This window comes from Mauremys mutica, chromosome 1, assembly GCF_020497125.1.
Source record: "Mauremys mutica isolate MM-2020 ecotype Southern chromosome 1, ASM2049712v1, whole genome shotgun sequence".
In the NCBI taxonomy this organism is placed as follows: domain Eukaryota; kingdom Metazoa; phylum Chordata; order Testudines; family Geoemydidae; genus Mauremys; species Mauremys mutica.
The window spans coordinates 214,676,162-214,748,250 of NC_059072.1; the positions used below are offsets into that span (position 1 = coordinate 214,676,162).

At 42.8% G+C, this 72,089-nt stretch overlaps 1 protein-coding gene across 1 annotated transcript; it reads left to right on the plus strand.

Moving 5' to 3' along the window:
• The first annotated feature begins 7,732 nt into the window (after positions 1-7,732).
• Positions 7,733-49,288, plus strand: TMEM47 (transmembrane protein 47). The gene is made up of 3 exons (XM_045029628.1): positions 7,733-8,173; positions 25,295-25,435; positions 45,276-49,288. Exons 1-3 carry the CDS (start codon positions 7,948-7,950, stop codon positions 45,452-45,454), a joined length of 546 nt encoding a protein of 181 aa, XP_044885563.1. The 5' UTR covers positions 7,733-7,947; the 3' UTR covers positions 45,455-49,288.
• Positions 49,289-72,089: the final 22,801 nt, after the last annotated feature.

Consider the following 72,089-nt stretch of genomic DNA (forward strand, 5'->3'; position numbering starts at 1 on the left):
TTTCATGGAGCAAATATTCATAATAAATCGGTAATAAATATTATGTGAGCACTGTACACTTTGTATTCTGTGTTGTAATTGAAATCAATATATTTGAAAACGTAGAAAATATCCATAAATATTTAAATAAATGGTATTCTATTATTGTTTAACTGTGCAATTAATCACTATTTTTTTTTAATCGCACCGATTAATCGTGATTAATTTTTTAATCGCTTGACAGCCCTACTTACACAAGGCATGTTTTGTAAAAAGATTATTACAATAGTGGGTACGGTGTGAATACAAGGGTGCATTCCATCACAGCCAACAACTTAACCATTTCCTATCCTTGCTACAACTTCTATCTATCTCAGTCATAGGATAGTTCATCTCCATCTCTTCTTTTCACAAGATAGCCATACTTTGGCTTCATCATGGTCTTCAAGTTACAGTTCACCTTATGTATTTTTTTCTACTGCCTTTCATGCTCATCCTAAGCTAACAATTTTCTACACTTCTTTCTCAGTACTTCTGCCTCTTCTTGACGAATCACTCTGTTTTTGCTCATATGTCATGGCTAATATGACACTAGAATCCAAAACCGGTGGTGTTTTTTTTTTAATAAGCAAAACAGGGAGTACACCTCTACCCCAATATAACGCTGTCCTCGGGAGACAAAAAAATCTCACCGTGTTATAGGTGAGACCACGTTATATCAAACTTGCTTTGCCCCCTCCCGTTCCTTGTTCCCTGACTGCCCCCTCCAGAGACCCCCATCCCTAATCACCCCCAGGACCTCACCCCCTACCCAACCCTTCTGTCCCCTGACTGTTCCGACCCTTATCCACCACCACACCACACCCCGCCTCTGACAGGCACTCACCGGCAGCAGCGGGAAGCAGAGCAGCCCAGCCCCAGTCTGCTCCACCCTGCCAGCTCCCAGCCGCAGCGCTCTGCTTCCCGCCGTTGGTGAGTGTAGGGAGGTTGGGGAAAGGACGCCCTCCGCACTCACCGGCGGTGGGAAGCGGACCGACGCGGCCTCAGCCCGATCCACTCCTCCACCTCCCAGCCGCGGCGCTCTGCTTCCCGCCGCAGGTGAGTGCGGAGAGGTTGGGGAAAGGACGTCCCCCGTACTCACCTGCGGCAGGAAGCGGAGCGCCGCGACTGGGAGGTGGAGGAGTGGATTGGACTGGGGCCGCGTCGGTCCGCTTCCCGCCGCCGGTGAGTGCGGAGGGCGTCCTTTCCCCAACTTCCCTACACTCACCAACGGCGGAAAGCAGAGTGCCGTGGCTGGGAGCTGGCAGGGTGGAGCGGGCTGGGGCTGGGTTGCTCCCCCTTCGCTGGTGAGTGTGGGGGGATCCCTTCCCCCAAACCCCCTCCCCCGAGTGACACAGCTGGGGCTGGGGAAGCAGAGCAGCTGCTCCTGGCCCCCTGCTAATCCCCCGGGTCACTCTGAGACTGCAGGCCCCCCAAAAGTGCCCTCCCACAGCTCCTGCCACCCAGACCCTGGGGGTAGAGCCCCCGAGACCCTCTGCCCCTTATCAAACCCCTCAGCCCCGACCTGGCCGACACCCTTAACATGCTTCTCAGAGCAGCATGTCAGAGCTTTACCGTGTTGTATGCAAACCCGTGTTTTATCGGGTCACGTTATATCGGGGTAGAGGTGTAGTTCTTCATGACATCATCCAGTACTCTAAGGGCTCTCCATCTAGCCTGCAGTGATAGATTTACTGTGGGTAAGAAACATGCCACTCCTCCAGTTGGTAACACACTTCCTGTTTGGATGCTCCTTGGCTTAAGAATCTAATGTGGTATAACAAGCACTAGCAACATCTGCCACAATTTTAGTGCGTAACTGAAACACAAAGGCACTTTACTCATGGCACCAGATACAGAGGAAAACTGAACACTACTGTTACGTTAGAATAACTATTACTACCATCTTAGGGCCCAATCCTGTAATGCTTATGCATTTGTGCAGTTCTTATGCCAGTAGCCTCTCTGAAGTCAATAGAACTACTTGTATGCAGGGCTGGCTCCAGAGCCCAGCGGGGCAAGCACCCGCCTGGGGCGGCCCTTTCCCGGGGGGGCGGCAGGCTGGGCCGGCGGACCTGCCGCAGTCATGCCTGCGGGAGGTTCACCGGAGCCCCGGGAGCAGCGGACCTGCCGCAGGCATGACTGAGGAGGGGACGCTCGGCCGGCGGCTCCGGTGGACCTCCCGCAGGCATGACTGCGGACGGTTCGCTGGTACCGCGGCTCGGCTGGACCTCCTGCAGGCATGCCTGCGGCAGCTCAACTGCAGCCGCGGGACCAGCGAACCACCCGCAGCTGCGGGAGGTTCAGCCGAGCCGCGCGACCAGCGGACCCTCTGCAGTCATGCCCGCGGGAGGTCCGCTGCGCCCGGGGCTCGGGGGCGCCTCCCGGGCATGATTGCTTGGGGCGGCCAAATTTGTGGAGCCGCCCCTGCTTGTATGAGCAATACTTGTGTACAAGTTGCAAGACTTGACCCTTAGTAGGACCACTTCTTACACACAGTCGTTATACAAGGTGTTGCTCAGTGGGATAGAGTGCACTTTGCACCTTACTGGAGTAGACACTAACTGGCAAGTGCTGCTTTTTGCTGACAGCAGAGGAATATTGACTCAGGATTCCTGGGCTCAATTCCAGGTTCTGGCAGAAGTGTGATATGGTTAGACTCTTCTTCCTTCCTCCTCTCATCCCCACCTCCAAGCTTGTCTCTCACCCCTTCTACTCCTATCTCCCCCATCGCAGCTCCTGCCATCCTTCTCCTGCTATCCATTCCCCACTCACCTTCTGTCTTTCTGCCTTCACCCCCTCTGCGTCTATTCTACCCTTCTTTCCCCATCCCTTTGCATTCCAGTGAGACTGTTTCCTCCATCTTCTCCTGGGCACTTCAGGGGGACCCATTGGGAGTACAGAAAAGACAGTTTCCCTACTCTCTGTTCCAGAGCCCCATGCCACAGCAGCCAGGAAGGGCAACTGCAGGAAAAGGAGAACCCCGCAGTGAGGATCCAGCTTCAGGCTTCAGCTCCAGCCCTGGACCCCAGCCACACGGCACCAGGTGCTGGCCCTTGGCTTACCACCACCCCCACATTGCTGCTGGCCCCTGCTGTCTCCCTACCCACCTCCCCATCGAGGGCTTAATTTGTCCCCTGGCTTGCCAGGGTTGAGTAAATGTGCTGTGAAAATTTGTATTTGTATATTCGTTAATATCACTTTTCACAGCCTCCCAGCTAGCTGGTAAGTCTGCTGTGAAAAGTGACATTAACAAATATTACTTTTCACAACAGCAGACTTACTAGCTAGCAAGTCTTTTTAAAAAAAGCAACTAAAGAAGCAAAAGAAACAACAAAAAAAGATAAGAATGTGCAAAGCACCTTATTTGTGTTTCTGTTTTGTTTAGATCCAGTAAAGAATACAGACAACTGTACATTATTTTTATTATTGAGTTTTAAATTACGATGATTTGGACATGTATATTTGCATATATGTTTTTCCTAAAGTTAATTAAGTATTTTAGGAAAAATTGTCAGTCTGAGGCCATCAAAAATTTTGTTGTGAGAACCCCTGTGCTAGGCAACCTTAACAAAAGACAGTGCTACCATCTCTACCCATAATACACACAATTTCCCTGTAATGCTAACATTCTGCTGACATTTACCCCACTCTCATGAAATCGTGGGGGAAACACTGAGACGTGATTCTTCATATCATCCTGCTTTGGAACAGTGTGTCTAGCTAGGTCCAAGTACACTCTTTATCAATTTTTAATCCTGTTCTCGTTTTCTAATTATATTTCCCATATTCTTCTAATTAATTATTATAAGATAAATGTAATGATGAGGTTCAAGCAATCTGATTGGCTAATGTATAAATGACTTTTACCTACTAATTGAAACTGCCCCAGTCATTAAAAAAATCCATACACCTATTTCACACTCCCTTCCAACTTCATCTTAAAATAGCAAAATAATTCAAAACGGGGTATTTCCTTGGGATTAATGACTGGCCGAGATTAATGGGCTTCAGCTGTACTTCACAAGGACACAAATTTCTACTATACAGAACATTTAGAAATAAAAAAATTAACAACCTGTTAAAAAAACCCTTTTAATTCTACTATCATGATTTGGTTTTCACCTTGAGTATTTTGAAATTGATAATGCTATGCTGAGGCACAGGGGAAATTCTAGAGACACAGTCCATGAATGTCCTTGAAAATTAGAAATGGTTGCAAAATATGACAGTTATATGTATTGCAATGGCACCTACCCGTCACCAGTCAAGGACCAGACTGCACTGTGCTAAGCACTGTTCACACCTATAATGAAAAAGACTGTTTCTGCCCCCCTAAAAAATTTACAATCTAAGTAATATGATCTGCCCCCTTCCCCCCCATCTCTCTCTCTGGGCTTGTTATAGGAACACCTAGTTCATAGCACACTGGGGTGTAAATCTAACTTGCACTAGTCTGTCATGCACTAAGTGTCTCTATGGACTCTGCACACTAAAAGTTTAGTAGTGTGCTTTGAGCTGAATGGCTTTTGAAACATCTCAAGAGGGTATAAATGGAGGAAAACAGGAATTTGGAGGGGTTTTTTTTAGGTTGTCATTTAGATTCTGATCTCTTACCTATTATGTCATTGGCAAAATTCCTATGGAGTTCAAAAGAAGCAGGAGGATGCCTTTTAGAGAAAAAAATGGAGTTTTAAAGAAAGATGGTGTGACTGGTTGGATCACAGAAACCCCCTTGGGGCTGCCAACTGATGTGCCAAGACTACTTCTGCCCCTGCTTTCCCTGCCAGCTTGGGATGCCAGAACCCTGCCTTGTTGTGCTAGACATGCTTGCCGGCCACGAACACAGACCCAGGTCTGAACCACATCCCACAAACTGCAAGCTTAACTGAAAGCAGCTTAAGAAGTGTTCCTGTCTTTAACACTCAGATGCCCAACTCCCAATGGGGTCCAAACCCCAAATAAAGCTTATACAGGGTAAATTCATAAATTGTTCACCCTCTATAACACTGATAGAGAGATATGCACAGCTGTTTGCCCCCCCCCGGTATTAATACATACGCTGGGTTAATTAATAAGTAAAAAGTAATTTTTATTAAATACAGAAAGAAGGATTTCAGTGGTTCCAAGTAGTAACAGACAGAACAAAGTCAATTACCAAGCAAAATAAAATAAAACATGCAAGTCTATGCCTAATACAGTAAGAAAACTGAATACAGATAAAACCTTGCCCTCAGAGGTGTTCCAGTAAACTTCCTTTTACAGACTAGTCTCCTTCTAGTCTGGGTCCAGTAATCACCCACGCCCCCCGTGGTTACTTTCCTTTGTTCCAGTTTCTTTCAGGTATCCTTTGGGGGTGGAGAGGCTATATCTTGAGCCAGCTGAAGGCAAAATGGAGGGTCTCCAGGGGTTTAAATAGACTTTCTTCTGTGGATGGATACCCCTCCCTCCCCCTGTGTAGAATTCCAGCTGCATGATGGAGTTTTGGAGTCACATGGGGAAGTCGCATGTCCATGCATGACTCAGAACTTACAGGTAGCAGCCATAGTTCACATACTACCTTGAATGTCCTCAAGTAGACTTTATATGTGGATTGGAGCCTTCCAAGATCCATTGTTCATTAAGTGTTTCTTGATTGGGCACTTAACTTGCACATTCCTTTCTCAAGAAGATGACCAAATGCAAGTACACAGCCAATATTCATAACTTTGAGTAAAAAAATGACACATGCATACAAATCGGATAAATATATTCAGTAGATCATAACCTTTACAAAGATATGTTACATGGCATATGTAGCATAAAAAATTTCCAGTTATGTCATATCTACATTCATAAGCATATTCTCATAAAGCATTATGGGGTGCTACGTCACAAATGGATAATATGCATGCAAAATAATTATTATGGCTTAGGAAACGGTTCCTTGTATTTAGAGAGTCTGATTATTGCTTCCCTGAGGTTCTTTCTCCCACCTATCCATTTTTCATAGTCCTACTTCAAATATACATATAATGATATATAATCAATATATTTTTGAAAATCTGGGACTTTAATCAGTTTATTAAAAAATAATCCTTGCTTGACACCAGAAATGTTCCCAGTCTGTTTCCATCTTTCTCCTGTGAGTTGATTTTGAAAGTGAAGTGAATAGGACCAGTATCAATGTTTAATAATGACTCTAAAACATATGCCCTTGACATTCACAGCACTATAGTGCTAATTAAACACAACAAACAAAACGGAAACAAAACTCCTGCACAGCACCAATAATTTAAGACTAAATTTGGGGTCAGAGATTAGTTAAAGAGAGGGAAATGGAAAACACTAGCCTTTGCAAGAAAAGAGTTAATATTTCCATTTTTGAAAGCCACACACACACACCCTTTGGGGTTTAGAAGTGGCAGAAGGTTTCATCCTTAAAAGAATGAATTATAGTCGACACCCTTCGCTGCTAATCCTGAACCAGAAGTGTTCTTTCATTTCTTTGTTAATATACTTTGCAAAATAATTGTGTTTAAAGTAGGCCTACCAGTTGGGGACTGTTAGCTTTACTTCCAAACATAGCTTCAAAGGCATTCCTCCTCACTCACATTCTTGTTTTCGTGCCTGTCCGCTGGGCTCATTTCCCTCCCTACCCGAAAGTGATTTAGACTAGTGTCCCAGGGAAAAAAAGGGGGGGAATTGTCAAATCTGGACAAACGCCCAGCATTCTTTAAAAAAAACACCATATTTTTTCAAGTATGGTTTTAGTGGATTAGTTCTCACGAAAACAAATTTAGGGTTAAAAAAACCTAGCTACTAGATTAGCAACTGCATAATCTACTTTCACGCAGATGTTTGAGATCATAGGTGTAAATCGAGGTCATCTCCTACCCGATTTGTGAGTGGAGAGTTCCGTGTAAGGGATGCCTAGGTGGGGTGGGAAGGTGAGATCTCGTCTGTACGGTGCTGTACTTTCTTATTGTCACGGTCTCTCTGCGGGGATGGTAACCTTCCCCAGAGAAACCTTGTGTATTTAATGGTCCCGAAAGTGTTTTGTTTTGTGTCTGAACAGATTACTAAAGAAATGAATCCGGTCAAATTAAAAAGAGAGAAAGACAACCCCTAGGAGGCGTAAACTGGAAAACAGGATTGATTTGGAAACTGTGCGAATTGATTTCCAAACTTGCATCTGAAGAAGTGGGTATTCACCCACGAAAGCTCATGCTGCAAAACGTCTGTTAGTCTATAAGGTGCCACAGGATTCTTTGCTGCTTCTAGCCCCCGGGAGCAGATCTCTAGGGGCTGGCAGGCACAGCCGAGAAGAAAGGGAGGCGGGAGAGAAGAGGACGCAGAGTGGGAGCGAGGGGTGAGCAGAGAGGCTGCCCTGGACGGAGAAGTGGAGAAGAGCTAAAAGTTCCTCAAAACTTTACCGGGGGCAGGCAGAGGAGGGGATCGCGGCGAGCCGGGGACTGGAGCCGACAGGGGGAGCCGCCCCTTTCCGCCCCTCCATGGCACTCGCAGGAGCCAGGCAACAGGCTGGGGCGACTCTGCCCCACAATTGGCTGGGGAGAGCAGCGTGTGTCGGAGGGGGAGGGCCAGGCAGGCGGCTTGCCGCCTTTCCTTCCCCCGCTCCCTGGAGGAAGCCCTGGGCGTGACGTGCGTGGCTCGGGAGGGGGTGGGAGGCCCGGTGCAAGCTCCCCCCCTTCCCCAGGCAGGGGGAGGAGTGAGCCGGGCAGAGCCGGGGAGCGGGGCTGGGCGCGCTCAGAGAGCCGGGGGACTGGCGGGAGCTGCTGCCGCACCTGGTGCGCTGTGACAGGGCAGGGCTCCAGCCCGGCACCGCTCCCCGCCGCGGGGCTCTGGCTTGGCTGCAGCTCAGCAGCGCGGCTCCCCCGTCTCCTCCCTGCGCTTGCCGGGCCGGCGGGCGGCGGCTCTGCCCCGGCCCCCATGGCTTCAGCCGGCAGCGGGATGGAGGAGGTGCGCGTGTCGGTGCTGACCCCGCTCAAGCTGGTGGGGCTGATGTGCATCTTCCTGTCGCTGTGCCTGGATCTGGGAGCCGTGCTGAGCCCGGCCTGGGTCACGGCCGACCACCAGTATTACCTGTCCCTGTGGGAGTCCTGCCGCAAGCCCGGCAACTTGGACAGCTGGCTCTGCGAGTCCACCCTGCACAGCGGTGAGCTACAGCATCTCCTCCCTTCCCGCCAGCATCTCCCCCAGCCACGCCACCCATTGCGAGCCCACCCTTAAGCCGCCCCTGTCCAGCCTTACCCGGCAGCACCTCTACCCCAAGTCACTCCTACCGAGCCATCCCACCCATATCCACCCCTACCCAGCACCCCACCCTTCAGCTGCCCATGTCCACCCTTAGCCAGCCGGCACCTCTACCCCAAGTCACTCCGATCTAAGCATGCCACCCTCCATCCATCCCCCACCCTTCAGCCGTCTATAATAGCCACCCATACCCAGCTTTCCCACCCATTACATCCAGCCATTCCACTCCACCACTCCTACCTAGCACTACTCCACCCATCAAACTACCCCAGTCCCCTAACCTTCCACCCTGCACTGTATCCGCATCTGCCAGCCTGGTCTCCAAACCCCATTCCCCCTCCATAGCCAGCCTGCATCCCAGTCTCCCACTCCTCCTCAGTGCTGCATCCCAATCCCAGTCCTCTCCTATCTAGTAATGCAGTCCAGTCTCCCCTGTCTCCTCCTCCTCCTCTAGCGCTGCCTTCCAGGTTCCACTCTGCCATGCTGCACCCCAGTCCTGCACCTCTGCGCCCACCCATCCATCTCGCTAGTTCCAAATGGATAGATAAGCGATTGTCTAACTAATGCGTATGTGCAGAGAGCTCCACAATTCCACCTACCACCAAGCCCTTTCTCTGTCTTGTGGTCAGGGAGGCAGGAGCGGGTTAAGAAATCAGCTAGGTAGCTGCATTTGTCTTTGTCATGCCAAAAGGTCCTGAGTTTTGGTTAGTTCTGGTTTTTGGCCGCTGGTGGTTGTTCACCAAAGAAGGAGCAATTCTTGGAGACTAAGGGTTATATCGCTTCTCCCCTCCAAAGTAACCAGCAGGATCTGCCTGTAAAGTTGCGGCTTCCAGCCCAGTGGTCGGCAGATCAGCCTAGACAAGAAATAGCTTTTTTTTTTTTTTCTACTTTGTCCTGAGCAGACACCCTCTGGATTCTGTCATCCCTTTACCCCCCCCCCCCCCCGGTTATGTGTTTCCCTTCTTAGCAAGTGTATGTCCTTTCCAGGAAAGCTACACTACCTGCAGGGCCGCCGACGGGGGCAAAAGGGGCAGCTGCCCCTGGGCCCGGCCCTTTAAATCTCCGCTGGAGCCCTGGCAGCGTGGAAGGGCTCGCTGCGGAGGCTGACCCCCCAGCCCCGCCCCTTACTCCGGGAGCCGGGCCCCTATACCGGCCAGTCTTTTATCTTACTTTCACCCCTGCTTTTCCTCCCCTTTCATATTCCTTTCGCCCTGTTATCACGTCTCTCGTTTTGGTTTATTGGTGTTTTTTCAGCTTGTTGCCTCTTTTGTTCGTGGATGGGGGAGGGGGGCACCTTTCCTATTGGAAAAACTGCTTGGGATACTCAGAAACGGTCTGTGAATGAAACAAACAAGCTGCCTCTTGGATTTCACTCGTTTAAAAAAATCTGCTTTTTTACGGGTTTTTCTAGGCTTCATTGCAAAAACTTCTGGAGTCCCAGTGGAAACATTTACAAGTTAAATCAAAACCCGCACACAAAAACTGCTCAAGCGTCTATTTGTGCCCTCAGATTTTTGGTAACCGTGCAAGGGAAGAGATCGTTAGCTGTTTGCCTGGTTTTGTACTGTATGTTTTTAATACATGAATTTCTTCTTTTCCTGGCTTCTCTGAAATCTTTTTGTAGTTCTCAGAACCAGTCTAAGATCTGCTTGAAAACAATATTACAGATTTCCCCTCGTTGGTTGTCTTAAATTATTTTATTCATTGTCGGTGTCTGGGGTAACATTCAGTGGGGTTTAGTGTTATTTGTTTTAGACTGTGTAATGCAAAAATTACTCTTATAAATGTCATCTTGGTTCAGTTACCAGGGAATTTAAACAAACTTTGGAGGACAGCTTTCTTTCCCTTCTTCAGTATAAATGTAAATTTATGTAGGAATGTCAGCTTCCAAGTGTCTCCTTAGCAACGTGAATCCTTTGCCCCTTCTTAGTCTCCTGAAATAATATCCCCTTGATTGCATAAAGACTTTTCAGATGGCTTCATCTCCTCCCCCCTTTCTTTCACTGTGTGTTTGCCCCTCTCCCCACAAAAGAATGTGGAGAATTAAAAGAAGCTGGACAGTGCAAAGCAGCATTTGAGGGTTGTTAATCTGTCTCTAATTGCTTTGTCAGTTATCTACCTTTTCTATTTTTATGGAAGACAGAGGGAGGCAGGTGGGTGGAGAAAGGGGGATGGGTTAAGATGTCAAATGCAGCCTTGCTGGACAGTGCATGTTAAAAATCAGCAGATCTGCTGCCCTCGCCTGACTCTTTCTCCACCCCTTGCTGAAATTCTTGACTGTTCGATTCTATTCCAGTTCTTTGAAACAGCTTTGCTCATTTTCCTTTGAGGGGAGCCAGGTTTCACAAGCTACTGGGGAAGAAATGAATGATTGTTTTATTTGAGGTGACTAGAACAAGACCTTTACTTTCCTCATGTTTGGCACATGATCCTGCTCTCAAAGGGAACCTGAAATATGAGAAACTGTGCTGTTCTTTCTGCCCCACTTCACTTCAGAGCCAGATACGACTCATTAAAGTCAATGGAAAGGCTCCTGCTGAATTCAGTGAGAAGTTAGATTAGACCCATATTCCATGACATCATGAGTTCTTGCTTAATATTTGAAGTGCAATTTCTTACTGCATGAAGACTATAGTAAGCAGTACATTTTGGAAACGTTTGTCATAACTAGGCTTAGGGTCCCCAACTTCTGTGAAAAGAGCTACTTTGTTGTGTGTGTATCAAGGAATTTACAGAGAGTGATTGCATGGGCTGTAGCCCAAAATAATCCCTTTTGCCTGTTTTCATCCATGTCAATACTTCCATCACTTGGCATGCAGTATACATTTATTCTTGAGGATTTTTTAAAATAATTTTAACCAAGCACCCAATATCTTTCTTAGCATTGTTATGCTTAGCTGTGTGAATACTTCCTAGTATTGCCAGCCCTATGTGCTCAAAAATCATGAGTCAGGCCAACAAAATCATGAGATTTAAAAAAAATGTAAATACATTTTAGGGTTCTTTGTATTTGCCTCCTGGCTTTTGAGTCATTAGGGTTCACTTGGGTCATGTTTTTGAATTTTTCTCAGAACCCTGAGGGCTAGAACCTTAATTTAGTTTTCAAATGAAAGCTGATATTCTTACCTAATCACACACCTCCAGAAGCTGGGGCTTTAAGGAAAAGTCAAAGTATCACAAGACTGCCAATACAATTGCAAGAGTTGGTTATGCCAATTAAGTATTTTAGGAGTTGTGCTGCAATACAAATTTTGTCTGTGGCAAAAACTTAGGCAAAACTCTGCATGTTATGTGCAAATCTGTCTGTAAATTTTTTAAAAAGTCATCCTTCTGATTTTTAAATATGTGGGACTAAAACCAAGGATTTACAGGATTTGGATGCTTTCTTGGCTTTGTTTTTAAACAGAATCTTGCAGATTATTATTCTGATGTGGGTTAGGCTCTTCTTAAATTTTAATGTGTTTAAGGCAAAAGAAGTTCATGTTTAAATAGGGGTTTTTGAACATGCACACTTAATTTCTCATGACATTTCTATATAATTAAATGCATCTTATATAAAAATGGTATGGCACGTCTATACAGCTTGTTCTGCAGAACCATATGATACTTGGGTTCTTTTTTTACAATAGACCTTAGCCAACATATGCTGTCAAATCAAACATACATATAAATATAAACTGGTAAACAGATCAGTTCTGAAGGAATCATTTATATCAGGTAAAGTGTATTTTGGTTTAAATATATACATATGTATTTTATAGACCAACATGGCTCTTTGGGAAGCATTATGGTTTATTGTATCTATAATGCACATAAAAATATTTGTGACTATAAATGAGTATAGTTAACAAGTGTAAAGCCTTTCTGGTTAATAGGGCACATATATATTCTTTTTAGTGAACCACCTAAATACACATATTTGCAACATTTAATTCCCTTTAAGAAAATTATACTCTTTACAACCTTCCGTGAAGGTTTAAAAGACAAAACAACCCTAAGGGAATAAATATAACAAGGTCTTTATAGATGTTTAAATTTAGTAGTCAGAAGTCATTGAAGGTAAGCTGATAATCCATCCTTAACTTGGAACATAGTGCATATTAAAAAAATATTTAACTGTAGTTTTATGCTTAAAATCCTATTCTAATGTAATAAGCTGTTCTTAAAAAAATGAAGTAGAACTGACTGTCCTCATCTGGTGTCAGATCAGTTGCATGAGTTTAACCTAAATTATACACTAGGTGAAAATTTCTAAAGTAAAATGGTCAATAGTCTTGGATGACACATACATGCTTATTTTGATTCTGAGCAGTTGCGTCAAAGCAAAGTTGCTAACTCAAAAGTGACTTTGTGCTTGGAAACTATGGATCTTTGCTCTAAGTGAGTAGCTATTGACGCATATTTGCAAAAAGCTCAGCAAGGTAGGTAGTCACTACAGTACCCTCTTCTGGCTTGCTATAAAGTAGCAGAACAAATGTAATTTTATTAAGTCTAAAAAAAGGTAGTTAAACAGGAATGGAAAATTAATACTCAGTCCCATAGCTAACATAAAAACTTCTGTATTTTACTGATGTATCCAAAAAAGTGATATTCCAAACTAAATAAAATGCAACTGCAGCATATTTCTCTCTTGACAGAAAATTGATTTGTAGTGATTTTTCTCTACCGATTTCCATAATTCCAGAACATACACGTTCTCCCTCCCCCCAAAAGGAGTAATACTGACCTATAAGGATACAAACATTTTCAGCATTCTTTTCTGTCCGTCTATTAATCCTCGTATAGTAATTCAAAATACCAGGTTGGAACTAAGGGGCCTGTTGGGTTATTTAATCCATCCTTCAACAAGCTCGCCTCTTTTAAATTGGTAGTTTACATGGACTCAGTATAAAAGTAAAAAGCTTACTTCAGACCTGCCACCAATGAAGTTCTGTTAATAATAATTAGTGTTTATATAGTGCTTGAAATATATTTGAAGTGCCTTAGAATCACTAACTAATTAATCATCCCATCAGCCCCATAGTGTAAGTATGTTCCCTGTTTTATGGTAGGAAAACTGACAAAGTGACTTGTCCAAGACTGTGCTCTGGCTAACAGAGCCAGGATTATAGCTCAGGACCTTTTCACAGCAAATCCTATGCTCATTCTTCTAGGCCGCACATGTTCCCACTACAACATACCATGAAACACACTGTTTCAGACCTTTTGGAGTGACAAAGCCAAAGGCAAACATGTTCTCTAGTCACCCAAGTTGGAAGCATATTCATGGAACCCAGCAATACTCCCGCTAAGCAAACACATAAGGGGTGTTTGTGCATGTATTCAAATAAAGACACCCAACAGTTTTTTTTTTTTAAAACATGAGAAACTTTATTGAAAATATCTATCTCCTTCTTCAAATTACTGCAACTGCTTTTGTGCATTATCACTTTAAAAATTATAATGCTTACTCTTCTATTAAAGTGTGCTTATTTGGAAAAAAAATCTGGTTCCATAAATTTGATGCTCTTAAAGCTAGTGGTTAAATATTTGATGAGACTTATATTTAGAACTAAGTGGACTGTAACACTGGCCAAAGATGATCACATAGTATCCAATCTAACAAGGGGTGGGGGTAGGGTCTGTCAGGTTGTATTGCTTCATTCATTTTTTGCTTGCTCCAGATTAGTAATATAAAGACTATCATTTTGATGGAAAATGCTCTTTGAGTGATTTTGAAGTGCTAATAGTTTTTCACAGGGTACATTGAAATGAGTTTTACGAATGTTAGGAAAATATTTCCAGTTAGCTTTAAGCACTCTGCTAATTCTGGTAAATAATGATAATTCTGGCAAATAATGACATTCATATTGCAATGTAAAGTGCATTTCTCTCATCTCCCCCGCCCCCATTTCTAGTTGTTGAAATATTATAAGCCAAATGCAGAGGTGTGTGTATAGGAGCTTGGAAAAGGAGAGATTAGATTATTTTTACCTTGAAAAGTATGTCTTCAATCTTTGTCTCCCTCCCTTTCTCTGCATTAGCTACATGTAATTCTAAGGTTTCTAGGTTTCTGTAATTATTGGAATGAATGCTCAGCAATTAGTTTTAAAACAGTAAACATTCTATATGAATCTCAGAGCAAGGTCATGTATCTGGTGCAGAAAATTCCTAGGCATACATTACACGGTGAATAAATTATAGATTACATGATTTCCTGTAATATTGTGCTTGTCTTGTAGTCTGAAGATTGGTTGGCTAAAGTGATGTCTGATGTATAGCACCTTTTAAAAAAAGTGTTAAGCATTTCACATTGAGTATATCTTCTTTCATCTGATTAAAACACTTTTTTCCTCATCACTTAAAGAATGGTCCCACAAGGTTTTATAAGCTTGTGTTCAGTGGGGTTAGAAAAGCGAGAGCAGCTGGATTAAAAAGGAAAAGTTGTATCCAATTGTTTTTGGGGATTTTTTTATTAAATAAAAATTGTTTTACTTTGCTCGTGAGCAGTACATCAATGGCCAAATGATCAAGTGAATGATACATCTCAAATTGTTCATACATCTGTATACTTATGCATTCGGGCACCATTTTATTTATATATATATATATATTATTTTTTAACATGCAAACCTGTATTATTTACAGACTACTACATGTTAATATCTTTTGGATAGATTTGACTTTCTCCTATGAAGACTAAGGGTAAATGATTAGCGCTAGCTGGATATATACACACAAGCAGCAATCACACCCAATGACTGTAGTGTAGACATATCCTAAGTCTAATTGAAAATAGTGGGACTTAAGTCATCTAGGTGCTTTTGAAAATTGTACTGCAAATCCTGTTTGTGTTATGCAGATCTCCTATTGACTAAGGCCCTGATCCTGCATGCTGCTTTGTGCAATTGGATCTTTGCACGGCCCCCCACTGATTACAGTGCCATTTCAGATAAACACAGGGTGTTGCCTGCATGGGGCAAGTGTTGCTGTATTAATTTAGATGGAATAAATGGGCAAAAGGTGTTAATATAACCCAGTCACTGTCAAACATGAAACCATGTTAAATAAGTCCAGGGTTTGGCATGCAGAGACCTTAGCACTATGGCAAACAAACCATTACAATTCTTTTTAAAAGTTTTATTAAAGATACAGAAAATAAGGAAAACCAGTTACAGCATTTGGAATGTAAAATAAGACCTTTATTTTAACAACATTCCTTATTCTCTTTCCCTTTAGCTGGAGAGAATCTCACAAGGAAAGAACCTCTAGTTTGACAGTCTCTCTGATGGTGTTAAAGATAGGGTGGCCTCATGCCTAGTTTTTGACTGGAAAGTCCGGTCGAAAAGGGGACCTGATAGTATCCGGTCAGATCTATTGACTGGACAGCCAAAGTCGGCTTACTGCAAGCAGGGGAGGCAGGGTTCTCTTCCCAACCTGAACTGAGGTGGGGGAGAGAGGGGAAGAGCAGTGAATGATAGGGGGAAGGGAAAAGAGGAGCGAATGGGGTCAGGGCCTCAAGGGGAAGGGACAGGACAGGAGTGAGGACTCGGGGGAAGAGACGGGGCAGGAGTGGTTCTGCCACTCCTGCTGGAGTGTCTGGTTTTTAAATATTACAAAGTTGGCAATCCTAGTTCAAGATAGTAATAACTGTCCTCCAGCAGTGGTTCCCAACCTGCGGCCCGTGGGCCACTTGTGGCCCAATCAGTGCACAGCTACGGCCCACGTGACATCCTCAGGGCCATACCTGTAGTATATATATTGTGTGGATGCAGCTCAGATAACACACAAAAAGCTGCATATGCAACCCACAATGGTAAATGGGTTGAGAACTATTGTGAGAGAAGAAGTTAGTTAAAATGGGCTGAAGCCGCTCCGGTTAGTCCTATCCCATTTCATCCCAGGTGGTGTTTGGGATTAAGCTGGAGCCAGCAGAGGTAGCGATGTCATCTGGGTCCCTCTTTCTGGCCCGGTCTGGTTGGGACATTTCTCAGAATTAGGATGAAGAAGGTCTGGGGTCACAGCAAATGGTGGGGATGACAGTGAAGATCACTCCAGTAGCCTCCCTCTGTTTTTCCGTATCTCCCCCCCTGCCAAGTCTCTTTGTTTAAGGACCCACAGAGGGAGTGATAGATGGAATAGCCTATCTCCTCATTATTTTGTCCACCAATTAGACCTAGTATCTGACACAATTTTAGTTCAGACTTCTGGTTTCACACTTTTCTCATTTACTAAGATGTTAGTTCTCGTTTTCTTGTTCACTATGATTTTAAAAGTCTTGAATTATATCACTAGATCTTTTTGTTTGGATTAATTCAGTTTTTTGTCTCCCTTCCACAACTGTTCCCATCAAAATTTATTATGGGTTATTGTTGTCATTTTATGAACTTTTACATATCTTTTATAGTTGAGCTCACAATTAGGCTACATTTGTAGGCCCAACTATCACAGCAGCAGTTTGTAGAATGGAGGCCTTAACTGGCATTTTATGTGAGTAAAACACAGAGCCGTAACAAGGAATTTTTGTGCCCGAGGCAAGGGCCGGCTCCAGGCTCTTCAGTGGCAATTCGGCTACGGGTCCCTGAATCTCTGTCAGAGGGAAGGACCTGCTGCTGAATTGCTGCCGCTGCTTCATTCATTCTTCGGTGGCAGGTCTCTGAGTCCCTCTCGGAGAGAAGGACCCGCCGCCAAATTGCCACTGAAGAAGTGGCGGCCATAGAGCTGCGGCCGAAGCGCTGCTGATCGTGGTAGGGCTGCGCCCCTCCGCTTCACTCGCCTCGCCCTGATTACAGCACTGGTAAAACAAGTAATATTTGGATCTTTGTGTATAAAATACTTAGTCCTAGTTGAGTGTAGGGGGCTGGACTAGATGACCTCTCGAGGTCTCTTCCAGTTTTATGATTCTATGAAAATGGTAACTCTCCACCCCTCAGCTGTGAGTCCAAAGTACAAAAATACATTCTGAAATATTTTGTTCAATTAATTAATAAATATTTTTCTTTTAATATGCCTTATTTGGAGTTTGGTATTTAATAAAAATAGTTATTGCCTCCACGTTTTCTTGTTCTAAGATAGCAGCAGAACTTGGTGGTTTTGGTTTATAAAAATACTTCTGAATTTTCCCATGAGTGGCTGCTTTCAGTGCTTCTGTAGACTTAGATAGCTGTACTGAGTGCCAAAATTCAGTTTCACAAACAGAGCAGTGACTCAACAAAGTATTTGTATTCAACCCTAAGAAAACTATTTATACAGCCACAATAGTGCTGGTTCACAAACATTGGCTTCATGTAGACAGGATTGGCCTTAGGTAAAATATTCCCAAGTGCCTAAGAATCTGCTACAATGTGCAAAGATCAAAGGGGGCAGCACCAGTGATGCATGATGATCGGAACAATATAAGCACATAAATAGCACAGAAAAGTCACCTGTAGTATGGAGTGCCTGTGTAAGGGACTGCTATGGAGGTTTGCTGATGAAGTGACTTCACAGGGGTGTCTGTGCACCTCTGCAAGATGTGCTAAGGATCTCTGTGAAGAGAGCCAAAAGGAGAGAGGCTGCAGATCCATCTTTATTTTGATCTTGGTGGCCCCAGTACTCTGCGCTCATAGCTGTGGAGATGGACTGCATAGAAGATCCATGGCTTGGCCCTGGCTTGGTGGGGATGGAAAGGTGGGGAGTGGATTTCATGTCGTTAACAGCTCTGCGCTCTGCCTGCATAGAGTCCAAATAACCTTTCCAAGAAATTCTTTGCGCATTCTGTGTTCCACTCACGTAGAGCCTAGATACTTGGTCTGTATGCGAGTGGAGTAATTTCACCACAAGAGTTTTGTGGTGGTTACGATATTCCTTTTACACCAATAACTCCACTGACTTCAGTGGAGTTATTCCTAATTTACTTGGGTATGAGAAGAGAATCAGGCCTACCATGTTAGTCTTTGCGTATGGATAATGTTAAGAAAAGAGATGACAAGTTTGCTGGTCAGAGAACTTTTTAGAAAGCATACTCTACTTTGTTTTGCTTTAATGATGATTTATGTTTCTTTATGGTTAATTTGTTTTTGGAGGTTTGTAAATGTAGCAAAAGGAGAGGTATATAGCTATTTATAACTGCACAAATCACATGTTGACATTTTAAACTAATTAGAAATGTCTCATTTATCTTATTTGCTTTATTAGTTAATTGCTATGACACTCAGTGGGTTATACTGAGGCCTTGGCTACACTTGCAAATTTGCAGCGCTGCAGCAGGGTGTGAAAACACACCCTCTCCAGCGCTGCAAATTGCGGCGCTGCAAAGCGCCAGTGTGGTCAAAGCCCCAGCGCGGCTCCCAGCGCTGTACGTTATTCCCCACAGGGAGGTGGAGTACGGACAGCGCTGGGAGAGCTCTCTCCCAGCGCTGGCGCTTTGACTACACTTAGCGCTTCAAAGCGCTGCCGCGGCAGCGCTTTGAAGTGCAAGTGTAGTCAAAGCCTTAATTTCTTTTGCATCTGGTGTAGGTGTATCAATAACTTTTCTGCATTTCATCAGCACATTCTTTCAGGTTCATCATTCTTTGATCTAAATTCTGTATTACACACTCTGTGAGGATGTGTACTGTTACTTTAAATCTGTAGCAGGGTGCTAAACAGGAGGAGGCTGGGATGTGTCCTAGGTATAAGCTCTACTGAGAAGCTGAGAGAATAGTGTTAGAGAAAATACTGTTTTCCTTTATTCTAATAAAGTTTCTTCTTGTTCAGCAGTGGAAGAAAGAAATTATTCTAATGTTTATTACCACTGTCACAATGACACAAATAATTTCTCTTATTTCATTCCTAACAAGCAAAGGGCTCTGTGGAGAACTTTTGTACAAATCAAATTTTGTACATCCTTGGCTTTATCTTTATCTTGTTTTCCAAAAGAGATTAACTAAGTTTACTTATAGTGTATGAAAGAGCTACTGTATGTTAGTATTCAGTATTACAGTATGTATTTTCCCAGCCACTTTCAATTCAGAATTCTGTGGAGAGAAAAATATTTTCTTTTTCAGGAATGCCCCAAAACACGGAAGTACTGAAACACAAAACATTTGCATGTCTCTTTCATATTTACAATGAATGACCTCTTTATTAAAAGGAAATACATTTTTATTCTCAGAACTTTGAGACATTTTATCCTTCTTTCATGACTTTTGCTGATGTTATCCTAAAACTGAAGTATTATTTTGGCAAAGAAATTGAGCAAATAAAGCTATTTTTAATTAAGAATGAAGATATAGCTGAGTACTTAGGTTCACTTCACTTTACTGGGTAGCAGGGAGGAGAGTGATACTTTTCAAGGTTGAATTAACACTGTGCTTATAAATAGCTAAGAAATTGGCAGAATTTCTAAATAGATATGAAACTGAAGCTGTCCTCAGATAGGAAAAAACTTAAATATGAGTTGCAAGAAAGTGATTAATGTAAAAGGGGCCAGGACTATTTTTATTTTATTTATTTGAGAAGAGCATTTGTATGTTAAAGCCTCATTTTCTGTTTTATATGGCACATTCTGGATGATGAAAATATGTATGAAATTCTTCTGGTTAAAAGTCACATACACTTTGCAAATTTTGTTATACCCCTAAAATAATATTATTAATACATTTCTTTGTTATAAAAACACCCACCAGGATCAGTGTAGGGGTGATTGTTTCCTATGGCATGTACAGTATGTCCCCTTAAGGGCACAAATCTACATCTAGATTTTCAAATACATTAGTAGCCGTGCATTGAAAGAAGTGTAATTATTGGGACTACTCAGTACACCAAATGCAGCATGCAAATGCACCACAACTTGTGGGCAAGCGCTGTTTGTGCTTCAGTAGCTAGACCTTGCAGGTGCTAGCCCTGGCAGGTCCCAGTAAGTAGGAAAGGGAGAGGTTGCAGATACCTGAGACACACCGCCTGGGGCTAGTCTACACTACTGTGCTATGTTGGTGCAGCAGCACTGCTTCTGCTGAAGATGTGCTATGCCAACGGGAGAGCACTCTCCTGTCAGCATAACTACTCCACCTCAATGAGAGGTGGAAGTTATGTCGGTGGGAGAGTGTCTCCTGCCCATTTAGCACTGGTATGGACAGTGCTTAGGTCGATGTAACTTGCGTCACTCAGGGGGTAGCTTTATCATACCTCTGACTGATGTAAGTTACATCGTGTTAAGCAGTAGCGTAGACAAGCCCTTAAACAATTACAGTTCTAGTGAGCAATGGCAGTTCTTGTTTGGGCCCTGGGGCAGTCAAATCATGAGTCGGAGCTCTTCATCATGCCTAGTGCCTGAGGTGTCCTTTCCAGTCCAGTCTCTGTTCGAGCACATAGGAGCTTGCAGGGTTCTAGTCAAGCTCAGTTGCTGTCTCTCATGGGGGCACTGGTTCTCTGCTCAGCTTCTGCTTCTCCCCCATAAGTACCATGCAGACCTACACCTGGCTTTATTGTCCAGCATCCCAGCCTGGACACAGTGGCTCTGTGTACAGTCCTTGGGGATTCCTCTCTGCATCTAGCTTCTGTGCAGCTTCCGGCTAGCCATGCAACTTCTGCTTCAACTTCCCTGACCTCAGTGGCCATATAGCTGCCACTTCCAAACAGAGCCCATCCATTTCCTGGTTCAGGATCATTCCCCTTTCCTGGCCAGGGGAAAGGAGATATGCAGTGGGGAGAGGGCTGATAGGAGTTGTAGTCCCTTTGCTTAGCATATCTATCCCAGAGGCATTTCATGAGGACTGTCTAATTACATACTTGGTATGTTAATTGTGATCAAGCAGGTGTGAATTAAAGGCTAGATTTTCAGGCTCAATGGGTAGTGATCAATGGCTCCATGTCTAGTTGGCAGCCTGTATCAAGTGGAGTGCCCCAAAGGTTGGTCCTGGGGCCAGTTTTGTTCAATATCTTCATTAATGATCTGGAGGGTGACTTGGACTGCACTCTCAGCAATTTTGCAGATGAGACTAAACTGGGAGGAGTGGTAGATATGCTGGAAGGTAGGGATAGGATACAGAGGGACCTAGACAAAGTAGAGGATTGGGCCAAAAGAAATCTGATGAGGTTCAACAAGGACAAGTGCAGAGTCCTGCACATAGGATGGAAGAATCCCATGCACTGCTACAGACTAGGGACTGAGTGGCTAGGCAGCAGTTCTGCAGAAAAGGACCTGGGGTTACAGTGGATGAGAAGCTGGATATGAGTCAACAGTGTGCCCTTGTTGCGAAGAAGGCTAATGACATCTTGGGCTGTATGAGTAGGGGCATTGCCAGCAGATCGAGGGATGTGAATCATTCCCCTCTATTCGACATTAGTGAGGCCTCATCTGGAGTACTGTGTCCAGTTTTGGGCCCCACACTACAAGAAGGATGTGGAAAAATTGGAAAGAGTCCGGCGGAGGGCAACAAAAATGGTTAGGGAGCTGGAGCATATGACTTATGAGGAGAGGCTGAGGGAACTGGGATTGTTTAGTCTGCAGAAGAGAAGAATGAGGGGGGATTTGATAGCTGCTTTCAAATACCTGAAAGGGGGTTCCAAAGAGGATGGATTTAGACTGTTCTCAGTGGTAGCAGATGACACAACAAGGAGTAATCGTCTCAAGTTGCAGTGGGGGAGGTTTAGGTTGGATATTAGGAAAAACTTTTTCACTATGAGGGTGGTGAAGCACTGGAATGGGTTACCTAGGGAGGTGGTGGAATCTCCTTCCTTAGAGGTTTTTAAGGTGAGGTTTGACAAACCCCTGGCTGGGATGATTTAGTTGGGGATTGGTCCTGCTTTGAGCAGAGGGTTGGACTAGATGACCTCCTGAGGTCCCTTCCAACCCTGATATTCTGTGACACATTTAATGTAATAATTCTTTACTTGTTACTAACAACAACTTAGGTTTTAAAATTATTTCAGTTTTGAAAATCTGATTTACGTATTACTTTTCTTTTTGCGTTTCTCTCAGCTTGTCCAATGAAAATCAGTTAAGTCAGTTTCACTTTTGTTCATGACCAATTTTAGGCTCTCAGTGTTGCAATGTTTGTGTTGCAAACACTTTATGAGAGAAAATAACTGTTTTCTTTTAAGCTTTAAAAATACCCTGGAAATATTTCAATTGGGATTAGATTTTTAAAAAAGCTATTCTTTCAAAATCTAAGTATCTAAATTTAGGTTCAAATTTGAGGAGACCATTCTTTTTATGTCCCAAATTATATAAGATGTCTACCATTTATGCATAGTGAAAAGACTAGCACAATTTCTAACAACTTTATTGTAATCACCAAAGTCTTGCTCTGTTGGTTGATGTGATGTACTGCTGTGATGTACTGTATTATTACAATGTACGTGGATCATGTTTCAGAACTAATACTGGTCAATAAGGCCTCAGTTTTCAAACTTTGTTACATCCATCACTTTATATATGTGAATAATCACACTGGATTTAAATCTTTTAGTTTGGGAAATGGGTGTTTGTCAACATTGATTAGTCTGCTTACAGCCCGCATCAGTAATGAAACATGGTGGTATCGTTATTTTTTAACCTTACCAAAATCCATAATGTTCCTGAGCTGGTGGCTAAGATGTTAGCCCAAGTTTACATCTTGTACTTGGACTATTGTTACCACTTGATTGGTCTTCCTGCCTTATTTATTACCTATTTGCAATCCCTTTGGAAAGCAGTGGCATTCTTAACTTTCTCATCACCTTGTAGCACCAGTGTCACACACCTTTATTTAAGGAGACAGTCTGGCTTTTGATCATCCTGAAGATAACATGTAATCTCTTATTATTTGTAAGCATTGAAAATTTTCATTCCTTAGCATCTCCAAATGTGTGCGTGTATGAATAAGCTCCATCTCTTTTCTATCTGACCTAACAGTGGCATTGTAATAAAACTAATACAAGTGTGACCCTGGGTTGGTTTTTAGGGGAACAGAGGTAACAAGTATCACCTGAGCATATGTCTTCCTAATGATTGCTTAGCTAAGAAAACAAAGAATAAATAGTTTGAAATATTATTTGGGCATTTTTCAGTAATTAAAATGACAAAATATATGCATAAACATTTAAGTAGCATGACAATAAAACATATACACGCACAAATATGGCTTTTCAAAAAAAATACTGTTTTCATTTAGAAATGCATTCACAAACTTCCTTTTTCACATCTTCCTCTTCATTTCTTTCATCCATCATCCATACCGTAGGAGTCCTTCTAACTAGTTGTTGAAACCAAAATGTGCTTAATTTTGAACATATTTTACTTGCTCGCCTTTAAAAATACATGTAAGGGTTCTGGGCAATTTATGCTTCTTGATTTGATCTTATTCTGGTAAAGTTTGATCTCTAAATCCATGCTGAGAATGAGGTCCTAAATCAGTTCTTCGGTACAAAGTTAATAGTCAGACACTTTGCTATTCTATTCCAAGTGAAATATCAGCGCTAGATGTGCCAGACAGTGAGACATCCAAAGTATCCATAGCTCTTTCTCTCCCCACAAACTCATTGTAGGGATTTGTGTTGGTGATTATCTCTTTTCTAGTTCGGAATGACTGCAGTTGTTGCTATGATCCTCTTACTTGATCCACATTGTTGCAATGGGACTAAGGTTGAAATCTGCTTCTTTACAGGTGGTCAGCACAAGGCCCCCTCAGTTTTGGATTAAACCCTCAAATTAGGATTGTCTGGCCCTCTGCATAGGGGTGGATTTTACAGTGTACAGAAATGCGTGATTCCAGACTGCCAAGCTGATTGTGAATTCTCACTGGGCCAGTTCCTTCAGTTATATCTAAGCGAAACTCCCATTGACTTCATTGGGAGTTTTGTCAAAGTAAGGATTTGCGTCTAGAGTAAGGACTTTAGGAATTGGTCCATTCTGCTTATTACAGTCATTACTGTGGCACTGGGAAGTTTCTGGATTTATCCTTGTTTTTAGTACAAAATGAATTCTTGCTTGTAATATCTCCCTCCTCCCTCTGAGTCTCATGATTCAGGTTATTGAATGTGTCTTCTTTTTTTTTTGTGGCTACGGCACTTCCCATTTCATACTCATAAATGGGTGATCAGACCCCACAATGCTCCTCATGAGGGTCAGCCTTGACCCTTTCAAGTCAAGGTATTAACTAGGGCTGTCAAGTGATTAAAAAAGTTGTGATTAATCGCACTGTTAAACAATAATAGAATACCATTTATTTAAATATTTTTGATGTTTTCTACATTTTCAAGTATATTGATTTCAATTATAACACAGAATACGAAGAGTACAGTGTGCACTTTATATTTTTGATTACAAATATTTGTACTGTAAAAACAAAATAGAATTTTTCAATTCACCTAATACAAGTACTGTAGTGCAATCTCTTTTTCATGAAAGCTGAACTTACAAATGTAGAATTCTGTACAACTCCCCCCACCCCCACGGCATTCAAAAATAAAACAATGTAAAACTTTAGAGCCTACAATTCTGCTCAGTCCTATTTCTTGTTCAGCCAATTGCTCAGACAAACACATTTGTTTACATTTGCAGGAGATAATGCTGCCCCCTTCTTGTTCACAATGTCACCTGAAAGTGAGTACAGGTGTTCTCATGGCACTGTTGTCACCAGCGTCGCAAGATATTTACATGATAGATGCGCTAAAGATTCACATGTCCCGTCATGCTTCAACCACCATTCCAGAGGACATGTAGAATAATGGAGAATAAAGGTTAATACTGGGGAAAGCTGTGATTTAGATTGGACTAAGCTAACACATGTTAACTAATCCTGACCGAACCTTGTCCTCTCTTCCTAAGCTGGACAAAGCCAAAGACTCAACTCCTGCAGTTGTTACTCAGGCAAAACCCCCAGTTGAATCTTGAGAAAGGATTGCAGGATTTGCCTTTTAACTTGTATCTATCATATGAAACATTTAAAAACTCCTGAAGGATTTGTACTTATTAAAAAAGAAATGGTTGTGAGTTTCCTCAGGTCTTGATATGCTCTGTACCCTTCATAGTTCTCTTTTCCTCTGTAGGGGAAGTGTTTGTTGTTTTGCTGCAATTGTTTTTCTTTCTTTCTCTTTCTAGACTGGCAGATAGCGACTCTCGCTTTGCTTCTGGGCGGTGCTACCATCATACTCATAGCTTTCCTGATTGGTTTGATCTCGATCTGTGTGGGTTCTCGGAGGCGGTTCTACAGACCACTCGCAGTCATGCTCTTTGCAGCAGGTAAATAAACTAATCATGTCCAGAACCGTGTTTAAAATGTTATGAGCACAGCTTCACTTTCATGCAGTACATGTCCACTGTAGTCATAATAGTTCAGAGACATTTAGTTTGTTTTATGCTAAATAGTATTAAGCATTTTTGGGATATCAATTTTGTAACAGGTCAATAATTTTTTCATTTGCACTCTTGCAGCTTCTAAATCCAATGCAAACAAATAATTATTGTCTGAAGTACCTGCTGCATGAGGGACTGCAGGTAATAACTCAAAAGTATCAGCTTTTTGAGTAGGTTATTTTTGAGTTGCTTCATGTCCCCCTTGATTCTTCTTGAAGCCCATTCTGATAAGTTTTCATGTTCTTTTTTAAAATTTGAGATTGAACAATCAATTTGTAAGGGTGAATGAACCCTTGAAGCCATAAGGATGAAAATAAATAGGATTAAATTTTAAAGGTGTTTATTTCTGCTTCTGCGCCACCAGAGGAATTAATTTAATTGGTTAACTCTTAGTCATTAATTTTAATGGTTGTCATATACTGTAAAGCTCTTCTTTGATTTTTCAAAGCACCAAAGTGGAACAATTTATGCAGAGATAAAGGGAGACCTTAAGAAAGACCTTTAAAAACAAATAGGCTCCAAGAATTCTGTAATACAGTATATACTTGCCATACCAAATCCTGTCCTATTATACACTCTGGTGTTTTTTGGCTTGGCCAGGAAACGATATATTCCCCACACTCCCCTTCTCCCCCCCCTCCCCCCCGTCCGGAGATCCATCAAGCATGGCTTCCGTTCATCCTGTCAATCATATCTGTGCTGTAGCCAACAGATTAAGCCTCTCTGATAGCCCATAATGAAGAGACTGACAGATACATCTAGTCTGCTAGATGGATTTAAAAAAAGCCATTTTCAAGGATATGAAAAGATAGGCTTTCAGAATTTGAAGGGTATTTAGAGCTGAAACAAAACTCTGGGGAAGGATCCTGCTGCCCCCTGCTGTATATATTAATACAGTTGGCCTGCTGCAATTTAGCAGGGATAGGGACATACTTTTATGCATGCATGTAATATTACTGTTTTCTGTCTCATTTGCTTTTCCTGAGAAAATGCAAAATGGGTTCAGAAATCTTGAGTAGAAATGAATCTCTTTGATCTTTGTGAATTAACTGATGCATGCCCACTAAATGAATGCACTAGTCTCTTTTTTTTTTAAAACTCACCTTCAACCATAACATTATAAAACACTCCAGGCAGTTAATTTCTAGGAAAATGGGATTATTGTACTTCTCTGGTGGTTTCTCATTTGGCCTTTGACTCCATGTCTCTTAATACTGTGCAGTAATTGCCCAGAAATATACTGCCTATCATGACTTATTGCTTAATTAATATATTATTAAATTTGTAGCTTTTTCTTTTTTTATAAAAGCCTTGCTTTCTCTTTTCAGAGAGAGCTGGAGAAAGAATCCCAATGTTTTCCACTGGGATTAAAATAAATTTGCTTGTTTATTACAACAAATCCTGCTCTTCACACTTACCTACAACAGCATGACTATATTAATGCTCTACCATGTGGAAGATAATTTACCTGTTTCCTTTACCCTAGGCTGTTTGTATTTAAGAGCCATGGCCCAAAATGTGTTGAAGGGAGGGATATGGTGAGGCCAAGAAGAGCTGCCTGTGCAACGTTGCCTGGCAAATCTGTGGGGAATGGTTTTGGGATTTAATGCTGATGTTGTCATTTGTTCCTAAGGGTCACAGCTCTTCTGTCAACTATCTTTGGAGTTGGACAGGGGCCAGGCATCACCTGCGAGACCTGTGATGCTATTGGGGCCATCTAAGCTGGAGCACAGAGGCGTTTGCCCTTCATGTAGATGTCTCTAGATTCAGATTGTCTTTGGGTATGGCTACACTTACGGTTTGCAGCGCTGGTAGTTTGCAGCGCTGGTCATCCAGCTGTGTAGGAGCAGCGCTGGTGTGTGGCCACACTCACAGCTACCAGCGCTGGTGTGTGGCCATATTTGCAGCATTAGCAGCGCTGCTGGGAGTGATGCATTATGGGCAGCTATCCCAGCATTCAAGTGGCCGCAACGTGCTTTTCAAAAGAGGGGGGTGGAGTGGGGTCTAGTGTGACAGGGAGCGGGGGGAGAGAGAGAGTGGATTTTTGGAACCAACACTGTGTGTTTAGCTTCCTGCCTTGAAAAATCAGAACATGTTTCCAACCCCTTAGTCTTAACTCTTAATTGCAAACAGCCTGCAGCCAACACGACTCCCCGCTGTTTCATTCACTCCCTGCCTGCAATCTCATTTGATTGTTTACAGCCAGGTACAGATGATCACAGCAAACAGGAGCTCTGTTTGTTTTTTAGATAAGCAGCAGCGGCAACGGCAACGGAGCTCCGCACGGAGCTCGTTCACAACAAAACAAAGAGAGGCTGCATAACAAAACAAAAGAGAGTAATTTATAAAAGCATTCTGGGATACATCCTTATACCCTGGAGGCCAATCACAGCGCTGGTGTGTGGCCACACTTGATGACCAGCGCTGCAGCACCAGCGCTGGAATCCTTATTCCCCATGCTGAGTGAGGTGTACGGCCAGCGCTGCAGCCAGGGAGTTGCAGCGCTGGAAGTGCCCTGCAGGTGTGGCCACTTACTAATTGCAGTGCTGGTGGAGGCTTTCCAGTGCTGCAAATCGCCAGTGTAGCCATACCCTTTGTGGATTTCAGAATATTTTGGAGGTTGTAGGGTCCCAGCTCCAGGAACCTGCGTGATTGTGCTTAAGAATTTATTCCCCCTCCCTTCAGATGGAGATATCTATTCCAGGTGGAACAAAAGAAGTGCCTAGAGCCACTGACTGTGAGTGATCGGGGCAGATGAGACTGTGCAAGGATGAGAATCAGCCCACCCCATGTCACATGGTGAGAGTGGCCTCCAGAGATGTTAGATTCTGGACAATTGTTGAGGGCTTTTGTGATTGGCTACCACTTTTATTTTTTTCTCCTAGCAAAAGGCCTTAGCTAGTATGTATGTGTGTAGTAGCAGGGCTGCCCAGAGGATTCAGGGGGCCTGGGGTAAAGCAATTTCGGGGGCCCCTTCCATAAAAAAAAGTTGCAATACTATAGAATACTATATTCTTGTGGGGGCCCCTGTGGGGCCCAGGGCCTGGGGCAAATTGCCCCACTTGCACCCCACCAGGGCAGCCCTGTGTAGTAGGATACTTGGGGAGTAGGAAGGCAGAGGCACAACAGGTAGTGAAGCAACCCTGGCTAATTATTGAGAGTGGGCCAACACAGGGCAGAAGGTTAACTAGAACAGCATATAGGGATAGTTTACATTTTAGTACACATTTGAAATTAACAATGGGTAAGTAGAGGAGCAATTGAGGACAAGTTATATTTTAAAAAAATAAAAACAAAAACAAGCCCCTCCCCTACAAAACACTGTGAAGCAAACAAGATGCTAGTCAATCATCACCTGATCACTTTGCTTGTTTGTATATCCCGCTACCCTTGGTATGTCTTGGCCTTTTAGTTTGTATACTCTTGAGGGCAAAGGCTGTCTCTTCCTGCATGCAGCACCTATAATAATGGAGCTCTCATCCAGATAGTGGCTTTTGAGCACTGGACAATATAAGAAACTACTAATAAAGTGAGCAGGCAAATGCTGCCCCCTGTTTGCAGGATGTGTCAGAAGCTTTACACACTGAAACTTGAAGAGTGACCCCAAAGGGGTTTCCATAGTAGGGCATAAGTTAGTTGTGAGTATTTAAGCATGATCTAGTTTTAGAATAATGTATATTTCATTTGTATTTTGAGATACACTCTCTGGTAGGGGCTCCCGTCTTTGGTAACTACTTTTTCCAAACTCTTACTGCTAGATTTGGGGCAGAGACCGATCCTACAGCCTTTAGAGAGACAGGAATTCACCCTGAAATCACTGCAGCACCTTTTATCAGCAAACACACAGTCCAAGTGCCCTTTTGACATCAGTTCCTCAGTCATGGTATCAGGGCCTATATTTCCTCTAAGCTGTGTGCTGGGGCATCCGCTCAGGACTGATTGAAGTGCTGTGCAGTTGATTAGCAGAGCCACTCACATCCAGCCACTCACATGGCAGCGTGTATTCAGGTGCGAGGAGATTGGGCAGCAAGACATAGGGTCAGCCTTCTGCTCCCAGACAATGGTTGGCTAAGGAGCTGGCAGGAAATCCCACCCCTTTGATGAGTTTTAGGACTATGACAGGAATTTTCTTTAAAGGCTACCACCAAAACCCTGAATAGTACCCTAAAGCCCTGTTCAGACTGTTTGGGGCCAGTTCTAGCTGAGAGACCCTTCTCTCTTGCTTTATACAATTCCAAAGCAGTGGAGATCAGTTAGGAAATGCTTGCTTTCAGAGACTGGATTTCAACACTTCATGACAGAGAGATGGGCACACGCTCCCTATCCGAGTGCCCATGTCTTTGAAATTCACTTCCCTTATCAGCTCATTAGAATCCAAATCTAGTGACTATAAGGGCATGATGCACAGGGTTTGGTTGACTTTGTTCTTAGTTGTTTCATATCTATATCTTGCATGTGTGCTAGTCTTTGAAATTATAGCACCTAGCAGTGCGTGTGGGGGGGTGGGCAGGTGGGCAGGTGAGAAGAAGTATATTTACATAGAAGTACCTCCATTTTCATAAACATTTCCCAAATAGAAGGCTGCACTGATTGTTGTTCAGCAAAATCTTCTTATAAAATTTTTGAACAAGATGAAAAAAGCTAGTGGATTACTTTTTTCCTATTTTCAGAAGTGGTGTTCTGCATATATAGTGCTATATAAAATGCTGGTTCAAATGCAACTTCCAGGAAAGAAGTCTTTTGAAGTGCAGTAGAATACTTCATAAAAACAAGCCCTGCACTGTTCTGGACTTGAATATTTCAGTTTGTAACAAGGACTAGCACACTTTGAGTAGCAAGAGTTTATTTTAAGCTGTTTTTTTCCCCCTTGGGCTACTGAACGAATCGGCACCTTTGAAAGCTTAGTGTGTGTACAGGCATAAACAAGGGTACATAAATGCAGGCCCTTTAAATTCAGCTGAAAAGGGGATGGTTAAGTAGTGGTAAGCATCGGGTTTAATGTGCCTGGCCTCCATTAGACAGTGTTCTTAACTTGTCTCCATTAGACAGTTCTTAACACTTCCAACTGTTGCTATCCACCTATGTAGCTGCAAAGGCGGGAACAATGGTGAGGGAGCTAGCAAGGAGCAGCCGCAGGGTTACACAATACAGTGGTTTCAACAATGATCAGTCTACACAAGTGCTCCCATTTGGATCAGTAGTAGCAATAGTAAAAAATCTTAAGGAAAAAAAAATAATGTAGATGCAGCCCCTTTAACAACAGGTTTCAGTTCCAGTGGGATCAGTTCATCTGTTTTTCTTTGCAAGGCCTATACATTGACTTCCGTGCAGTTTCGTGTGTGTGTGTGTCCGTGTGTGTGTGTCCGTGTGTGTCCTCCTTAAAAACCAATATCCAGATGACTCAGTTTGAGGCCCAGTTCAGGAAAAAGGCTAAAGCACATGCATAAGTCCATACCTCTTCAGAACTGTTCATTAATTTCAGTGGGACTTCAAAATGTGTTCAAAAGCTAAATGTGTTCAGCAGCTTTTCTGAAAAAAAAAATGCTCTCCTAAATCTGAGTATAAAGTTCCTTTGTAAGAGTGTGAGTTTTCACAGGTGTCGTTGGTCAAAATTTTCCTTCTTACCCTGTTGCACAGCATGCTGTTGGCTGGCTGGGGCCTTTCACCACAATGATGATGTGTTTCAGTGATGAAACAACTCTTATACATGTGTATTCCCAGACAGAAAACTATTTTAAAATGGAGTGCAGGGTGAGAATACATATCAGTAACTTAAGGATAAAAACTGTTATTGGGAAATTGCAATTATCCCAAAACAAATTAGTAAAACCCAGAAAATTTAAGTTAAGGTTAAGCTTAAAAGAAACCCAAACATTAAGGTATAGAAATGCATGGTTAAAGCACTCAAACAACTTTAACTTTGACCTATAAGGATGCAATGCAGTAACCATATTATTAAGGCATTTTAGTGTTTGTTTTCCAAATTTGTAAAACAAATCAGTTTAATCTGACATATTTGATTTATTTTACTCTCCCCTGCCCTTTCATTGCATCAGATCTGTCTCTTCTATTTCTTGAGGTCCTGGTCCTTACTCGTATCTGAATATGGGATTCAGGATCTAATGTTCTTTTTAGTAACCTATAATCTGATAACTTCATGTAACTGCATATTGGTTGTGAATTTCTGAAAGTAATTCCATTCAAATGTTGTTTCAGTTCTTAACTAATACATTTATTTCAATTGTGTGGAATGTAAAGATTTAACATTGGGTAGCCATAACATTAAAATTGTGTTAGGGAGTGCAATTAGCAGCTTGTGTGTGTAGCTGGCATATGCAGAAGTCATCAGTTAAAATGTGCTCGCAAACCTTGTGTCATGCCAGTTGAAAGCTTTTTACTAATTTCAGCAGCATTTCCTATCCTGTGCACAGAACTGTCTCTCATACTGGTAAAATCTTTCTGCTTGGTAGAAACTATCAGGACCAGGTTGTGGGCAGCCAGACCTAGTGGTCAGAGCTGGAGTCCACAATTAGGAATAAGCTGACTGTAAGGTCAGAAGCAGGAGACAAACTGAGGATCAGTGCCACAAATCGGTAACCATGGTTAGGCCAGGTCAGGATACCAGGAAGTCAGACCAGGGAAACAAGAGCAGGATGGATTTCAGTTGTTCAGATAGCTGCCTGTTCCTGTTGCTGGCTTATGTGAGGTCAGCGGGCCAATTGGCTGCTCTGGGACTCTGCCAATGGGATATCTATCTCTAACTGGGGCTGGGCTTTGTGGGTCCTGGATCAGAAGTTGTCGGAAGGCACCAGGTGGAGGGTGAAAGTGTGGCTGCTCTTGTAATCCTTGTGGACCTGGATTTGAGGCCTGTTAGTCACAACAGAAACTTTCCTAAGTGTACTGATTGTAAACTTAGTGAAACATACCAAACTCGTACACCAAGACAGTCCTTAAATCAAGAGAGCAGCAACAACCACCTGGAAACACAGCTAGTGACAACCAAAGTCAGAGGGAGCTGCTTGATGCTCAACACTTCTCCAAATTAGGCCACTTGTTTCATGGTCTGACTATGGATTTACGAACCTACCTTTAAGCTGCTGTTTTTCAAGTTGTAGCCATGGGGCCTGATGTTTAATTCCCAGAAGAACTAATCAAGGCAACTTAATAAAGTCGGTAAAGTTACACCAGTTTAAAACAAGTGAGAGATTTGAATTAGACCCAAGAATAGCAAACGTGAGAAGAGTGAGAAATAGTTTTCTTTTAAAAGCTAAGGGCATGATTGTGATAATTCTGCTCATGCTGTGGAGTACCATACTTCACTCATGCTCTCATTGCCTTCAGTGTAGACTAGGTGGTAATAACTCAGTGTAAGTAGCAGTATCACGATCAAGTCCTAAATGTTGAGAGACCAGTTGGTTTAAGGAATAGTGTGGATCTTTTATTTCTTTTGGTGCTTTCGATTAAGGACCAGATCTAGCAATTGGATCTATATGCATGGACTGTTCTGTCTGTACAACATTCCAGTGGTTTGGGAGCAACAGAAATAGGGTGACTACCCATCTTGAATTGTGTGGGATAGTCCAGAAATGCGGTGCCAGCCTCCTCCCAATGTAGGAGAGCAGAGGTGAGCCTTAGCTCCTCCTTGCCAGGCCATAAGCTGGAGCCAGGCAGTAGTAAGAGCCGCCCAGGAAACCCGGGCCACTGTGGGTAGCCCTGGTCTCTCTACCTGCCCTGTGAGGCATATCCTGTGTGTGTGTGTGTGTGGGGGGTCATCGGCTGAGAGTTATTGTTGGGACCCCAGCACCATTCCCCTCTGGCTTCTGGACTAGCTGGGGGTGGGGCCCTGGGGAAGAAGATAAAGGGGTGGGGCCAGGGAGGGGGTGGGGCTCCTTTATGTGTTCCACTTTTGCCTTTTGAAAAGGTGATCACCCTAAACAGAAGATCTTTACTGTTGATAGCTGGTGGCCCCAGAACAATCCCTAGTGGATGGGCATCCATGTCACTGAAACCTGTATCCACAGTGGCCAGAGAGAGAGAGAGAGAGAGAGAGGCCAAAGACTGATTAGCCAAGAAAACCCCTCTTACTAATGGAACTCTCTGTTGCAGTGGTCCCCAACCTTTTCGTCTGGCGCCCGTGGCAGCAGTGGAGCATCCGCTGAAATGCCGCCGAATTTCTGCGGCGTTTCGACAGTGACGCGTCTCGATGACGTCGCTTTTCAGCGGCAAGTGGCGTCATCGAGAGGCGTTGCTGCAAAATTTCTGTGGCATTTCGGCGGCATTTCAACAGATGCTCCACTGCTGGCCAGGACGCAGGCGCATTTAGATGCACCACGTTGGGAACCCCTGCTCTGTTGCATCTGAGACACATTGGCAACACAGCAGCAGTAGCACAGGAGTCAGCAAACAGCTGGAAACAGGGGAGTTTGAATGGGAGTTTGTAAAGGGAGTTTTGGGGAGGGACTGTGTGGTTGTGGTGGGAGGATGTGGAGGTGGAGGAAGGGTGGTTCCTTGATAGGAGCTTAGGAGGGAAGCCTGTCACAGCTACAGAAGCAGCAGTGGTAGTGACTCGAGGAATGGAAGAGACAATGAAGATGACTGGATGTGGAAGCTGTGGCATTCACGTTATCCTGGAGCAGTACCTGAAAAGTGCTTTGTTTGTATGACATGCTGCCTGATCGAGATGGTGGTAGCGAAGAGCTGAGGTTTGGATTTGCAGGTAGAAAATAGGGTTGAGTTTTGAAGGGGATTTAAGTTGATGATTGCTGGAAGACGAGAGGAGGCTGAAGGGAAAACTCAGGACTGGCAGATTGAAGCTTGACTGGAGAACTGTGAGAGTAGATTGCTGGATGAGGAAAGCGGCCAGTGAAAGCATGTGATTACAAGAACCAGCCAGAGGAAAAGACTGTGTACTGAAGGAGAAATAAAGCTCAGGAACAAGTTTGCTGAGTTGGAAAATGAAGGGGCACAACAGGCAGTAACAGAAGGTGGGAGGGCAAGGAAGAAAAGAGCAGCTAGTTCTACAAGAAGAGGGGAAAAGTCGATGGAGATAGCTGGAGTTCAGAGCCCCAGGAGTATAGAGGATGACTCGTGGAAGGTTGCAGGAGAGAACAAAAGATATGAGGACTTGCAGCCAGAGAGAACAGAAGGAGGAAGGCCAGAGAATTGCAACCATCAGGAAGAGGCAGGTCTATGTGATTGGGGACATCCTACTAAGAAGGACAGAGGGACCTGTCACCGGAGCTGATCTGGAGAACAGAAAGATGTGCTGTCTGCTGGGAGCTAAGATATGGGAGCAGGAAATAATCCACTGATTGTCCTTCATGTGAGAACAAATGACACAACTGGATTCTCGCTGGAATGCATCAAAGGAGACTATGCCAGGATGGGGAAGATGCATTAAAAATGGCGACTCAGGTGATATTCAGTGGGATTCCACTTGGTTAGTACTTGGGGTCTGCTACAGACCCCGGGATCCATTTTGGCTATGAATAGAGACCTCTTTAATAATTTAATGAAATAAATATTACTGGGAATTGTAAGATTATGGGAGGTTTTAATTTTCCAAATATAGATTGGAGGACAAGTGCTTCTAATAATAGTAAGGCCCAGATATTCCTGAAATGTGATGGCTAACAGATTTCTTCACCAAATAGTCACTGAACCAACAAGAGGTGATGCCAATTTAGATTTGGTGTTAGTGAGTAGTAAGGGCCTCATAGAAGAACTGATTGTAGAGGACAGCCTTGGTTTGAGTGATCATGAGCTAATTCAGTTTAAACTAAATGGAAGGATAAACAAAAACAGATCTGCAACAAGGGCCCTCGTTTTCAAAAGAGCTAACTTTAAAAAAAAAAATTAAGGGAATTAGTTAGGGAAGTGGACTGGGCCAAAGAAGTCAATGAACTGAATGCGGAGGAGGCTTGGAATTACTTTAAGTCAAAGTTGCAGAAACTATCTGAAAATTGCATCCCAATCAGGGGGGAAAGTTCATAGGGAAGGGTTGCAGACCAAACTGGATGAGAGAACATCTCAAACAAGTGATTAAGAGAAAGCAGAAAGCCTACAAGGAATGGAAGGTGGGAAGGCTCCGTAAGGAAAGCTCCCTCTTGGAGGTCAGAAGATGTAGGGAGAACTGCCAAAGGTAAGCTGACTTGGACTTAGCTAACAAAATTAAAAGATTCTTTAGCCATATAAATAAAAAGAAAACAAGGAAACAAGTGGGAATGAGATCACAAGAAATGAGATCACTAAGCACTGAGGATGGGGTGGAAATTAAAGATAATCTAGGCATGGCCCAACACCTAAACTAATACTTTACCTTACTTTTTAATATGGGTAATGAGGAGTTTAGTGGTAGTGACAGGGTGGCTAATGGAAATGAAGATATGGAGGTAGAAATTTCCACATTCGAGGTGGAAGTCAAACTCAAACAGCTCCATGAAACCAAATTGGGGGCCCCAGATAATCTCCATCCAAGATTATTAAAGGAACTGGCACATGAAATTGCAAGCCCAATAGCAAGGATTTTTAATGAATCTGTAAATGGAGAATTGCAAATATAGTTCCTATTTTTTAGAAAGGGGAAAAAAAGTTGACTCAGGAAACCACAGGCCTGTTAGTTTGACCTAGGATATATGCAAGGGCTTGGAACAAATTTTGAAAGACAAAGTAGTTAAGGACATAGAGGTAAATGGTAACTGGGATAAAATACAGCATGGTTTTACAAATGGTAGATCATGCCAGGCCAACCTGATCTTTCTTTGAAAAGATAACTGATTTTTTTTTTTTTTTTAGGCAAGACATGCAGTAGATCTAATCTACCTGGATTTCAGTAAGGCATTTGATACTGTTCCACATGGGAAATGATTAGTTAAATTGGAGAAGATGGGGATCAGTACAAAAACTGAAAGGTTCATAAGCAAGTGGTTAAAGGGGAGACTACAATGCGTCAGACTGAAAGGTGAACTCTCAGGCTGAAGGAAGGTTACTAGTGGAGTTCCTCAGGGATTGGTCTTGGGACCAATCTTATTTAACATTTTCATTCATGACCTTGGCACAAGAAGTGGGAGTGTGCTAATAAAATTTGCGAATGACACAAAGTTGGGAGGTATAGCCAATACGGAGGAGGACCAGAATATCAAACAAGATGATCTGCATGAGCTTATAAATTGGAGTAATAAAAATGGGATGAAATTTAATAGTGTAAATTCAAGGTCACGTATTTAGGGACTAACAACAAGAATTTTTGCTATAATCTGGTGATTTGTCAGTTGGAAGCGACAAAGGAGGTGAAAGACCTGGGTGTATTAGTTGATCACAAAATGACTATGAGCCACCAATGTGATGTGGCTGTAAAAAAAGGCAATGCAATCCTAGGATACATGAGGTGAGGTATTTCCAGTAGACAAGGAAATATTAGTATCATTATAAAAGACACTGGTGAGACCACATCTGGAATAGTGTGTGCAATTCTGATCGCCCATGTTTAAGAAAGATTAATTCAAACTGGAACAGGTGCAGAGATGGGTTACTAGGATGATCAGAGGAATGGAAAACTTACCTTACAAGAGAAGGCTTGAGGAACTTGCCTTGTTTAGTTTAACCTAACAAAGGCCGAGAGGAGATATGATTGCTCTCTGTAAATACCATGGAGGAAGAGGAGTTATTTAAGTTAAGCACCAATGTTGACAGAAGAACAAATGGATATAAACTGGTCATCAACAAGTTTTAGGCTTGAAATTAGATGAAGGTTTCTAACCATCAGAGGAGTGAAGTTCTGGAACAGCCTTCCCAGGAGAGCAATGGGGGCAAAAAATCCTAACTGGTTTCAAGACTGAGCTTGATAAGTTTATGGAAGGGATGCTATGATGAGATTGCCTACCATGGCATGTGGCCCAGCTGTGACTGCTAGTAGCAAATATCTCCAATGGGTGGAGATGCGACAGTAGATGAGGAGGGCTCTGCTTTACCAAGGAGAATTCTTTCCCAGGTGTCTGGCTGGTGGGCCTTGCTGACATGCATAGGGTCTAACTGATCACTGCATTTGGGGTTAGGAAGGAATTTTCTCCCAGATCAGATGGACAGGGATTCTGGGGATTTTTCACCTTCCTCTTCAGCATGGGGCATGCAGTAGTTTGAACTAGAGTAAATGATTGATTCTTTGTAACTTGACATCTTTAAAATCATGATTTAAGGGCTTGAGTAACTCGGCCAGAGGTTATAGGTTTATTACAGGAGTGGGTGGGTGAGATTCTGTGGCCTGCAATGTGCAGGAAGTCAGACTATGAGACAGTGTTGGGTTGAGATGCATTGGCAGGACAGTTTTGCACTATTGTTGTTGCAGTTCCTGTTCTGTCAGTAAACTGAGGGCTTTAGTCTCTAGTGCAGTCAAATTGGCATCTGTTGGTAGCACTAAAGCCATTTACTTAAAAGAGGAAAAGAGTGCACAGGAAGGATATAAAAAGGAAAATTAAAATGATTTTTTGTGCAATAAATGTTTAAACACCAGGGTAATACAATTAAGATGTATTTCATTTTATTATAATTTTGCAATGTAATTTCAGACAGAATTCTGTAATTCAGAATAGTCATTTTTTTTCCAGTGTAATTTTAATCTGGCACTGGGCTCATAGAGAATTATCTCTAAATAGCTTTCTTATTTTTATTACATTTAATATATTTATTTGTTTTAAAAAATCTATCATATCAGATAACTGTGCTTTCAACAATATATGCCCCAATTCTGCAATTACTTAAGCATGTGCTTATCATTGTGGTTGTGAATAGTCCCACTGAAATCATGGGATGCTCCTGTGCACAAAGTTAATCATCTGCTTAAATGTTCATGAGATCAGGGGCACACTGTGTATTTAGGATGAGTAAAGGCTGGAAATCACATTGCTGTGGTGTCTTTTCTCTTCTTGTGCACATGCAGTTCATAGAGTTTAAGGCCAAAAGGGACGATTAAATCATCTGGTCTCACCTCCTGCATAATACAGGCCATTAAATGTCACCCACTTATCCTTGTAGTGAACCCAATAACTGTTTATCCCAATTATGCTAATGGTAGTTATGTACCTGCATTAGGGAAGAATGGACCCTTAGGGTATGTCTACACTACAAGAGTAGTTCGATTCAACTTAAGTCGAATTTGTGGAATCGACCTTACGAAATCGAATTTGTGTATCCACACTAAGGACACTAATTCGACTTTGTGAGTCCACACTAACGGGGCAAGCGTCGACATTGGAAGCGGTGCATTCTGGGCAGCTATCCCACAGTTCCCGCAGTTCCCGCTGCCCATTGGAATGCTGGGTAGAGCCCCCAATGCCTGCTGGGGGAAAAAATGTGTCGAGGGTGGTTTTGGGTAACTGTCGTCATTCAACCGTCAATCCCGCCCTCCGTCCCTGAAAGCGCCGGCGGGAAATCTGTTACCGCACTTTTCTGGTCAGTGACAGCGCGGACGCCACAGCACTGCGAGCATGGAGCCCACTGCAGTTATGGCCGTTGTCAACTCCTCGCACCTTATCGTCCACCTCTTCCACAGTCAGCTGCTGAGAAATCGGGCTACTTTTCAATGGTGCTGCAAGCACTGGTGGACCATAGGGGACGTTTTACCAACATCAACGTTGGGTGACCGGGCAAGGTTCCATGACGTGCGTGTTTTCAGGAACTCTGGTCTGTTTAGACGCCTGCAGGAAGGTAGTTTCTTCCCGGACCACAAAATAACTGTTGGGGATGTGCAGATGCCTATAGTGATCCTCGGGGACCCAGCCTACCCGCTAATGCCCTGGCTCATGAAGCCCTATACAGGTGCCTTGGACACTGACAAGGAACTCTTCAACTACCGGCTGAGCAAGTGCAGAATGGTGGTGGAGTGTGCTTTCGGACGTCTCAAGGGGAGATGGCGAAGTTTACTGACTGGCTCGGATCTCAGCGAAACCAATATCCCCATTGTTATTGCAGCTTGCTGTGTGCTCCACAATCTCAGTGAGAGCAAGGGGGAGACCTTTATGGCGGGATGGGAGGTTGAGGCAAATCGCCTGGCTGCTGATTACGCTCAGCCTGACACGCATGCGATTAGAAGAGCCCAGCGGGAAGCGCTGTGCATCCGGGAGGCTTTGAAACCTAGGTTCCTCAGCGAGCAGCATGACCTGTGACTGTTCAGTTTCTTTACAGAGAAGCTGAACCTGCCCCTATTTCTTTACCCAGTTACTGTTGACTAGCCTCTGCAGTTACATACCCCGTTCATCCTGTTTCCCCCACTTCCAACACACGTGTAAAAATAAAATACATGTTCCATTGTTACTTAACAAAGGTTTCTTTATTAATGACTTTGCGTTAAAGGGTTGAAACTGGGACGCAGACTGTGCTGGGTAGGGTGTGCAGTGATGTAAAGACCGCCTCTAAACTCGAGGAATGACAGGCTCCTGCTCCTAGAGCGGTCTGCAGTGCCGGACTGGGTTGTTTCAACGGAGCCTGCCATCCCTCCTTTTTGGGACTCTGTGTGCGGGGGCTATGTGACCTTGTGGCGGAGGAGGATGGATACAGATTCCTCTGCTGCGTGGCTCTGTGGTCCAGGACAAGGACTGCTGCATAAGATCTGTAACCGCCCTCCCCCGCTACAAAGTCACGTACCCCCCCACCCACACAGAACCTGGAAACCACCTCCCATACCGACCAGGGTGCCTACTGACTGCACTGTGTGTGTGACCTGCTGCTGATCCTGCCCCCGTGTCTGTACCCTGGTAAAGGTGACTGTCCTATGCAATTACCAACCCCTTTCCCCCCCCCCCCCCTTCAAACACAGTCTTCTGTAAAAAACCACGAGGAAAACAGTAATTAACAGCAAAGTATTTTTAATAATTAACTAGACAGTTAGGGGATGAAACTGGGATTGGGGCTTGGGTGAGTCAGGAAGGGAAGGACTTCTCAAAATTTAGGGAATGAGAGCTTTTGGGTACTTGAGCACTCTGCTGGGGTGCAGTGACAGTTTTCACGGCCCCTGGCGTCCCTCCTTCTGGTTATTTTGGGTGAGGGGGGTATGGGACTTTGTGGCGGGGGAGGGCGGTTGCAGATACACTGCAGGGGGGCTCTGTCCTCCTGCCTGCGGTCCTGCAGAACATCCACAAGGTGCTGGAGCGTGTCCGTTTGCTCCCTCATTAGTCCAAGCAGCGTTTGAGTCGCCTGCTTGTCTTCCTCACGCCACCTCTCCTCCCGTTCGCTGTGTGAGCGCTGGTACAGAGAGAGGGTCTCCCTCCACTGGCTCTGCTGGTCCGCCTCGGCTCGGGAGCAGCCCATAAGTTCAGCGAACATCTCGTCCCGTGTCTTTTTCTTTCGCCGCCTAATCTTTGCCAGCCTCTGTGAGGGGGATGCTGTGGCAGGTCTGGAGACAGTCGAAGCTGTGTGATGGGAAAAAGGGAGTGAATTCCTTGCAAAGATACATTTCTGCGAACAATGAACACAGTCTAGTCTGTCTCTGTGAACAAGACCATGCACAGCACCTATCTCGTGCGCACTCCTGCTGCAGGCAATCCGGAAAGCATAAACTCTGCCCCTGTTCCACCCCATCGCAGTGTCCCCCGACCCTTGGAATTCTGGGTTGAGATCCCAGTGCCTGATGGGGCAAATTTCATTGTCGCGGGTGGTTCTGGGTAAATGTCGTCAGTCATTCCTTCCTCCGGGAAAGCAATGTCAGACAATCATTTCGAGCCCGTTTTCCCTGGATTAGCCTGGCAGACGCCATAGCATGGCAACCATGGAGCCTTTTTTGCCTTTTGTCACTGTCACCGTATGTGTACTAGATGCCGCGGACAGAGGCGATTCAGCAGCGCTACACAGCAGCATTCATTTGCTTTTGCATGACAGCAGAGATGGTTATCAGCCATATTGCACTATCTACCATGCCATTGTAAATTGGCAAGGTGATGACGGTTAACAGTCCTACTGCACTATAACTTCTGCTGCTGTCATAGGTGCCCCTGGCCGAGATCAGCTGGGGGTGCAAAAGACAAAACTGGGAATGACTCCCCGAGTCAATCCCTCCTTTATGGTATCTAAAAATAGAATCAGTCCTGCCTAGAATATGGGGCAACTGTACTAGGGTTGCAGTGTATCAGAGAACTAGAGAGCACAGCCGCTCCGTGTCAGATCCCGCAGGAATGACGAGCTGCATGCCATTCACTGGGGGTGCCCCTGCAACAACCCCACCTGTTGCTTCCCTCCTCCCCCAGCCTTCCTCGGCTACCATTGTAGTGTCCCCCTATTTGTGTGCTGAAGTAATAAAGAATGCAGGAATAAGAAACAGTGACTTGTTAGTGAAATGAAATGAGGGGAAGGCAGCCTCCAGCTGCTATGATAGTCCAGACAGGACATTAAGCAGTGTGGGGGAGAGGAGACCAGCATCCTGCTGCTATGATAGTCCAGGCAGTACAGAATCTTTTCTTTACACATGAAGGGCGGGGGCTGATGGAGCTCAGCACCCTGTTGCTATGATGAAGACGGTTAGCAGGTTGTCTACTTATGGGCTGATGACGAGGACGGATAGCAGTCCTACTGCACTACACCATGTGCCACAAGGCTGATGATGAGGACGGGTACCAGTTGTATTGCACTGTCAGCCACCCATGAGGCGGGGGGAGGGGAGGAGGATGCTACAGTAGAGTGCCGCAGCATCGCATCTACCAGCAGCATTCAGTACACATTTAAAAGAGTCAAGAGACGATTTTTTTTTCCTTCTGGGGATGGGGGAGGGGGGTACATTGACGAGCTTTGCCCTGAACCGCCGCGGACAATGTGTTTGACCGTACAGGTATTGGGAGCTCAGCCAAGAATGCAAATGCTTTTTGGAGACTGCAGGAACTGTGGGATAGCTTGCATCCTCAGTCCCCCCTCCCTCCCTCCATGAGCGTCCATTTGATTCTTTGGCTTTCCATTACGCTTGTCACGCAGCAGCGTGCTGAGTCACTGCTACGCCGTCTGTCTGGAGATTTTTTAAAAATACTTTGGACCAGGCGTAACATTACAGTAATTCCCCTAATTAGATGCAGGAGTCGCTGAGCGAGATCACCCTGAGGAGGGTCACTGAAGGAGATAGAGAGCGCATGCTGCGTGAAAGCCAGCATAAACCAGGGGCCTATGCTGCCATGCTCGTGGAGGCAATGCTCCCTGAATACCTCATGAAAGCCTGGCGCGGAAAAGTGTGCTACCACGGAGCACCCAATAAGGCAGCTCTCCCTAGGAACCTCCTGCGGAGGCTTTTCAATTACCTCCAGGAGAGCTTCATGGAGATCTCCCAGGAGGATTTCTGTTCTATCCCCATATATATATAGACCTCCTTTTCACATAGTTCAGATTCCTGTTACATTAATAATAAAAGTTTACATGTTTAAAGCACTTACCGACTGATCCTTCCCCTGATTCAGGGTCTGGGTTAACGGCCGGGGAGGGTTGGTAGGGGATCTCCATGAGGGTGATGAAGAGATCCTGGCTGTCGGGGAAACCAGCGTTGTAAGCGCTGTCACCTGCCTCGTCCTCCAGAAACCCTTCCTCATCTTCCCCGTCCATGAACATTGCCGAGGAACTGGACGTCGACACTATCCCGTCGTCGGAGTCCACGGTCATTGGTGGGGCAGTTGTGGCAGACCCACTGAGAATGGCATGCAGTGCCTCGTAGAAGCGGCATGTCTGGGGCTGGGATCCGGAGCGTCCGTTTGCCGCTTTGGTCTTGTGGTAGCCTTGTCTCAGGTCCTTGATTTTCACGCGGCACTGCGTTGCATCCCGGCTGTATCCTCTGTCTGTCATGGCTTTGGAGACCTTCTCGTAGGTCTTTGCATTCTGTTTTTTGGAGCGCAGCTCCGAAAGCACAGACTCCTCGCCCCACACACCGATCAGATCCAAGACTTCCCGGTCAGTCCATGCTGGGGCCCTCTTTCTATTCAGAGATTGCATGGACTCCTCTCTTGGAGAGCTCTGCATTGTTGCCGGTGCTGCTGAGCTCGCCCCGATGTCCAACCAGGAAATGAGATTCAAACTGGCCAGACAGGAAAAGGAATTCAAATTTTCCCGGGGCTTTTCCTGTGTGGCTGGTCAGAACATCCAAGCTCGGACTGCTGTCCAGAGCGTCAACAGAGTGGTGCACTGTGGGATAGCTCCCAGAGCTACTAAGGTTGATTTCCGTCCACACCTAGCCTAATTCGACATGGCCATGTCGAATTTAGCGCTACTCCCCTCGTCGGGGAGGAGTACAGAAATCGAACTAAAGAGCCCTCTAGGTCGAACTAATTAGCTTTCTGGTGTGGACGGGTGCACGGTTAAGTCGAATTAACGCTGCTAAATATGACATAAACTCCTAGTGTAGACCAGGCCTCATAAAACTGAGCTCTCCAAATAGAAAATTAGGTTCTTCATCCATGCACGCACGCACACACAATGCACTCTCACTGTAAGCATATTACAACTGGTTAGGATACAACAGAATAGTTATCATGTTTATTGAATTCCATTGCAAATGTGTTTGGAGCATATACCTCTTGCTGTATGAAATCTTCTCTCTCACTCAGGAACAGTATAATAGAAAATAATGATTTTTAAACATCTCGCTTCCTAGAATTTGCTCTGTTTCATAAGTTTTGAGCCAGAGCAGACATATTTTTCCTCTCTGTATTTACTGTATGCAGCAAATATTTTCCACGTATTAGAGTTTTATGACTTTACGATAGGTGACAAAACTTTATGAATTCCTTTGTTAATCCATATTACTAATCCTGATTATAGTGGGTGATGTCTACATAATTCCATAAGAATTATATTGTAGTTGGACATATTAATTAATATCACATATTACTCCTTGTTTAGAATATATTGGTTGAGTGTGGACTGTATTTCTTCAGGTTCCTTTATTCCTCCTCATCCTCGATGTGTTCTATTTGTAGTGTCCATTAGATTAGTCATTTTTGTTTTATTACAGAAAAAATCCAAACTCCAGACTAAAAAAAGGTAGTGAAAAGGACATTGGGAAGAGATTGCTGCTTCTTTAAATCTCCAGGGAACAAATAGAATCATAATTATACAATAGCAATAACATTTGTTCATCTCCTAGGGAATATATTGGAGCTGCTATACGCTCTATGGATTAAATAAAGTTTGTGTTAGTTTATTTTTACATACAAATAGAGCAATATATACAAATAAAAATTGGACCAAAGGCATTTTTATGATTATTTTTAAAAAAATACAAAAAGGTAAATGATTTGCTGTTTGTATATATTACCAAATACTTCACATTTCACAAGATAGCCAGTTAAATTATGCAGTTATGCAAACTTGTTAAAGCTGCAAGACCAAACAATACAAAATCAGATGGTATTACAGAGAAATTACATGTTGGAGTGTGTGTGTGTGGGCAACAATTTTTTTAAAAAGGGAAGGAGGAGATTGGAGGACGGACAGAGGGAGGGGAAAAGCAGAGAGATAAGACGGAACGGAAGTTTAGCATTACTTGAGCTATCTCAACATTCTTTACCCAAATGTATCAAGAAGCGGGGTCCAAATTTCTTCCAATTCATGTAATTGTTCTCTATACCGATAAGCTGCTATTTCTTTCGCTGCTAGCTCAAATAGGTTCATGTAACGAAAGGCATTTTTAATATGAGTGTTGGTAATGTTTGTTGTGTTTTATGTAAATAAGTAAAACCCTCTTTTGACTTTTGGTTAATTTCTCTTTCAGTTGTTCTTCAGGCGTGCAGCCTAGTCCTTTATCCAGTCAAGTTCATCGAGACAGTCAACTTGAAAATATACCATGAGTTCAATTGGGGCTATGGCCTGGCTTGGGGTGCAACTATATTTTCATTTGGGGGTGCCCTCCTTTATTGCCTGAACCCTAAGATCTATGAAGACTACTACTAGTACCACTTTAGTTTGAGAAAAAGAAAAGAAATAACAAAAGGATTACTCCATCTTTTCTAACTCGCTGTTTTTTAGAATATTCGTGGAGCACCAAGCAGTCTGCTCTGTTGATTTAATAGCCTTTGCCTTTTGGCTGCAAACACTATAACTAGCTTTTACATCCACTTAAGAGAACTGCGAAAATTAAGATTGCTGAGCTTACACAGGCAAACGTTGGAAGCTGCTGATATGTTAATGTCATTTTTCTTGACAACAAGCAAAGGATCTACCTACAGCGATCATTGCGAGAGACATTGCTGGAATGAAAATGCAGTGCCTGCTTCTGCCATCGCCTGCAGGGGAGCAGCTGGCATAAGCTCCATTTAGAAGTTTCCTTATATCATGGCGGATTCAGATGTCATGATAGCAGGTGGTGCCATCTTACATCAATAAGTGGTGTTGGGCCCTGGTCACTTGCTAGAAAAAGCTCTTGAGGAATTAGTTGCAAATGACCATGTGTTGGGGGCAATGAATGTAAATGATCAATGACTTTCCTAATGTCTGCATTGGACAGTCTGCTGAAAAAACAACAACAGGAGTTTATGCATTGGCAATCCACATCTTCCCTGCCAACTGTGGCAGATCCCTGAAGGGAAGTCAAAACCTGGAGACATATGCTTCTAATTATGTGGCTGGAAGTTGTCTCAGCTTTGAGTATTGTGGGGTGGGGTGAAGGGTAACAGGGCCTCGAATTTCCCTGAGGCAAATACAATGCATGTATGAGCTGCATTTGTCTTCATGCCCTTTTAATTTCCAAACTGTGCAGTAAAAATGCATAAATAACAAGTCCAACTATTTTTATAGAAGTCATTTCTTAGTGTGTATGTGTATATATATATATATAATATATATATATATGCGCAGAGGAAGAAACACATTACATCTCAAAATGGTAATATTTGCTGTAGCGCAGTGGTTAAAGCACTAACTTTGTATGCCTTCTTAAGAGTCTTGGACCGCTACCTCCATTTTGGGTCAGTAATGCAAAATAAACATCTTAAAATCAGTTGCTCTCTCTGTATGCCCTTATGCTCTGTTTTGATGGGAAATACCTAAAAGTTCATATAAGTTTGAGGTGGAATTGGATTAAATCTAAAATAACTAATTGCTTGGTACTTATTAAAAGTATTTATTTTTTTTAAAAGCTGTTTATTAGAGAGAGACTGCCACTTTCTAAAAATCCAGTTACTTTCTGTCTCTAATTGAAAGAACATAGCTGAGATCTAGTTATGTACAGTATAAAAATGTTATCACTACAGTATGTAAGCTCAGATATTTGTTTTTCTCTGAGTGTAAAGGGTTGATTGACATCCGTCTAAATACTACTTGCTGAATGTTTCTCACTTAAAACTTCCAGAGGCTATACAAATGAAATGAGACCCAATTAAACTAGGGTGGAATTTTTAAATTGACTTACACAGCATAACTTTTATTTTTGTTTAATATTTGCTTATTTGGGTACTTTGAATTAATTGTGAACATATTTTTATACAGTTCTAATATACAACTTTAGAAATAATTATTTTTGTTAATGGAGAAATTTAAAATATATCCTAGTTGGACCTCTGTAAGAACAGGGACTTTGAAGCTGTAAAAATGCATTCGTATGGTTGATGTATTGCTGGTTCTGCAAAAGGATTGCAGAAGTACTTACTATAGGATGTGGTCCTAATGTTGTTAAATGTACTCGCCACAGTTTACAGAGAGAGGCAATTCAGCAATAGGTATAGAAGAAGCATAAACCTGCTTGTAGCCTGTTGTGTTTTTTAAAGTATTTCTGTCAAAATACCCCGTTCTTAACAAACCTAGGCCTCTCTGGGATAGAATGTGTAATATCACAGGAGAAATAGTCAGCATCAGCACTCTTCCCTGGATCAGTGATGATTAGCTAGACTAGGATGACAGAGCAAGATGATAGCTTCACTTAAATGTTTTTGTGTGGCCTGCTGAAGGATGAGGGTAAAAGGGCACGAGGGAAAGGAGGAGAGCACCTTTCACTTTATCTCGCAGGCAACTGAGAATATTTGGAACTTTGCATTTTTTCCTGCGTGACTTAACCACATTCCAGGCCTTGGCTTTAACTGCAAATCTTTCTGGACTGCAACATAACACTGCTCTTATTTAGCAGCATTAGGAACATTGTGTGATGGAATGGGAATTAGGCTAATTTTAAGAAGTCTACTGTGAGTGGATCTCTATTCCTTTCTAGGGGAAACAGTGCTTTGGTGCTGACAATTACACAGCACTTTGCTTAGTACAAGGAAAGGAAGCCGTACAATGCTAGACCTATATCATATCTACTAATCTTAATAAACTCCCTCTTTCTCATTCTGTATAGCTAGAGAGAACATATTCAGTGGGCACATAAGTTCCACATATACTGGAAAACACACAATTCATAACATAAAAGGCCGTTAGGAAAACCTTTTCAAACTTGAGTGCCTAAAGTTAGGATCCTATATCCATACTTGGGCATTAAAAGTTGGGGCCTGATTTTTCAGAGGTTCTGAATACCTGCAACTTCCATTGAAGATAATGAGATCTACAGGTGATCAGCACATAATCACATAATCAGTTCACTGCCATTGCAGGGGCTGTGGGCATTGGTGGCACCTTGGTCTCTTCTGTTCTCCGCCTGTGGGACAAAGTTTTTAGTTTCCTGAGGAGTGAAATGTTTTGGTCTAACTCAGAGGCATCTGAGTGAAATGTAATGGCCTGTATTATATTGGTCACTTTAGATGATCTAATGGTCCCTTCTGGCCTAAAACTCAATAAAACTAGTGGGGTTTATGTGTGGGGAAACTTATCAGAATCGGGTCCTTTTTATTTAGTAGCCTAAGTGTGGGATTAGGCACCTAATTTTAGTCTATGTTGCTGTTTTTTTCCCCTACCATGGCCAAGATTGCCAAATATTGTATGTTTTGGCACCAAACTAAAAGTAAATACAATGTAAAGCTGAAATATTTTTTCTACCCATAGAATAAAACGCTCCTTTATTGGTGTGTATATACAATAGACATCATTTTTTATATATTATTCTTATATCATGCCTTCATCATTTCAGTTGTATTTGGCTTTACCTCACTAGCAAGGTAATTTTTCACACCACAAACCCATTGTTTCTCTTCCAAATATATATAGTGAACTTGCAAGCAGGGCTAGTTATCTTTATTTTTTAAGCTTAAAGTGTACTATCTGGTGCGACAAGTACCAACCCACTCTTTTGAAATTCTTGCACAACTACATTTAGCTTTTGTAAGTTCAACATGTAAATTTTAAAGACATAAATATAGAGACCTATGTGTTTGAAATATGAATGATATATGGATTAGCATGTAACTGTATATTATTAAACATGCAATGAACTAACTGGTAAGTGAAGTCTAATCTTATGGCTAGCAATGTAATTTATTCAGACTGTATTTTTGTACAGAACAGTGCACACTAACCTGTTGCCTCTGTGTCCTCTATAATGCCTAAAACTGTGCCTAGAGATTTCATTTGTCTTTACAAATCAATCAACTAAATACTTCATGCTGTTGATGGTATTAGTTTCTCTAATGTTGTTCTCTGTTTATTTTGAAAAGTGTATGGTATGTTTATTGAATGAATCCATCAAAATGTGGTTCATTTTTAATGGTCATTGTTAGGGGGAAAAGACACCTGTTTTTTATCTAAACTGTTTTAAGTTTGCTGTTTTATTACCATTTTTGCATTTCACAACTTTTGTAGCTTACATGAAGTTATATGTGAAAAAGTAACTAAAATAAAAGAAGATTACACTAACAAAATGCACTTGTTTTGCCCGGTGTAGAATATTTAAACACTGAAAAGTTCTGCTGCTGTTTTTGTTATGGAGAGTAAGAACCCAGGACTCTGTGTTTACTTAAATGAATTTGTTTGTCACTTGGGTATCACAGTAAGGGCATGTTATAAAAAATATAGCTAAGTTCTGCCCTAGTCAGTATCCTGTGGGGTTGACTGTGGTATACATCTCGACACTATTCAGCCCAAAATGCTCTTACACAATATATTGTAACATTTGAATGACAGAGCCCTTTAACTTGTTAAATAAAAAGCAGTGTATTGGCATTCAGAATGTACCACTCCAACTACTTCAATGGTAAATTAATCTGATATATTCAATATTCTTTTCCATATTTCCAGATTATATTGTGCTATTTTCTGTATGAACCTGAAGTATGGGTAACTTTTTTGCTTTTTGAATAATCTTTTACACTATTCTTCGCTTTTAACTTTGAGGGGAGTATTGAACTGTGTATTTAAAAGCACACTTTAAATAAAGAAAACATGTATTATGATCTCCATAACATTCAGGTTACAGCTTGTCAACCCCTTTCTCTCACTGGTAAGCTGAGATCTACTTGAGTCCACGCCATGTGAAAATGCTCGTTTCACCGTGCAAACATAGTGCAGTGTGCAGCATGCCACAATAAGATGGACAGCGTTGGCCACATTTGTATCCAAACAGTTTTGAAGGCAGCAACATCTTGCTTCGAATCTGCCAAATGTGCACCCAGCCACCAGCTTAGCCATTAACTGATTTCACTCTGGCAGTGGGGCAGTGTGGGACAGCAGGGCTCCCACTAGAACCAGGGCCCTGCCAGCCCGCTGCAGCCCACCCGCCGGCACAGTGCAGCCAGAGCCGGGGCCCTGTCAGTGGGGCTGGGGCCACTCCAGCCCACTGGCCTGGGCTGGGGTCCCGCCGGTGTGGCCAAGGCCATTCCAGTCTGCCCGGCCCGGCGCAACTGCGTTCAGGGTCACCCTGGTCACCCCGACGCAGCCAGCCACAGGGGTTAACAGGTAAGGTCCAGTAAGCCTAATGCTTGCCGGATAACCATTTAACCTTTTACATCCCTAATAGCAATAGAGTAGTATCCTACAAGGATACTACTCCATCCATTGCTATGTAGGCCTTGGCTGACCAAAGAGTTGACATAGTTGCTCGCTCCTTGTAGAGGGCGAACTGTGGGCACATTTGTAGCCATGGTGCAGTTTGGGAAGCCTATTCTTACAAAGCCAGCAGTTATTTTGGGCACATTAGTTTTGCCCACCATCTTTGGGTAAACCACAGTCCTAATTGCATCACAAGGCTCCACCGCGCTAACAGTTAACTTGACGTCTGTAGTAGCCAGCTTCCAGATGTCCACAGCAGCCTACTTCTAGAGTGGTATAGCCTCCCTCATGTATGTCTCTTGGCATGGGGGACTTGATGCAAGCTCCTCACACAACTACACGAAGGTGTGTTTCCTAATGCAAAAGTTCTGGACCTACTGCTAGTCATCTCACACCCCATGACAATGATATCCCACTAGTCTGTGCTTGTGACCCTGCTTCAGATTCTGTGTGGAGAATCCACAGCTATTGCAGCACATATCAGGTGCATCAACTGTTCCAGAGCTGTACCTCACTCCGAGACGGTGAGGCATTCATACTGCTGCAGCATGGATGTTAGCAGGTGAGCTTGGCAAGTGCAGGTTCATGGGCTTGGATGTCCAGAGCAGGGTACAGTATGTAGTGCAGACATATCCTGAGTAACTGCTCTCCAAAGCAAGAAAGGGGTGGATAATCTGGCCCTCAATAATTTGAAAGGCAACAGACCTATTTTTGCGTTTATGGAGGATAGATGGATGGATGAGCACTACCATCTGGGCACATGAGAGGGTGTGGAAATGAAGTGGTGGGAAAAGAATTCAGAAGAGAAAAGTGGGCCAATAAAGGAGGAGGACCGGGATTCCTTAGAAACCTTGAATTTTAGAAGAGAGGTAACAAGGGGTAGTAGGAAGGTAGTAATAGTAAACTAGAAACAAGGACATATATGCTAGTCGAGTACAAGATGGCAACATGGAAACAAGATGTGTGCAAGTTCCATTCTATGGGTTGTGAAATACTGGCCATAGTGTGTCCTTCCAATCCCAAAGGGATGATGAAAAATTCCACACCCTCTCATGTGCCCTTCAGAATTATTTTAATTAAAATTTGCCACCTCAAAAAACTTATTTCTATATGTTTTGGGAGTACTTCCCCACCACATGTTTCATGCTGTGGAAATGACTAAATTCTGACTGAGTATATAGAAGAGTGTTGTTTTCTTCTGTGTCTCTTATTTCATTCCTCCCATTTTCCTTCACATTTGCTGAAATACAATTGTCAGAAACTTTTTTTCAAACACAAATTGGCTTTGAAATGGCCAGTGGAAATTAAAGGGGCGCTGAGGTTTGACAGGACCCAGCATTATCTCCCACAGGAGTGCTACATATTCAACTAATAGCTCCAACAAATGTTTTCACCTGCTAAGGGGCCATTCTGATATAGATGTGCGAATCATTTGACAAATTGTGTGGTGTCAGACGGTTGAGGCAATTATACCACTCTTGGCGGAGGGGTGGGGGGGGAGCGGTACATGGGGTACGGCGAGGGATTTTTATGACAAACCTGTGAAGCGTTATTGAACTAAATCTCCTGTAATGAGTGAATGAGTTCTCAAATGTTAATATAAACATACAAAGAACCTTCCCCTCCAGCTAAATGTTGTTATAATTACACTCCCCATCTCCTATTTTATATTATGCTGCTTTTTTCACTCATTTTTCTCTCCTCCTTTAGGGCCAATGCAGAGTTTATGCTGCTCTGATAGTGGAAAGGGGCCAGAATGTCACCACAATGCCACAATGTCACAACATATATTTGCCACAATGTCACCACCAGGGAAAATCCCCAGCATAGGGCCTTCCCTCAAAGGCAGAGAGGTGGCATAGTTGGCTCTACTTCACCCATCCTCACAGCCCCAGCAGATGGTGTGTGCTCCGAAAGAGGGGGCTAGAATGCTCCTAATCTCGGCTGCTGTAATGTATTCTAGGACAGGTGGAGAGATGGTGTGCTTAAGGAAGTGAACTGGGACTCAGCATCCCTGGGTTCACCTTTTGGCTCTGCAGTAGACTGCCAGGTTGACCTTGGGTGAGTCACTTAATCTCTGTGCCTTGGTTTCCCCATCTTCAAAGTGGAGGGTAGTAGCATTTTCTGACATCCTAAGTGTTGTGAGGATGAATACATTAATCTATTTGATGCACTTAAGATGTGTCTATATCAGGTATGTTTACACCAGTACAAACTCCCCAGTGTAGATTCAATTCTATTCTCTATTGGTTCTTGTGCTGTGCTTGTCACTGTAGTATCTGAGTGTCTTTCAGTATTGCAGCAAACAATGGGACTAACATCTGTCACATGTTTGTTCTCATCCTCTCCCCCGAGGGAGGAGAGTGTGGTGGAATGTCTTGTTCTAGATTTTTTTATTTACATGTCGCTATATATTTATGGTAGAGAAAGCAAAGTCAAAGAAATGCACTTAGAGCAGAAAGTGGTGAAGTTTGTGATGGGTCTTAGTTTCTGTTGGAGTTCATGCTACAGACTTGGGCTGACTCCTGAGAAATTTCTGTCTTTGCATCACCAGTGTTAAACTATTTGAAACGGATAAGCCACAGCCGTGAAAATTCATTTTACATCTGTATAGTGTGTCTACACTGAGGTTTGCACTGGTGTAGCTAGACTTGATACAAAAAGCCATGGACAAGGTCTTAGATATTATAATGATTTGTGTGTGAGAGAGACTGGGTGACTGGATGGGCCACACTGAGGATGCTATACTCAGGGCAGACTGCATAGAATAGGGCAATCAACCCCAAACTTGGTGGTCTATTCGATAATTAGATTCACCAAGCCAGTAACAAAATAGCTTCTGTAGTACCACGCTGGTTATCAAGAAGCCAAATACAGTCCCCTTTAAGCATGCCAGCTCTTGACCCCCACCTACAGAGCCAAGTCTATTATAGTGAGGGGTTATTGAAAACCAGATTCACCATACGTCAGGTCCACCTGTCCCAAAGGACAGGACACTGATCCCCAGGTCAGTATGAGTTTCAAAACTTACCCAATAATCACACAGGTGCCAACCCTTTAGTAACTAATACTGAAGATTTTAATAATAAAAGGAAAAAGAAGGAAGGAGCACTGCAGTGGTTAAGATATCAATATATACACAGATGTGTAAAAAGTCCTGCAACCAGTTTCATAGCTGAAATGGTGAGGCTGCTGATTTGTAAAAGTCTTTCTGGAATCAAGGTAAAAGGTTCTAGTCCTCTAGGTATAGAGTTTGTTCAAATTCTTCCATGAAAATTCCAGAGTAAATCTGGAGATCTCAGTCTTGTGCCTGAGACCTTCCCTGTCAAAGTTTAAGCAGACCTGAGATAAAAAGGATCAGGCCTTTTCTTTAGAGTCTTCTAACAAGCTAATAAACTTCTTTGCAGCAATTGTCACAGCATGACCTTTCCCTGATGAAGAATTGACAGTGCAGAGTGTTGCTTTGAAGCTAATCTATTTCTTGTGCATACACCGGTAAACTAGTATTCATTAACACAATGCAATTAGTCATTCAAACAATCAAGGCGGTTCATTATAACATACATAATTAAGCTGAAGACAAGGTAAATAATATTATTAGTTCCTGTAGTATCTTACATCTTTGAGTCAATAGAATACAGTAATGAAGCATTATAAGATAGGAACAGGATTTTAGCATCTACAAGCTAATTAGATCACATTGTTTACCTGTATCTTGTGAGAAGTTTAACACAGACAAATACACTTAGCATCTACCCTTGATATATATTACTACAAATAAATGAGTTAATGATTGCTGGTCTAGGACATCACTTTAAAATTCACATACCAGTAGATTGTCTTGATTACGTTTCAGTGCTTCTTGTTAAGTTGTTATGGGTCAGACATAAGTTGACCAGTTCGTCAATGCCACAGTGTGTGTCCCATGTAAGTATATAACTTGATAATAGAAAAATTAGAGTAGCCCTGAGACTGCTCTAATTTACATTGGGATGAAATACCCACCTTCCCCAACAACCTAAGTTCCTATGCTGGGTACAGCTGTGGCAGGAGGGAAAATCAAAGCCATTTCCTTCATCTCTTTTAGTTGAGGCCAATTTCTGTTTTATCTCATAGTAGTTCATTAATAGGAAAATATCAGGTTAAAGAATATTAGATAAGTTAGATGTATTTAAGTAGGCAGGGCTTGATGAAATGCACTGTATGATACTTAAAGAACTAGCTGAAGCAATCTCAGAACCATTAGTGAGTATCTTCGAGAACTCAGGAAGGATGGGTGCAGTCCCAGATGACTGGAGAAGGGCAAATGTAGTACATATCTTTAAAAAGGGGAATAAAGAGGGCCTGTGGAGTTATAGACCAGTCAGCCTAACTTCAATACCTAGAAAGGTACTGGAGTGAATTATTAAATAATCAATTTGTAAGCATCTAGAGATAATGGCCAACATATATTTGTCAAGAACAAATCATACTAAACCAACTTCATTTCCTTTGACAGGGTTACTGAGCTACTGGATAGGGGGAAGATCTGGACATGCTAGATCTTGATTTTAGTAAGGCTTTTGACTCAGTCCCACATAACATTTTCATAAGCAAGCTAGGGAAATGCAGTCTAGATGAAATTATTTTAAGGTGGGTGCACAAATGGTTGAAACACTGTACTCAGAGTAGTTATCAATGTTTCACTGTGACACTGGGGGGACTTATCGAGTGAGGTCCAGCAGGGGTCTGTCCTGGGTCTGGTACTAGTAAGTATTTTCATTAATGATTTGGCTAATAGAGTGGAAAGTATGCTCATAAAATTTGTGTATGACACCAAGATGGGAGGGGATGAAAGCATTTTGGAGGACAGGATTAGAATTCAAAATGACCTTGACTAATTGGAGAATTGGTCTGAATTCAACAAGATCAAATTCAATAAAGATAAGTGCAAAGTACTACACTTATGAAAGAAAAATCAAATGCATAACTACACAATGGGGAATAACTGGCTAGGTGATAGCCTGTTGAAAAGGCTCTGGGATTATAATGGTTCACAAATTGAATATGGGTCAACAATGTGATGCAGTTGCTAAAAAGGCTAGTGTTCTGGGGTGTATTAACAGGATTGTCATAGGTAAAAGACACAGAGAAGTAAGCGTCCTTCTCTACTTGGTAAAGATGAGGCCTCACCGGAGCACTGTGTCCAGTTCTGGGCACCACACTTCAAAAAAGATGTGGACAAATTGTAAAGAGTCCAGAGGAGAGCAACAAAAATTGAGAAAAGGTTTAGAAGACCTTATTTATGAGGAAAGTTTAAAAAAACTGGGCATGTTTAGTCTTGAGACAACTCACAGTAGACTTGTTAACTGATCTCAAATACTGCAAGGGCTGTTTTAAAGAAGATGGTAATCAATTGTTCTCCATGTCCACTGAAGGTAGGACAAGAGGAAATGGAACTTTAGATTAGATGTTAGGAAAAGCTTTCTAACTATAAGGGTAGTTAAGTACTTAGTGTATGCTCAACATGCCTCAGGTGACACATGACCAGGATTCATGATCAAATTTGGTCTACTGGCTGGATCATTAGCATCCCTGGCCTGGGCCAGGTAGTCACAGGGAGTGTGACATGAATGCTGATCCATGCCCTGCCCTGCAGTTAAGTACTGGAATGGCTTTCAAGGGAGGTTGTGGAATCCCCGTCATTGCAGGTTTTTAAGGTTGGACAAACACCAGTCAGGAATGGTCTAGGTCAGGGGTAGGCAACCTATGGCTCGCGTGCCGAAGGCGGCACGCGAGCTGATTTTTCAGTGGCACTCACACTGCCTGGGTCCTGGCCACCAGTCCGGAGGGCTCTGCATTTTAATTTAATTTTAAATGAAGCTTCTTAAACATTGAAAAAACCTTATTTACTTTACATACAACAATAGTTTAGTTATATATTATAGACTTATAGAAAGAGACCTTCTAAAAACGTTAAAATGTATTACTGGCACGCAAAACCTTAAATTAGAGTGAATAAATGAAGACTCGGCACACCACTTCTGAAAGGTTTGCCGACCCCTGGTCTAGGTTTACTGGTCCTGCCTCTGCACAGGGAGCTGGACTTGATGACCTCTTGAGGACCCCTTCCAGCCCTACATTTCTATTATTCTCAATGCTTATTTAAAAGATTCCTTTCAGGGTTTTTCCTTTACACCGTCTTTATTTCAAAATTAATGCTGCTGCACTGGTTGTTTTTGGTTTTGTTTTTTTCTTCAGCTTCTTATTTATTTTCCTCATCAACAGGAAAGAGAGAAACCAGCCCGAGCTGTTTGGGAATCCTAAGAATGAGAAAGCTGGAATGAGAAAATGGAATGCTGACTTTATTTTAGTATAATGGGGTTCAGTGAGAAGTTTTAGCACTTTGCAATACATAGCTGAGGGCTTACCTAATTATGGAAACGCCTGATAATAAGTAAAAGAATTAGCAACAGAGAAATATGCACCCCTCACACATTTTTTTTTCTATTTATATGGTGCTTGCCCTAAAATTAGGAATATTTCTTACAGGATTTCTGTTTAAAAAAAGTGTAAGTGTGGGGGCTATAAAAAGGTATAACAAAGCACTTGTAAAACTAAGTTGACATATTTCTAAAGGAAACCTTTGTCGTGTGTAATTTCTGAAGCCGAGCTGGAAGGAGCTTAAATTATTGTTTCAATGAAGACTGCTTGAGGAGAAGCCAGTAAGGCTTCCTAAAGGCCTTAAATCTAGCTATATATAACAGAGTGAGAAGTCTTGCATGGAAAAACTTATTTCAAGTGTGAAAGGTTTCAATAGCTTTGTGGCTGTTGAATTCAGTATTTATTTTTTTTTAAATCCTACATTGAATAGCCATTTTGGTGTTTAAGGTAGAAACATAAAGTGTTTTCTGAGAAGTGGATCATGCACAGTGAATTAAAACAGCTTGCAAGAAAGGGGAAAGACCTTTCAAGGGGGGGGGGGAGAGAGAGAGAGTGTGTGTGTGTGTGTGAACAGATTGCACTCCACTTGCTTGCAGACAGCCTTTACCTGATTCAAGTGCAGTGGAAATATATTCTGCACCAAACGTCTTATAATTCTAACACACACATACACCTTTTTATTTGTCTGACAGTTTTTAAAGCAAGCAAGGGGGACAGCATAGTGATTTAAGCCTCAGGATTTTAAATACCCTATGCTCTCTGAAACCACAGGTTCTGTTCTATTCTATATAGGTTTTTATAACATGCTCCAAATCCCAACACAGTCAGCTCATTCCTTCATCCTTGCAAGGAAGTTTGACTTCCGTGCAGTTTACGCTGTGTGGGCCTCTCTAAAACCTGAGGTCCTGTCTGTTCTGCACAGGCATAAAGAATGTATGCCACTTTTGGGGAGAAAAGGGTTGTGGGATTTTTTGTCCCCCGACCCCCCCATTGTTTTATGAACTCTCCCTCTCTTTCCCCTGCTATTTTATACTGTGCTGTGTGCCTTTGGCACAGGCATGCCACACCAGAAGTTCCTGAAGACTAGTGCTGCTATTATAGGATTCTGTTAGTAATTGCTGTAGCAAAGTTTTCAAAATTGTTACTGAGGCATTCACCTTCGACTGTAAGATTTTCTATGCTGATCTCTGTCCAACAGTGTGATTTTGTGTGTTCGGGTAAAGTTTGAATATAAAACACATTCCATTGCTTTTGATTTACAGGAGAGTGGGGATTAAAAAACTTTGCACATTGTATGGTAAAAAAGTTCTGAATCCTGCTTTTTCTTGAATAGTTACAAAAGAACCTGAAGTTTGGAACTTGGCATGAGACTCGATACTCATGGGGAGAGCTAAAAGTACTCTATAAATGATGACAAAAACACTTGGAGCATGTTCAGTAGGTTTCTAAGATGTGTCCAGTCTAATGAAACTGCACAGACTTCAGGGGATCACTGCACACACTGTTTGCCTAGCCTGATAGCCATAGAAGGCTGCTGCTTATCAAGTGCTTCTTAGGACAACTTGCATGAAGACGATTGTAATGGGGTCACTGAAATGCACACACGACACAATCCTAAGAACAATCTAACACTGACAGGCAAAAATTGTGCAAAAAAAAAAACCCACCTTGAAGGGTCTTCTGGAATATCCTATGCACATTAAGCTATTTTTTTCTGTTGCAAATGTGTGTTTACAAAGGCATCACTGTGTAAACACATGTTTGCTATTCTGTTAACCAGCCCTGCAACAGCCTGCAGCATATATACAAAAAAAGATAGTAAAGAACTCATCTCTCCTGCTTCCTGTTCAAATCAAGATATGTGAACTGCAACAAATGCTAATATTATTTCATAATTTCCATGAGCGTTCATAACTAGAGATGTGCTGCCAATGTTTTACTAAGGGCTCCCTCAAAATTGTTCTGCCTCAGTCAGTGATACTGGGTGTTCCGTTTGCTTCTGCACCACTCCCAGGCAGCTGTCTTAATGGTAGTTGGCTGAGTCGTGGCCTCACTTTGAGCTGGAAAATGTAAGGTGGCTGTATCAGTTTTGGTGAGCCTCAGAAACAGTTCTCCCACTGAAGCCAATACAAATTGCACAGGTGTGAGGGCAGAATGAGACATTAAAACTCAGCTTGCCTGGCAAATCACAGATTGTGTTTGCAGGAACAGAAGTTAAATATGAACAAGAATAACTTTATTGGTAAAATGAGCAAATCTGGTCATGAAAGCCATTGACAGAAGACAGCAAGGATAGAACCATACAAGGCATTTTTCAGACATCCTTTCTGGGAGAGCTGAATGGTGATAGGCTAAGTAATTATTAGTTTAGGGCAAAGGCCAACCTAAACAAAGCTCTGCATTACACTGACTCACTTCAGTGGCACTCCAGAAGCTGACATCATCTAGGACAGTCAGTTTGCTTCTTGTAGAGACACTTCTCTTAGTAACGCAATGAAAGTATACCCCCAAAAAAGTCAGAGTAGCAGCCATTATGTCCAGACCAAAACATATCTATAGAATTCAAAGCCTTGGTTCTCTAGGAGCTGCTAATTACCCGTCAATCATCTGGCATAGTAGAGGTTCACACATTTTTGCTATCAGCCTAGCAGATTAATAGTAGAAGGTACAAAAGCCAAACTGTTCAGCTGAGAAGGGTAATGTGTGGTCTTTTCAGGCCAACGGAGCAAACAGAAAAATGGTATTTTTGAAAAACTAAGGCTGCAGTGACCTTAACTTTGGCAAACACGGAAGTGAGTTCACTGCTATTCACCTGTTAAAATGAAGACAGAGAAAGGCTAAAAAAAAACCCCACACACTAGTGTTGAAAATCTTTCCAAATGAGACTCTGGGCAATTTAGTTGGTTTCAGTTTTAGGAGGCAAAAGAATAGATGGGAGTTTTGTGAGGGGTTCTGCAAGCGAAGGAGAGAGACTATGCCATCTTTGGGAATGGGGTGAGTTTGTCTCTTAGTTTATTTGTTGTGTGCTTGCTTGAAGATTATAGTGTGGTCTGTTTGGGGGCTGGTGTGTGGCAAACTGGGGAGTTTTACAAGGGACTTTAAAGAGAGAGTGTGAGAGGCAAATACCCCTAACCAACATCCCCCAAACTTAGGCTAATAACTGTCTGCAAGAGTTAAAAAAAACAAAACAAAACAAAAACAAAAACAAACCACAAACAACCTGTAACAGTAAAAATAAAGCAGGCAAAAGTCCAGCAGCTTGCGGAGGGAGGGGGAAAGAGGGTATCCAGTTTATTGCTCTGACCACAGCATGTATGAGTACTTGCCTTGTTGGCAGGTTGCATACATGTGCCTACGGTGCAAGCAACTAAAGGCTCTCAGAAACAGGGTACATGCTCTTGAGGCCAGAGTGGCTGAATGGGAGGAGTTAAGGAAGACCGAAAAGGTACACAGAGGAGACTTTCAGGGACATAGTAGAGTGATCCCAGTCCCACTGTGACAGCATCTGTGTCTTGACCAAGCTGAGGGTGGTCAGGGCAGGAGTCAGAAGCCAGAATCTGGGCTCTCTCACACATAGGGTCTGAAGGAAGACATGCAAGCAGTCCACACTATTGGTCAGCCAACTCCCTGTCATGGTTTCCTGGATTAAGTAGCAGTGCCAGCCAATCAGTGGGCTAAGAGGAGCTGCCACTTAGGTCCTGCTGAGTGGTACTTCCTGCTGGGCCTAGCTTCACAGGATCCTCCTTCAGGAACCTTGTCTAAGCCTCCAGTGGCGAGGTAGTGGTGTCAGCAGCCTCGAACGTCCTAAGTTCTTGTCCAGGATGATCTTACTGTGCTGTTGAGGAGACTGAAAGCCTCAGGGAAGGAGAACATCAATCTGGAGTAGAGGGAAAACAATCTCATAGTTGGGATCCTTCTTCTAGATGATGTCCTGGAATCCTCTTGCACTTAAAAGATACCCCTCTTCAGGAGGGCATCCCAGTTACTAGGAACAGCAAGGTTATAGTAATGGGGGATTTGATTATTAGAAATCTAGATAGTTGGGTTTGTGATGACCGGGAGACCTGCATGATAAATTGCCTGCCAGGTGTGCAGATCTCATGAGACACCTAGACACACTTATGTGTAGTCCTGGGGAGGAGCCAGTGGTCATGGATGCATGTAGGTATCCATGACAAAGGGAAAGTAGGAAAGACATCCTTGAGGCCAATTTTAGGCTGCTTGATAAAAGATTAAAGTCCAAGACTTCCATGGTAGCATTCTATGAAATACTTCCATTTCCACACACAGGGTCAGAAAGACAGGCAGAACTGTAGGGTCTCCATGCATGGATCAGACAATGGTGTAGGGAGGAGGGTTTTAGGATTATTAGGAACTGGGAAACTTTTGAGGAAAGAAAGAGCCTATACAGAAAGGATGGTTAACACCTAAACCAAAATAGAACCAGATTGCTGCTATGTAAAATTAAAAAGTTTGTAGAGGATTTTTTAAATGAAGGGTTCAGGGAAAGCCAACGGCTATAGAGGAGCACACAGTTTGGGCAGACACATCCCTTAGCGATGAATTTATTAAAGGGAAAATGCTATATCTTGGTAAAAAGAACAGGAAAAAAGTTGGTGAAGTGCATGTAAGAGCTGATTCAGTTACTGCTGTGCCATGCATCTGTCCCTCATGGTCTGTACTGACTCTTCTAGAGAACAAGAGTATGGATACTAGCTCATCCTTCAAAGTTATTGACCAAATAATTTCTACAAATAATTCTTGGCCTATAGACTGTGTGGGCAATCCACTGTGAATATTGGATATTTGGAATTCAAGTAGAGCTGGTTCATTTTTCACTGGAGACATAGTCACATGGCATGGCTGTTTCTGTTCCTTTATTAGATGAGCATAACCTGTGGGATCATGTTTTTGGTATGAATACTAATGTTTGAGTTCAAAATTTGTTTTCCATGAAAATTCTCTACTATTCATTTGAAGTGTGCCATTTCTTAAGATACTCACATTAGTAAACTCATTGAGAAACCCTGAATTAGACTCAGGGGCCAGTCCCCTCGGTAAGTCCCTCAGCCCGTGCCATTTCCAGCAGCTCCCATTGGCCCAGAGCAGCAATCCGCGGCCAGTGGTAGCCGTGATCGGCCTGACCTGTGGACGGGGCAGGTAAACACACTGGCCCGGCCTGCCAGGGGCTTTCCCTACACAAGCAGCGACCCATGTTTGAGAAACCCTGGTCTAATTCATATTCCTAATAAATAGTATGAGGAAAATCATTTTCTAAAATAAAAGAAATAAACTTTTAGAAGGTAATATGAGAAATAAACAGAGTTGATTAAAAGCAGATCTTGCCAGAAAAAATGGGATGCTTTTCCTGGCAGATTTACAAATTTAGGGTAGCTGTTACATTTACTAAGATCCTTATTTTGCAAACACATACTGGAAGGAGTAGAGCTAATTCTTTCTGAATTGCCTTCAGTGGGACGACTCATGCTCAGACCTTTCAACTGGACCTAGCCCAGACTCCTGTGGCATACCACTAGACATCTCTCCCCAGACTCATTTAATCTACTGTTTCGCATTACTGCTTGTTTACAGCCAATAAGCCTATTTTCAATCTACATGGCAATGTTCCTATCCAAACAGAAAAGTTTTTGAGTGTAAGATTTCATGATACAATCCATCAAATACTATATTATAGTCCGATTGGGCTACTAACTGTGGAGAGCACTGGGCTCAGTAGGAAGCGTTTGCAGGATTGCAGGTTTATTAAACATCTTCATCAATAAACGACAGTAGAAAAAGTAGATATATTCTATTCATTTACATTATACTGCATTAGGAGGAGTTTCAGTGTCCAGCAAGGAAATATAAATAAGGGACCTACAGACAGAATAGAAGCATGGGTAGAAAATGAGATTCGTCTTGGAAACATGCAAGCCAGTATATCTCAGGAAAACAGTAAACTACGAGACCCATTGGAGTGATAAAGATAGCAAATTAGTCAGGAGTTTGCAATGCAATATGGCATTAAAAAAGATCAATACAATTCTGCGTTGTAGATGCACAAGCATCACAAGAGGGATAAAGTAATAGTTCCTCACCATACAATTTTGGTGCAACTGCAACTTGAATGCTGTGGTCATTTCTAAACACTACATGTCTAGTGATATATGGAAATGAATAAAGGACTGTAGGGAATGAGTTAGGGGAAAGAATTCTATAAAGAGATTAACTAAAACATTATCAAATGGACAGGACATAGTATCAGTATACAAATATTTGAAGAAAGTAAGGAAATGGCCAAGATCTTCAAATGTGACATGATTACAGCTGATCAAATATTTTGGCTAAAACATTTTCCTCCTGAAAAAATGGGGTTTCATCAAAATGATGTTTTTCATAGAAAAGTGTTATTTTCAGTTACATCTTTTACAGGGAAAAGAAATGAAACCAAATATAGGGGTGACAGGTTGGATCACAGAAACCCCCTTGGGACTGCCAACTGATGTGCTGGGACTACCTGGCAGCTTGGGACTTCAGTGCCCTGCCTGACAAGCCAGACTCGCTAGCCTGCTACAAACACAGACCCAGGTCTGAATAACATCCCCCAAAAGCTAAAGGCCTAACTGAAAACAGCTTAAGAAGTGTTCCTGTCTCCAACACTCAGATGCCCAGCTCCCAATGGGGTCCAAACCTAAATAAATTCATTTTACCCTGTATAAAGCTTATAAACTCATAAATTGTTCACCCTCTATAACAATGCTAGAGAGATATGCACAGCTGTTCCCCCCCCCCCACACACACCAGTATTAATACATACTCTGGGTTAATTAATAAGTAAAAAGTGATTTTATTAAATACAAAAAGTAGGATTTAAGTGGTTGCAAGTAATAACACAGAACAAAGTGAATTATCAAGCAAAATAAAAACACACAAGTCTAAACCTAATACAGTAAGAAAGTGATTACAGATGAAATCTCACCCTTAGAAAACAGGAACACTTCTGTTAGCTGCTTTCAGGTAAACCTGCAGATTTGGGGCAAGTAATTCAGACCGTAGGTCTGTGTTGGAGCAGACAGGTGTGTCTGGCTAGCAAGACAGGGTGCTGGGGTCCCGAGCTGGCAGGGAAAGCAGGGATAGAAGTAGGCACATCAGGTGTCAGGTCCCAAGGATGGTTCTGTGATCAAACCCATCACAGTAACTAGTGGGTGTTCCCCAAGGGTTAGTCCTAGGACCAGTCCTATTCAATTTATTCATCAATGATCTGGAGAAAGGGGTAAACAGTGATGTGGCTAAGTTTGCAGATGATACTAAACTGCTCAAGATTATTAAGACCAAAGCAGACTGTGAAGAACTTCAAAAAGATCTCACATAACTAAGTGATTGGGCAACAAAATGACAAATAAAATTTAATGTGGATAAATGTAAAGTAATGCACATTGGAAAAAATAACCCCAACTATACATACAATATGATGGGGGCTAATTTAGCTACAACTAATCAGGAAAGAGAGCTTGGAGTCATCGTGGATAGTTCTGTGAAGATGTCCACGCAGTGTGCAGCGGCAGTCAAAAAAGCAAACAGGATGTTAGGAATCATTCAAAAAGGGATAGAGAATAAGATGGAGAATATCTTATTGCCCTTATATAAATCCATGATACGCCCACATCTTGAATACTGCGTACAGATGTGGTCTTCTCATCTCAAAAAAGATATACTGGCATTAGAAAAGGTTCAGAGAAGGGCAACTAAAATTATTAGGGATTTGGAATGGGTCCCTTATGAGGAGAGATTAAAGAGGCTAGGACTTTTCAGCTTGGAAAAGAGGAGACTAAGGGGGGATATGATAGAGGTATATAAAATCATGAGTGGTGTGGAGAAAGTGAATAAGGAAAAGTTATTTACTTGTCCCCATAATATAAGAACTAGGGGCTACCAAATGAAATTAATGGGCAGCAGGTTTAAAACAAATAAAAGGAAGTTCTTCTTCACAGAGCACACAGTCAACTTGTGGAACTCCTTGCCTGAGGAGGTTGTGAAGTCTAGGACTATAACAGTGTTTAAAAGAGAACTAGATAAATTCATGGTGGTTAAGTCCATTAATGGCTATTAGCCAGGATGTGTAAGGAATGGTGTCCCTAGCCTTGATTTGTCAGAGGGTGGAGATGGATGGCAGGAGAGAGATCACTTGATCATTACCTGTTAGGTTCACTCCATCTGGGACACCTGGCATTGGTCACTGTCGGTAGACAGGATACTGGGCTAGATGGACCTTTGGTCTGACCCAGTATGGCCATTCTTATGTTCTTATGTTCTTAAGTCTATGTGCTGATGGGAGCCTTTGCAGCATCCTCATCCTTCCTAGTAATCCTACAGAAGACCCCGTGCAGGGGCTCTGTATAGTTCAGAGCTGGTGTGGGTAGGAACAGGGAAGTTGACTGGGCTCTTTGGCATATAATTCTCAGAGTTGTGGGGTTAACCAGAACAAATTACTACAGTCTAGGATTGTTGTTGTGACTTGTGCAGTGCGGAAAGCCTCCCTGCTAACCAACTGCATCTGTGGTCAAGGGGAAGATCAGAAGAACTCAGCCTTCCTTACTAGGGGGAAGAGGGACAGATAGTAGAATGGAGGCAAGTATGGGTACTCGTTGCTTCCATGCAGATCAAAAGGGATCTAAGGTTCATGGGAACAGAACCTTGGTTTCTTTCGTGGACAGAAAACATATTTCCTACTTCTTCCCCCAGCCTTGGAAGAATTCAAAGGAAACTCTGGGACTTAGGTCACAGTGCTTCCCCTTCACTGCAGAGGTTGTTCCCACTGAAGGGAGTATGGAGCCTTAGTGGATAACATTGGTCTTTTCCTTAGTATCAAAACCATATACTTTCTTGTTCCTTTTTGTAACATAACATAGGACTTTTGAAGAGAAAATGCATACAACAGAACATCACTAATGTTTGGGAGACGCACTGAATAGTCACTAGAGGGCAAATTCTGTTCCCAGATATGTCTACACAGTGTCTTGATTTCAATTTGAGAGCAGAATTCTGCCCAAACTCAGACCACATGCACAAAAGGCTAGATTGTGCCTTGTCCTGCTGTGTGGAGGGGGAGGCCTGGAGTCTGTCCGCTTCAACCCCATTTCACGTTGTTCAGAAGTGCCAGTCCTAGTCCCGGCACTTGGGGTAGCACAGGGACTACTTTGTCCAAGCACTCAAAGGGGCACTAGGCATCCCATGGATATTGGGGAAGAGTAGGGAATCAAGGACTATGACCCTACCTCCATCTTTTTATCAACAAGCCTACCTGGATGGGCTAAGAGAGGAGAATACTATGCACTATTCTATACTCTGTGCCACTGGAAAGTGCAACACCTCCTACAAAGGCTAGTGTCTTCCTTGTACAGTCTGACCCTAAATTGCAAGACTAATACATAACAATATGTACTTTGTTCTCTCTTTTTTGAGAGCTGTAGTTTGGGATTAATTATTCATGATAAAACATTATAATGTCCTAATAAATGTACCTGGGTATACTTAAAAAAAACCACACAAGCAGCTATTAGAAGTCTGAGTCCTCACTGCAGCACTGAGCTATTGACTCTTGTCTGAGAAATGAGCTGTCCCTGCTGAGGGTTTGGATTTGGTTTTAGTGCCAGTCAGCCCCATTCTGCTGCATCTCTTTGTTTTGGAAATTGACTGATGAACTTTAAGAAATGTGTTATTTTTAGGGTGTTTTCAGAAGCACCTCAGTGCTGTTCAACGGGCATGTAGCTACTTGTACTTCTTTTGAATACCAGTTAAGTTCCACTGTATTTCTAGACTCACTTCCTGAGTTCTGTGCTTCTGGGAATGACATGAGGCACGGAGTGGGCTAAGCATGATCGTCACTGGGCAGAGGGAAGGTTTTGGCAACTTTAGGGAGTTGTGGTAAGGGTGCTGTTCACTGGCTGAATAAGAGGGTTTTAGAAACGGGGGCTGGGGGAGAGTGTAGAAAGAACCGAGGCAGCTTTTTAGGAGGAAATTATTCTCTATTCAGATTCATAGAATCATAGAATCATAGAATCTCAGGGTTGGAAGGGACCTCAGGAGGTCATCTAGTCCAACCCCCTGCTCATAGCAGGACCAAACCCAACTAAATCATCCCAGCCAGGGCTTTGTCAAGCCTGACCTTAAAAACCTCTAAGGAAGGAGATTCCACTACCTCCCTAGGTAACCCATTCCAGTTCTTCACCACCCTACTAGTGAAAAAGTTTTTCCTAATATCCAACCTAAACCTCCCCCTCTGCAACTTGAGACCATTACTCCTTGTTCTGTCATCTTCTACCACTGAGAACAGTCTAGATCCATCCTCTTTGGAACCCCCTTTCAGGTAGTTGAAAGCAGCTATCAAATCCCCCCTCATTCTTCTCTTCTGCAGGCTAAACAATCCCAGTTCCCTCAGCCTCTCCTCATAAGGCATGTGCTCCAGCCCCCTAATCATTTTTGTTGCCCTCCGCTGGACTCCCTCCAATTTATCCACATCCTTCTTGTAGTGTGGGGCCCAAAACTGGACACAGTACTCCAAATGAGGCCTCACCAGTGCTGAGTAGAGGGGGATGATCACATCCCTTGATCTGCTGGAAATGCCCCTACTTATACAACCCAAAATGCCATTAGCCTTCTTGGCAACAAGGGCACACTGTTGACTCATATTCAGCTTTTCATCCACCGTAACCCCTAGGTCCTTTTCTGCAGAACTGCTACCCAGTTCCTATGCTGCACTTATCTCCAGGCCATCTGGGCAAGTGAAAAGGTGGCCAGGTTGGCTTTGCAAGGGAGGCAAAGGACAGTTTTGAGAGCTGGGATGGGGCACCTGTCAGTGGGGCATGTCTCCTGCCATGATGTATATTAATACACATTTATACAGTCCTACAAATGCAAGATTTGACACTGGATTAGATTTTACCAACTCCATTCACCTGCTTCTATGCCGCTGTGCCTCTGCTCACTAGTATCTTCTTACCCAGGCACTACAACCAGCAATCAGTTACCTTGATGAAAAGTTGAACTTTGGCTGTGTAAGATGGTGGGCTGTCTCACAGCCCAGGAAAGAACCAGTGCCAAGCCCAAGTCCATATTCAGGGCCTTGCCCCAGGGCACAATTTATTGTTCAAGCACAAAAACTCATGATTAAAAACAAACAAACAAGGCAATTCCCCTGATAAACCTGAGCTACGGAGGCCTTTCTGTTGCTTTTTTGCAGACCTTAAAGGTGGACACACCTTTCCTTTCAATCTCTGGCTGGGTCACGCGACAGGCAAGTAGCTCTTACCCCTTTCTTGGCCGTTTTACCGTTTCACAGGTTGTATCTTTGTAACGGCTCTGCACAATACTTAACTTTTGAATTGTGGAGCACCATGGCAAACAATGGGTTGTTGGCACTCCAAATCTTGGCACATGCCAAATTGCAAAGACCATGTTTCGGACTATCCCGGGCATCGCTACACATTAGAAAACTGTACAGTTCAATGGAAAGGGACCATACTTCAGGCACTGTTTGGCCATCAATTCAGTTACTAAAGTTGGGAGTAGGTAGGGATGGATCAAAGTTGGCTGCAGGATCTTGAGCTGCCCAAACTTGCTTCAGAACACCAGCTGGCTTTTAGTAGTGGAAACAAGGTACTGAAATTCTTTCTCTGGGCATTTTCATGAAGATAAGGAAGTGTTTCCTTTGTAGATTTTTGTGTCACTAAAGTGCTTCAGACTACTTTCTCTCAAAATGCTAGATGTCTACTCTTCCCTGTGGTATTTCAGTTTATCACAGAAGTACAGTGATCAAGAAATTCCTAGCCTGCAGCACAGAAAGGTGGGGAATGGCTATTATTTATTATTATTTTGATCACCAGTTGTGGTAACTGGTTTTCTGTGTGATTTTTTTCTACAACTTTCTCATACAGTTAAAGGCCAAAAATCATTAGGTCTGCATCTTCTCACTGCCTCCCATCCTGAAAATGAGATTAAGTGGACTAGGCGAAACATTAATTTCCATTATATATCTACTTAATTCTCATCCAAAACTGCTGCAAAATCATCACGCATGAATAAGAGTTAGAAGAAAAAGTTGCCCTTTGTGGTTTACATTCAGCAGCAGCCACACTTCATTTATCTACAGTAAAAATGCTTGTGCATCTGCTTTCTTCCCAAGGATTCAATGCATACTAATTATTATCTTATGTATATTAACCAGGGTTTTGTAGCTTTTCCTGTTTTGTGCACTCCATTTCAAATCTTTATCCTACAGCTTCCCTGCTATCTTACATGTTTACAGCTGAATAGAAATCTTCATAAAACTCTGGTGCAAATTCCTTTTTGTACATGGCCAGATTCTTGTAGGTTTATTAGTATTGGGTAGCCCAGATACCATACTCTTTAGGGGAGTTCTGTTTCCTGGGTAAAGTGAACAACTGAAATATACTGTTGTAAATTGCTTTGGTTTATAAGGTTTCATTTGCCTCCAGTCACAAGCAGGACAAGCGAAATGCCTTTATAAATGCAAGTGGGGCTGGTTACAAGCTCACACACAAATTATTTGACTTGGCATCACACATACCCTATACACATAGCTTACGGATGTTACAGGTACTGCACAAATGAGAACACAGCCCTAAAGTTTGTTCAGTTTGGTCCAATTTCCTCTCCCTCTCTTCTGAATCTTGATCTTTCTCTTACTTAACTTATCAGTAAGAAATCCTTTTCTTACATAAAAATTTTCTTTTCCTCAAGTGTGCCTCCTTGATATTTACTAAGAAAAATGTCTGCTGCTTCATATCAGTAAGCTTAGAAGAGCAATTTATATCTTTGGCTGATTATTGAATGGGAAGAAGTAAATGTCCCTTAGTCATACAAAGGCAATCAACAAATGAACAATCCCCTATTTACTTAACAGTAGAAATATCCTTTTCCTTTCCTGCTAGTCATGAATAATAGGTGATTCACAATTGGCATTAATGCTGAACATGGCCAATACATCTCGCTATGCCTCAGCAACCCTCTCCACGGTCCAGGGGCTTCCTTTATTAACAGGTCAGCTTGAGAGTTGAGCCTGTTGAAGAAGTACAACAGACAGGATTCCCAATCCCCTCCTAACCACTCTAGCACATCATCTAATCTTTGCAGGCCCATATAATTTTAAGATGAGAACTGCCTACACATTTTTTAAAGATGTGGTCACACTTTGCTGATTTTGATCTTCTCCCACAAACATACATTTCAAACAGATCCAATTTTTAATTTATTGTGGGAATCAGGTGGTTGAAATAATTTATTCTAAGTAAAGCATTCAAAACATTTATCATTACCAGTCAACAGCTAGGGGTGGTTGTTTTTTATTACAGTGTAAAGAGTTTTCCTCCTATATTTTACAGCAGCAGGGATATAGCTTTATACATGTGTTTGGAGATGTGCCTCTCTGCTGGCCAACTCATTCCATTGAAATACAGATTTAAGAAACCTTGTTGTTGTTTTGTAATATGGAAATTCAGTCAGTAGCACCTGCGACTCCTTGGTTGGTCTTGTGACTTGAAAGCAATGCTTAAAGTGTGGCTGTGCTCTGAAAGGTGACTCTGTAAACGTGGCCTTGTGAGGTTCCATGCTTGCTGTGTCTTAGTGATTTCAGATGAAATTAGTTTAGTTTACAACAGGGGTCGGCAACCTTAAGCACGCAGCCCATCAGGGTAATCTGCTGGCGGGCCGTGAGATATTTTGTTTATGTTGACCGTCCGCAGGCATGCCCCCCCCCCCCGCAGCTCCTAGGGGCCGCAGTTCACCATTCCTGGCCAATGGAAGCTGCAGCTCCCTGATGGGGTGTGTGCTGAAGGTTGCTGACCCCTGGTTTACAAGTAAAAATGGTGGTTTTTTTCCTAACTGCCAGACCCTCACACTCACCCTGGGATATGAGAGTTAGGAGAGGCTCTGAAGATTGTGAAGGCTAAAATAGACCCATTTGCAAACCCCCATAGGGTGGGATTTTGAAAAGAGCCTAATAGAGTTAGACTCCCAACAGACATTGCAACTCCCTTAGGTGCTTTGAACATTTCACTCACCGCTTTCAAAAGACAGAAGAAGATGGTCTTGTGATTAAGGCACTGGACTCGGAGTTAGGGGACATGCATGAAAATCCTGCTTCTTCCAGAAACTTCCTGTGTGTCCGTGAGCAAGTTGCTTAACCTTTCTGTGTCTCAGCTTCCTCCATACGTTCAATGGGGATGATAAGACTATACCTTTCTGTTTCCAGGGGGAAGATGTGGGCTTTGTGAGGCTAAAAACATTGTTTGCTAGGTGCTCAGATACTACAATAATGGGGACCATATAATCACCTAAATAGACGGAATAGATCTCCAGCAATATAGCTGAGTTGAATTTAGAAAATAAATCTGCTGAAGATGCACAAGGAGGAAATAAGCTAATTTTCTCTATGCACTGTGTTGGCTCTGCAGGGCTAACACAGTACAAACTTATTTTAGTCCCTAAAATGAGCAGATCAGACTGTGAAGAAGGAACCAGGCTTTACTCAGAGCAATTGCCCAAGTTTACTCAGTAGGTATAAAAAGTAAACTCCATGTGCTCCCTGTTTTTTTTGTCCTGGATCCAGTCCTGCAACCTCTGAAGTAAATGAAGGCTTTTGGCATCAGCTCCAGTGGAATTAAGATCAGGCTCCAAACGTTTATATCTTTGCTGCTACCATTGCCGTCAAGAGCAAAGTGTAATGAGGGTGTGTATGAGGAGCAGAGTAGGTGTCACTTAGTAGTAATGGGCTGAGACTCAGTTGTGCGCTGCACAGACAGGGGAGGAGCAGCTATCCTTAAACAGCTACAACAAAACCTCACCAAAAACCAATTTTCATTTCGCAGTAGGAATATAAGGGCCCTAAATCCTGGTAACAATAGGGTATGGTGCATGAAGACAGGATCCCACATACACAGGCATGTCTCCCAGATTGTCACCGTAGCCTCGCTTTCATTTTGGACTGCTTTGTGGGTTTTATTAGGACAAAAGGCTTTTAACCAAGGAGTCCAGTACACATGAAGCCATGTCAAAATGCTCCATATTCTGGTGGTGTGAGTGTCTCCCCCAGTTTATAATTTCACTCAAACTCTTCCCATCAACAGATCCTCAGGCTAGTTTTGGTATTTTCCCATCCATGATGTGGATTAGGTTTAGAAATTACTGTCCACAAGTAGGATTTTTTTCTTGCTCACCATAATCAGCCCTAGCATCATAC

Excerpts from the sequence above, each read along its gene's own strand:
- TMEM47 (XM_045029628.1), top strand. The coding sequence starts at position 7,948 with ATGGCTTCAGCCGGCAGCGGGATGGAGGAGGTGCGCGTGTCGGTGCTG. Across the intron at positions 8,174-25,294 it reads CGAGTCCACCCTGCACAGCG|ACTGGCAGATAGCGACTCTC; the intron begins GTGAGCTACAGC and ends TTCTCTTTCTAG. Across the intron at positions 25,436-45,275 it reads AGTCATGCTCTTTGCAGCAG|TTGTTCTTCAGGCGTGCAGC; the intron begins GTAAATAAACTA and ends TTTCTCTTTCAG.